The sequence below is a fragment of the Scyliorhinus torazame genome, chromosome 1, assembly GCF_047496885.1.
Source record: "Scyliorhinus torazame isolate Kashiwa2021f chromosome 1, sScyTor2.1, whole genome shotgun sequence".
NCBI lineage: Eukaryota > Metazoa > Chordata > Chondrichthyes > Carcharhiniformes > Scyliorhinidae > Scyliorhinus > Scyliorhinus torazame.
The window spans coordinates 140047601-140118153 of NC_092707.1; the positions used below are offsets into that span (position 1 = coordinate 140047601).

Here is a 70553-nt window from a genome sequence, read left to right on the forward strand (position 1 = left end):
TCACGGGAGTAAATAAAGCCCCAAGTAACAACTTGAATATTGAGAACATTGTCAGAAATTTGCATTTAATAAAGATTGTAGGAACTAGAAGATAATTGCTACAAGCTTCATGGGAACTGACAAAACAGATCACCTCACAGAGGGGTTTTATTGCCTCTAGATTTGAGCTATATCACTGATAGCAAATTCTGATTTCAATTACTGATTACAATACAGTTTCCATTCAACAGTGGGAAGCTTATTAAAACAAATAATACTTGTAATTATGAGCTATATTCCACACACACACACACACACACATTATAGATACTCACAGGAATTATTCTATTCTATATTATTTTATCCATTCATGAGAGGTGGGCGTTGCTGGAAAGATCAACATTTAATGCCCATCCTTAATTGCCCTTGAGAAGGTGGTGGTGAGTTGTCTTCATGAACCGTTGCAATCCATGTGGCGTAGGTACACCCACAGTGCTGTTAAGTTACACATTCACATACAGTCATTGTGACAATTCCTGCACAGAGGCAGCCTGCATCCAGCCAGAAAGACTTAAAAGATGGGTTTTAATGAAGCTGTTAAAGCCTGTATTTCCCTAAGTGTAGGCATGACAGTGTCAGTGTGTAGAGTGCAATGAATTTAGAAAGAATTATATTTAAAGTTATACATTACTCAAGTCTATCTTAAGTCTTCCATTGCTGTGGATCAATTACAGACATGGTCGAAAGGCCGAGTTCCAAGGCTCTCCAGGTGGATTCACAGATCTAAACTGATTGCTGGAAGAATGGTGACAGCACAAACCTCTCCCACATGAAGGGATGTTCACTGACCGAGGAGGCCAGGGGTAGGAAACAAAACTTTATTTTAACCATTTACAATGAGCTGTCCACAATCACAGTTCCCGTTGAGACAACCAACTGCCAGGGCCCTGCTCGGGCCGGCTTTTGTGCTCTGTTCTAACGAGCCCCAAATGGTGGCCTCCGTCCCCTATCTGGGAAGCTCGTACTCCATGAGGCCCCCGTGGAGAGCGATAATGGTTTCCTTGCGAACTTCCTGGTGGTTGCAACAGGATGTATCTAGCCTCTGAATAGTATCATCTCCATAAAAATGGTGCTAAACTAGGGTGCTGGTTCTGAGGGAGATGTTTCCCCCGGGGTGGTAGTTTCCTAGGGTGCTGGTTCTGAGAGAGATGGTTCCCCAGGGTGCTGGTTTCCTCGGGTGCTGGTTCTGAGAGAGATGGTTCCCCAGTGTGCCGGTTCCCCAAGGTCCTGGTTTCCTCGCGTGATGATTCCAAAGGGCACTGGTTCCCCAGGACACTGGTTCTCCAGAACAATGGTTCTCCAGGACACTGGTTGTCCAGGACACTGGTTGTCCAGGCCACTGGTTCCCCAGGACACAGGTTCCCCATGGTGCCGGTTCTCCAGGATGCAGTTCCCCAGGGTTCCTGTCCCCAATGGAGAACTCAGGATGCCGGATCACCAGGATGCTGGTTATCAAGGGTACAGGTTTCCTAAGGAGCTGAATACCCCAGATGCGGGTGCCTCATGGTGCTGGTTTTCCAGGGTGCTGGTTATCCAGGGTGCTGATTATTCAGGGTGCTGGTTATCCAGGGTGATGGTTATCCAGCGTGCTGGTTCCGCAGGGTGCTGGTTATTCAGGGTGCTGGTTATTCAGGGTGCTGGTTCCCCAGTGTTCTGCTTATTCGGAGTGCTGTTTACTCAGTGTGCTGGTTATTCAGGATGCTGGTTATTCAGGGTGCTGTTTACTCAGTGTGCTGCTTATTCAGGGTGCTGCTTATTCAGGGTGCTGGTTATTCACGGTGCTGGTTATCCAGGGTGCTGGTTATCCAGGGTGCTGGTTATTCAGTGTGCTGGTTCCCCATAGTGCTGGTTCCCCATAGTGCTGGTTATCCAGGGTGCTGGTAATCCAGTTTGATGGTTATCCAGGATGCTGGTTATTCAGTGTGCTGGCTATCCAGGGTGCTGGTTATTCAGGGTGCTGGGTATTCAGGGTGCTGTATATCCAGGGTGCTGGTTATTCTGGGTGCTTGTTATTCATGGTGCTGGTTATTCAGGGTGCTGGTTATCCAGGGTGCTGGTTACCCATTGTGCTGATTATCCAGGGTTCTAGTTATCCAGGGTGCTGGTTATCCAGTTTGATGGTTATCTAGGATGCTGGTTAATCAGGGTGCTGGTTATTCAGAGTGCTGGTTATCCAGGGTGCTGATTATCCAGGGTGCTGGTTAACCTGGGTGCTGGTTATTCATGGTGCTGTGTATCCAGGGTGCTGATTATTCAGGGTGCTGGTTATTCAGGGTGCTGGTTCCCCAGGGTGCTGGTTATTCAGGGCGCTGGTTATCCAGGGTGCTGATTATCCAGGGTGCTGGTTACCCTGGGTGTTGTTTATTCAGGCTGCTGGTTAGCCAGGGTGCCGGTTATCCAGGGTGCTGGTTATTCAGGGTACTGGTTACTAAGGGTGTTGTTTATCCAGGGTGCTGATTATCCAGGGTGCTGTTTATCCAGGATGCTGGTTACCCTGGGTGCTGGTTTTTCAGGGTGCTGGTTATCCAGGGTGCTGGTTATCCAGGATGCTGGTTATACAGGGTGCTGGTTATTCAGGGAGCTGGTTATTCAGGGTGATGTTTATTCAGGGTGCTGGTTTTTCAGGGTGCTGGTTATCCAGGGTGCTGGTTATCCAGGGAGCTGGTTATCCAGGGTGCTGGTTATCCAGGGTGCTGGTTATTCAGTGTGCTGGTTCCCCATAGTGCTGGTTCCCCAGGGTGCTGGTTATCCAGGGTGCTGGTAATCCAGTTTGATGGTTATCCAGGATGCTGGTTATTCAGGGTGCTGGTTATTGAGGGTGCTGGTTATCCAGGGTGCTGATTATTCAGGGTGCTGGTTATTCAGGGTGCTGTTTATCCAGGGTGCTGGTTATCGAGGGTGCTGGTTATCGAGGGTGCTGGGAATTCAGGGTGCTGGGTATTCAGGGTGCTGGGTATTCAGGGTGCTGGTTATTCAGGGTGCTGAGTATCCAGGGTGCTGGGTATTCAGGGTGCTGGTTATTCAGGGTGCTGGTTATTCAGGGTGCTGGGTATTCAGGGTGCTGTTTATCCAGCGTGCTGGTTATTCTGGGTGCTGGTTCCCCAGGGTGCTGGTTCCCCAGGGTGCTGGTTATTCAGGGTGCTGGTTATTCAGGATGCAGCTTATCCAGGGTGCTGGTTATCCAGGGTGCTAGTTATTCAGGGTGCTGGTTATCCAGGGTGCTGGTTATTCAGGGTGCTGGTTATTCAGGGTGCTGGTTACTCAGTGAGCTGGGTATTCTGAGTGCTGGGTATTCTGGGTGCTGGTTATACAGGGTGCTGGTTATCCAGGGTGCTGGTTATCCAGGGTGCTGGTTACCCTGTTTGCTGGTTATCCAGGGTGCTGGTTATTCGGGGTGCTGGTAATCCAGGATGCTGGTTATCCAGGGTGCTGGTTACCCTTTTTGCTGGTTATCCAGGGTGCTGATTATTCAGGGTGCTGGTTATTCAGGCTGCTGGTTCTCCAGGGTGATGGTTCCCCAGGGTGCTGGTTATTCAGGGTGCTGGTTATTCAGGGTGCTGGTTCCCCAGGGTTCTGGTTATTCGGGGTGCTGTTTACTCAGTGTGCTGGTTATTCAGGATGCTGGTTATTCAGGGTGCTGTTTACTCAGTGTGCTGCTTATTCAGGGTGCTGCTTATTCAGGGTGCTGGTTATTCACGGTGCTGGTTATCCAGGGTGCTGGTTATTCAGGGTGCTGGTTATCCAGGGTGTTGATTATTCGGTGTGCTGGTTATACAGGGTGAGGATTATCCAGGGTGCTGGTTACTCAGTGTGCTGGTTATTCACGGTGCTAGTTATCCAGGGTTTTGGTTATTCAGGGTGCTGGTTATCCAGGGTGTTGATTATTCAGGGTGCTGGTTATTCAGGGTGCTGGTTCCCCAGTGTGCTGGTTCCCCAGGGTGCTGGTTCCCCAGGGTGCTGGTTATTCAGGGTGCTGGTTCCCCAGGGTTCTGGTTATCCAGGGTGCTGTTTACTCAGTGTGCTGGTTATTCAGGATGCTGGTTATTCAGGGTGCTGTTTACTCAGTGTGCTGCTTATTCAGGGTGCTGGTTATTCAGGGTGCTGTTTATCCAGGGTGCTTGTTATCGAGGGTGCTGGGTATTCAGGGTGCTGGGTATTCAGGGTGCTGGGTATTCAGGGTGCTGGTTATTCAGGGTGCTGGGTATCCAGGGTGCTGGGTATTCAGGGTGCTGGTTATTCAGGGTGCTGGGTATTCAGGGTGCTGTTTATCCAGGGTGCTGGTTATTCTGGGTGCTGATTATCCAGGTGCTGGATATCCTGGGTGCATGTTTTTCATGGTGCTGGTTATTCAGGGTGCTGGTTATCCAGGGTGCTGGTTATCCAGGGTGCTGGTTATCCAGTTTGATGGTTATCCAGGATGCTGGTTAATCAGGGTGCTGGTTATCCAGGGTGCTGGTTATTCAGGGTGCTGGTTATCCAGGGTGCTGAATATTCAGGGTGCTGGTTATTCAGGGTGCTGGTTATCCAGGGTGCTGGTTATTCAGGGTGCTGGTTATCCAGGGTGCTGAATATTCAGGGTGCTGGTTATTCAGTGTGCTGGTTCCCCAAGGTGCTGGTTATTCAGGGTGCTGGTCATCCAGGGTGCTGATTATCCAGGGTGCTGGTTACCTTGGGTGCTGTTTATTCAGGGTGCTGGTTATCCAGGGTGCTGGTTATTCAGGGTGCTAGATACCATGGGTGCTGGTTATTCAGGGTGCTGGTTACTCAGTGTGTTGTTTATCCAGGGTGCTGATTATCCAGGGTGCTGGTTATCCAGGGTGCTGGTTATTCAGTGTGCTGGTTCCCCAGGGTGCTGGATATCCAGGGTGCTGGTTATCCAGGGTGTTGGTTATCCAGGGTGCTGGTTATTAAGGATGTTGGTTATTCAGGGTGCTGGTTATCCAGGGAGCTGGTTATCCATTGTGCTGGTTATCCATTGTGCTGGTTATGCAGGGTGTTGGTTATCCATTGTTCTGGTTATTAAGGGTGCTGGTTATTCAGGGTGCTGGTTATTCAGGGTGCTGGTTATCCTGGGTGCTGGTTATCGAGGGTGCTGGTTATTCAGGCTGCTGTTTATTCAGGGTGCTGGTTATTCAGGGTGCTAGTTATTCAGGGTGCAGGTTATCCAGGCTGCTGGTTATCCTGGGTGCTAGTTATTCAGGCTGCTGGTTATCCAGGGTGCTGGTTATCCAGGGTGCTGGTTATTCAGGGAGCTGGTTATCCAGCGTGCTGATTATTCAGGGTGCTGGTTATTCAGGATGCTGGTTATTCAGGGTGCTGGTTCCCCAGGGTGCTGGTTCCCCAGGGTGCTGGTTATTCAGGGTGCTGGTTATTCAGGATGCATGTTATCCAGGGTGCTGGTTATCCAGGGTGCTAGTTATTCAGGGTGCTGGTTATCCAGGGTGCTGGTTATTCAGGGTGCTAGTTATTCAGGGTGCTGGTTACTCAGTGTGCTGGGTATTCTGGGTGCTGGGTATTCTGGGTGCTGGTTATACAGGGTGCTGGTTATCCAGGGTGCTGGTTATCCAGGGTGCTGGTTACCCTGTTTGCTGGTTATCCAGGGTGCTAGTTATTCGGGGTGCTGGTAATCCAGGGTGCATGTTATCCAGGGTGCTGGTTACCCTGTTTGCTGGTTATCCAGGGTGCTGGTTATTCGGGGTGCTGGTTATTCAGGGTGATGTTTATCCAGGGTGCTGGTTATCCCGGGTGCTGGTTGTTCAGGATGCTGGTTATTCAGGATGCTGATTACCCAGGGTGCTGCTTATCCAGGGTGCTGGTTACCCGGGTGCTGGTTATTCAGGGTGCTGGTTATTCTGGATGCTGGTTACCCTGGGTGCTGCTTATCCAAGGTGCTGGTTATCCCTGGTGCTGGCTATCCAGAGTGCTGGTTATTCAGGATGCTGGTTATCCAGGGTGCTAGTTGTTCAGGGTGCTGGTTCTCCAGGGTGCTGGTTATTCAGTGTGCTGGTTATTCAGGGTGCTGGGGCGAAATTCTCCGTTATCGGCGGAAACTCCGCCGATCGGCGCAAAAAACGGCGCAAATCCCACTTGCGTCACGTCATAAAAATGGGCCGATAGTCTGCGGCCCGAAATGGGCTAGCAGCGACATAACGGGATCCGCGCTTGCGCAGTGGTTCACGCCGTGCAGCGTCATACGCGCTGCACGGCGTGACGGCTCATAAGGCCGCGCAGCTCCCCCCCCACCCAACCGGAACAGCCGACCGCAACACCCGACTTGATGGCTGGCCGTCGCTCAGCCCCGAGGTTCGAGTCACGCGATGTGGAGGCGCTCCTGGATGCGGTGGAGCAGAGGAGGGACGCCCTGTATCCCCGGCACGGCCGCAGAGTTGCCCCACGCCACAGCCGGCGTCTGTGGAGGGAGGTGGCAGAGGCCATCACCGCTGTGGCCCTAACACCACGGAGAGGCACCCAGTGCCACAAGAAGGTGAACGACCTCGTCAGAACAGGCAGGGTGAGCCTCCCCCATATCCCCCATATCCCCTCTCCCCCAAATCCCCCCCCTCCCCCATAACCCCCCTCCCCCATATCTCCCCCTCCCCATATCCCCCATATCCCCCCTCCCCCATATCCCCCCTCCCCCATATCCCCCATATTCCCCCCTCCCCCATATCCCCCCTCCCCCATATCCCCCCTCCCCCATATCCCCCATATCCCCCCTCCCCCATATCCCCCATATCCCCCCTCCCCCATATCCCCCATATCCCCCCTCCCCCATATCCCCCATATTCCCCCCTCCCCCATATCCCCCCTTCCCATATCCCCATATCCCCCCTCCCCCATATCCCCCATATTCCCCCCTCCCCCATATCCCCCCTCCACCATATCCCCCATATTCCCCCCTCCCCCATATCCCCCATATCCCCCCTCCCCCATATCCCCCATATCCCCCCCTCCCCCATATCCCCCCCTCCCCCATATCCCCCATATCCCCAAGTGAATCCAGCCCTAACCTTAACCTCTGCAATGCACGCGCAACCGATGGCGTGCATTCATATACCTGCCTAACACTGTTGCCTTTTACCCCTGCCACCACCCCCCCCCCCCACAGGAGAAGCGCGCACACAACACCAGGGAGCATGTGAGGACTGGAGGAGGGCCCGCTGATGAGAGGCCACTGACCGTAAAGAGGAAAGGGCCCTGGAACTGGCTGGCGGACCTGAGGACCGGGAGGTTGCTGATGCAGAGGTCGGGGCCCCATGAGCAAGTGAGCCACCAACAGCCCGTCCCCATATCCCCCCTCCCCTATATCCCCCTCTCCCGTATCACCTGATCACTGCCTGATGTCTAACCATGCATGCTTCATTGTGTATCGCAGGACCAAACGTCCAGGCACCCATCCCCGCAGATGCAGACCGCCCGCAGGATGCCCCTCGGAGACCACGGGAGACGGAGAGACCCGCACCCTCCAGGATGCGACGCCCGCAGGATGCCCCTCGGAGACCACGGGAGACGGAGAGACCCGCACCCTCCAGCATGCGACGCCCGCAGGATGCCCCTCGGAGACCACGGGAGACGGAGAGACCCGAACCCTCCAGCATGCGACGCCCGCAGGATGCCCCTCGGAGACCACGGGAGACGGAGAGACCCGGACCCTCCAGCATGCGACGCCCGCAGGATGCCCCTCGGAGACCACGGGAGACGGAGAGACCCGGACCCTCCAGCATGCGACGCCCGCAGGATGCCTCTCGCACACCACGGGAGACGGAGAGACCTGGAGCAACAGGGAGACGACACCCCCGTCACGTGCGGGAGCGACCACCCAGCGATGAGGGGGGCAGCCACAGGCCCCCGTCACATCCGAGCCAGGACACCACTACCCAGGACACCACTATCCAGGACACCCCTACCCGGGACACCACTACCCAGGACACCCCTACCCGGGACACCACTACCCGGGACAGCACTACCCGGGACAGCACTACCCGGGACAGCACTACCCGGGACAGCACTACCCAGGACACCCCTACCCGGGAAGACGAAATACCGGACAGTGACTCAGAGTGGATGGGTGGAGACGAACCCCCACCCCAAAGTGCCATGGACTCAGAGTGGGACGAAGAGCACGACACAACGCCACTGCTGTCACCAACACCCTCCACCATCGCAGAAACACTCACCACGGTTGGGCACTTTAGTGATGAGGCGTCTGGTACACTCACTGGTGCGCACAACACAGCCGTCCCGGTACAGCAGGTGGAGGTAGGAGCAGCAGAGGGACCGGGCGGTCAGAGGGCAGCCCAGGCCAAGCGAACATCTGCCGCCCAGATGGATCCCGGGTTCCTGCAGTTACCACACCCACACATAGATCCGATGCAACCACCGACACGGAGACGAGCGAATAGGGTGACGGGTGGCTTGCGGCGGCTGCAGTCGCAGGTGGAGGAGTCCACCCGCGTCCAGGAGCTGAGAGTGGTCCCGGTCATGCGTGCCACCCAGGCTGACACCGCACGGGTGGCGTCCGCGGTGGAGGCAATGGGTGCGACGGTGTCAGACATGGGGAACGGTTTGCGAGGCCTGGGGCCTTCCGTGCAGGCGGCGTCTGTGGCCCAGGAAATGGCTGCCCTCTCACAGGAGGCCATGAGCCAGTGCCAGCGCCAGATGGCAGAGGCGCTCAACGCCATAGCCCAGTCTCAGCAGGCCATGGCCCAGTCTCAGCAGGCCATGGCCCAGTCTCAGCAGGCCATAGCCCAGTCTCTGCAGGCCATGGCCCAGTCTCTGCAGGCCATGGCCCAGTCTCAGCAGGCCATCGCTGAGGGCATCGGCGCCAGTGGCCATGTGCGAGCTGGCGTCGCACTGTCGCAGACAGGGTTCGACAACCCCCTGGGCTCCATGGCTGCAAACCTGCAGACCCCTGTCGATACCAGCACGGGCCTCCAGGACTGGCAGCGCCAGATGTCGGGGGCGCGTCGGATGGCCAGTCCGTTCGCATCCCCCACCCATGTAGAGGCCTGGGGGCCATCGGGCACACCGAGGGAGGAGGAGGTGGTGTGGTCCGTCCCGGCTCCCTCTGTAGGGGAGGTCCCGGTACACCGCGACACCTCGGACTCCACCCCCTTCCGTCCCAGGTGCATCGGGTGGGCAACGGGCAGGACAGGCTGGCAGCTCGCCATCCCAGTCGCCCGGGCCGCAGCCTGGCCCATCTAGGCCAGGACGCCCCAGGAAACGGCCGCCAAAGGGATCCAGTGTCAGAGGGCAGGAATCACAGGAGTCCACCTCCAGTTCTGCTGTACCGTCTGGGGAACCACGTAGACGTAGTCAAAGGGCCCGTAAGGCCAAACAATTAGACACTGAGTAAGTTGGCACGGGTGCAGGGCACAGATGAGTTTTAGGCGCTAGGGCACGTGCATGAACTCCTTTGGTTATTAAAGTCAATGTTACACCTACCGAAGCTGCCTTTGTGCTCTGTCCAAAGTGTGCGGGGGTGTCATGTACGTTGAGCGCAAGTGTGTGTGTGAGGGGTGGTCTTACCTCAGCCCCAGGTGAGTCTGCCCCCTTCCCCCTGGGCCGCCATCAACATCCCCCGGGCAGAGGACGGGACAGTGCGCTGCAGTGTCACAGCCGCATGCAGGGATGGTCCGGGTGGATGGTGGTACTGTGGCCATGGGTCAGACATAGTCCAACGATGTAGAGCCAGGAGCTCATCGGAGGCGGGTTGTCATCATTCTCCATGGCCTGCGATAGACACGCGTCCACCCGCAACTGGGTGAGCCCGGCCCGCTGTGCCGCCGGTGGATCGGCAATTGGGGGTGGGGGGGTGGTGTGCATGCGGGTGGGGTGTGTGGGGTTGGGGAGGGGGGTGAGGGTGCTGGGTGGGTGGATGGGTGGGGGGTGTGGGTGGTCGGCTGTTGTCATGGTGTGCGGTCTGTGGACATACTACCCGATTCCCACGCCCATCTAGTCAGTGAAGCGGGCGTCTATCAGTCTGTCCCGTGCCCGCTGGGCCAGCCGGTAACGGTGGACAGCCACCCGTCTGTGTCTACCCCGTCTGCCCTGACCATTGCCCCCATCCCCCTCATCTGGGGAGGACTGGGCCTCTTCCTGCTGCTCCTCCACTCCGCCCTCCTCTGCCTGCGGCACATCGCCCCTCTGCTGGGCTATGTTGTGCAGGACGCAGCACACCACAATGATGCGGCCGACCCTATCTGACCGATACTGGAGGGCGCCCCCAGAGAGGTCCAGGCATCTGAAACGCATCTTCAGCACGCCAAAGCACCTTTCGATCACTCCCCTTGTCGCTACATGGGCATCATTGTAGCGGTTCTCCGCCTCATTGCGTGGCCTCCGTATAGGCGTCATCAGCCACGATCGCAATGGGTAGCCCCTGTCGCCCAGCAACCAGCCCCTCAGCCGGGGATGGCGTCCCTCGTACATGCCGGGGATGGATGACCGCGACAACACGAATGAGTCGTGTACACTGCCTGGGTGACGGGCGCAGACGTGCAGGATCATCATGCGGTGGTCGCAGACCACCTGTACGTTCATCGAATAGGTCCCCTTCCTATTAGTGAACACGGCCCTGTTATCTGCAGGTGGCCGCACGGCGACGTGCATCCCATCGATCGCGCCCTGGACCATGGGGAACCCGGCAATGGCAGAGAAGCCCACGGCCCGGGCATCTTGGCTGGCCCGGTCCACGGGGAAGCGGATGTAGCGGTGCGCCATGGCATAAAGGGCATCTGTCACTGCCCGGATGCACCGATGCACCGATGTCTGCGATATGCCGGACAGGTCCCCACTCGGTGCCTGGAATGACCCCGTTGCATAAAAGTTCAGGGCCACCGTAACCTTGACGGACACGGGGAGAGGGTGTCCCCCGCCAGTACCACGCGGTGACAGGTGTGCCAGCAGGTGGCAGATGTGTGCCACGGTTTCCCGGCTCATCCGGAGTCTCCTCCTGCATTCCCGGTCCGTGAGGTCCTGGTATGACTGCCGGGGCCGGTACACACGGGGCGCCCTCGGGTGCCTCCGTTGCCGTGGGGCCGCGACGTCCTCCTCCCCCTCCTCGTCCTGTCGGTCAGGTGTCCCTCCAGCCTGGGCGGCTGCCGCCTGCCCCTCTGCGGCAGCCTGCGCCGCCTCTCTGGCACGCTCCTCCTCCTCCTCCTCATCCAGGGCAACATAGACATGAGCGGCTGCCACCACGGCGGCCAACATCGCTGGATGGTCTGAAAACATGACGGCCTGGTGGGGGGGGAGGGGAACGACGACATGTCATCATTGCCCATATCCCCTCCTCCCCCCAGCCAGGTGGCATGGACCGCATGGGTCCAACTGTTGGAGGCTGGCACCTGGCCAGGTGGACCAACTCATTTGCCCTCCCATCACCCACCCCGGCACGGCCCCCTCCCCAACCTCCACCCCGGCACGGACCCCCTCCACAACCCCCAACCTCCACACCGGCACGGACCCCCCCCCAACCTCCACCCCAGCACGGACCCCCCCCCAACCTCCACCCCGGCACGGACCCCCTCCCCAACCTCCACCCCGGCACGGACCCCCTCCCCAACCTCCACACCGGCACGGACCCCCTCCGCAACCCCCAACCTCCACCCCAGCACGGACCCCCCCCCCCAACCTCCACCCCGGCACGGACCCCCTCCCCAACCCCCAACCTCCACCCCAGCACGGACCCCCCCCCAACCTCCACCCCGGCACGGACCCCCTCCCCAACCCCCAACCTCCACCCCAGCACGGACCCCCCCCCCAACCTCCACCCCGGCACGGACCCCCTCCACAACCCCCAACCTCCACCCCAGCACGGACCCCCCCAACCTCCACCCCGGCACGGACCCCCTCCCCAACCTCCACACCGGCACGGACCCCCCCCCCAACCTCCACCCCGGCATGGACCCCCTCCCCAACCTCCACTCCGGCACGGACCCCCTCCCGGCACTCCCCCGGAGCCCAGCCTACTCTAACCACCCCCCCCCCCCCCCCGCCGCACACACACACAAGCCGAGACACACCTCTCCTCAGGCAATCAGTCTGCGGCCACGCCATTTCCTGCCCAGAGCCAACCCCCCAGGCCGTCACTCACCTCCTCGCTGGTCGGCGTGAGCCTGGAGCACCGGGTCACGCCGATGAAAAGGAGGTTTGATTCACGTCGACGTGAACGGTCATCACGTCGACGGGACTTCGGCCCATCCGGAAGGGAGAAAATCGGCTGCCTTGCGCAGACCCGTGACATTCTCCGCGGCAGCGGCGTCATTAACGCCCCGCCGAGTTTTCTCCCTTCGGAGACTTTGGCGGGGGCGGGGGCGGGATTCACGGCGGCCAACGGCCATTCTCCGACCCGGCGGGGGGTCGGAGAATGACGCCCCTGGTTACTCAGTGTGCTGGTTACTCAGTGTGCTGGTTATTCTGGGTGCTGGTTATTCTGGGTGCTGGTTACTCAGTGTTCTGGTTATTCTGGGTGCTGGTTATTCTGGGTGCTGGTTATCCAGTGTGCTGGTTATCCAGGGTGCTGGTTACCCTGTCTGCTGCTTATCCAGGGTGCTGGTTATTCGGGGTGCTGGTTATCCAGGGTGCTGGTTATCCAGAGTGCTGGTTACCCTGTTTGCTGGTTATCCAGGGTGCTGTTTATTCGGGGTGCTGGTTATTCAGGGTGCTGGCTATCCAGAGCACAGGTTATTAACGGTGCTGGTTAGCCAGGGTGCTGGTTACCCTGTTTGCTGGTTATCCAGGGTGCAGGTTATTCAGGGTGATGTTTATCCCGGGTGCTGGTTATCCAGGGTGCTGGGTATCCAGGGTGCTGGTTATTCAGGGTGCTGGGTATCCAGGGTGCTGGGTATCCAGGGTGCGGGTTATCCAGGATGCTGTTTATTCAGGGTGCTGGTTACTCAGTGTGCTGGTTATTCACGGTGCTGGTTATCCACGGTGCTGGCTATTCAGGGTGCTGGTTACTCAGTGTGCTGGTTATCCAGGGTGCATGTTATTCGTGGTGTTGGTTATTCAGTGTGCTGGTTATCCATGGTGCTGGTTATTCGGTGTGCTGGTTATTCAGGGTGCTGGTTATTCAGGGTGCTGGTTATTCAGGGTGCTGGTTACTCAGTGTGCTAGCTATCCAGGGTGCTTGTTATTCAGGGTGCTGGTTATTCAGGTGCTGATTATCCAGGGTGCATGTTATTCGTGGTGTTGGTTATTCAGTGTGCTGGTTATCCAGGGTGCTGGTTATCCATGGTGCTGGTTATCCAGGGTGCTGGTTATTCAGTGTGCTGGTTATTCAGTGTCCTGGTTATCCAGGGTGCAGGTTATTCAGGGTGCTGGTTACTCAGTGTGCTAGCTATCCAGGGTGCTGGTTATTCAGGGTGCTGGTTATTCAGGTGCTGGTTATCCAGGGTGCTGGTTATTCAGGGTGCTGGTTATTCAGGGTGCTGGTTATTCAGGGTGCTGGTTATCCTGGGTGCTGGTTATCGAGGGTGCTGGTTATTCAGGCTGCTGTTTATTCAGGGAGCTGGTTATTCAGGGTGCAGGTTATCCAGGGTGCTGGTTATCCTGGGTGCTAGTTATCCAGGGTGCTGGTTATCCAGGGTGCTGGTTATTCAGGGTGCTGGTAATCCAGCGTGCTTATTACACTGGGTGCTGCTTATCCAGGGTGCTGGTCATCCAGGGTGCTGGTTATTCAGGGAGCTGGTTATCCAGCGTGCTGGTTATTCAGGGTGCTGTTTATTCAGGGTGCTGCTTCCCCAGGGTGCTGGTTCCCCAGGGTGCTGGTTCCCCAGGGTGCTGGTTATTCAGGGTGCTGGTTATTCAGGATGCAGGTTATCCAGGGTGCTGGTTATCCAGGGTGCTAGTTATTCAGTGTGCTGGTTATCCAGGGTGCTGGTTATCCAGGGTGCTGGTTATTCAGGGTTCTGGTTACTCAGTGTGCTGGTTACTCAGTGTGCTGGTTATTTTGGGTGCTGGTTATTTTGGGTGCTGGTTATTCTGGGTGCTGGGTATTCTGGGTGCTGGTTATACAGGGTGCTGGTTATCCCGGGTGCTGGTTATCCAGGGTGCTGGTTACCCTGTTTGCTGGTTATCCAGGGTGCTGGTTATTCGGGGTGCTGGTTATCCAGGGTGCTGATTATCCAGGGTGCTGGTTACCCTGTTTGCTGGTTATCCAGGGTGTTGGTTATTCGAGGTGCTGGTTATTCAGGGTGAACTTTATCCAGGGTGCTGGTTATCCCGGGTGCTGGTTATTCAGTGTGCTGGTTATTCAGGGGGCTGGTTATTCAGGATGCTGGTTACCCTGGGTGCTGCTTATCCAGGGTGCTGGTTACCCGGGTGCTGGCTATTCAGGATGCTGGTTACCTTGGGTGCTGCTTATCCAGGGTGCTAGTTATCCCGGGTGCTGGCTATCCAGGGTGCTGGTTATTCAGGATGCTGGTTACCCTGGGTGCTGTTTATCCAGTGTGCTGGTTATCCAGGTGCTGGTTATCCCGGGTGCTGGTTATTCAGGGTGCTGGTTATTCAGGGTACTTGTTACCCAGGGTGCTGGTTATTCAGGGTGCTGGTTATTCAGGGTGCTGGTTATCCTGGGTGCTGGTTATAGAGGGTGCTGCTTATTCAGTCTGCTGGTTATTAAGCGTGCTGGTTATTCAGGGTGCTGGTTATTCTGGTTGCAGGTTATCCAGGGTGCTGGTTATCCAGGGTACCGGTTATCCAGGGTGCTGGTTATTCAGAGTGCTGGTAATCCAGCTTGCTTGTTACCCTGGGTGCTGCTTATCCAGGGTGCTGGTTAACCAGGGCGCTGGTTATTCAGGGTGCTGGTTATACAGGGTGCCTGTTACTCAGGGTGCTGGTTATCCAGGGCGCTGTTTATTCAGGGTGCTGGTTATTCAGGTGCTGGTTATCCAGGGTGCATGTTATTCGTGGTGTTGGTTTTTCAGTGTGCTGGTTATCCAGGGTGCTGGTTATCCAGGGTGCTGGTTATCCAGGGTGCTAGTTATTCAGGGTGCTGGTTATCCAGGTTACCGGTTATCCAGGGTGCTGGTTATTCAGAGTGCTGGTAATCCAGCTTGCTTGTTACCCTGGGTGCTGCTTATCCAGGGTGCTGGTTATTCAGGTGCTGGTTATCCAGGGTGCTGGTTATTCAGGGTGCCGGTTATTCAGGGTGCTGGTTATTTAGGGCGATGGTTATTCAGGGTGCTGGTTATACAGGGTGCTGGTTACCCAGGGTGCTGGTTATCCAGGGTGCTGGTTATTCAGGGTGCTGTTTATTCAGGATGCTGGTTATTCAGGGTGCTGGTTATCCAGGGTGCTGGTTATTCAGGGAGCTGGTTATCCAGCGTGCTGGTTATTCAGGGTGCCTTTTATTCAGGATGCTGGTTATTCAGGGCGCTGGTTATCCAGGGTGCTGGTTATTCAGGGTGCTGGTTATTCAGGATGCAGGTTATCCAGGGTGCTGGTTATCCAGGGTGCTGGTTATCCAGGGTGCTAGTTGTTCAGGGTCCTAGTTATTCAGGGTGCTGGTTATTCAGGGTGCTGGTTACTATGTGTGCTGGTTACTACGTGTGCTGGTTACTCAGTGTGCTGGTTATTCTTGGTGCTGGTTATTCTGGGTGCTGGTTACTCAGGGTGCTGGTTATTCTGGGTGCTGGTTATTCTGGGTGCTGATTATTATGGGTGCTGTTTACTCAGTGTGCTGGTTATTCTGGGTGCTGGTTATTCTGGGTGCTGGTTATCCAGTGTGCTGGTTATCCAGGGTGCTGGTTACCCTGTTTACTGGTTATCCAGGGTGCTGGTTATCCAGGGTGCTGGTTATCCAGTGTGCTGGTTACCCTGTTTGCTGGTTATCCAGGGTGCTGGTTATTCGGGGTGCTGGTTATTCAGGGTGCTGGCTATCCAGAGCACAGGTTATCCAGGGTGCTGGTTATCCAGGGTGCTGGTTACCCTGTTTGCTGGTTATCCAGGGTGCAGGTTATTCAGGGTGATGTTTATCCCGGGTGCTGGTTATCCAGGGTGCTGGGTATCCAGGGTGCTGGTTATTCAGGGTGCTGGGTATCCAGGGTGCTGTGTATCCAGGGTGCTGGTTATCCAGGGTGCTGGTTAATCAGGGTGCTGGGTATCCAGGGTGCTGGTTATCCAGGGTGCTGGTTATTCAGGGTGCTGGGTATCCAGGGTGCTGGTTATCCAGGGTGCTGGTTATTCAGGGTGCTGGTTACTCAGTGTGCTGGTTATCCAGGGTGCATGTTATTCGTGGTGTTGGTTATTCAGTGTGCTGGTTATCCAGGGTGCTGATTATTCAGGGTGCTGGTTAGTCAGGGTGCTGGTTATTCAGGGTGCTGGTTACTCAGTGTGCTAGCTATCCAGGGTGCTGGTTATTCAGGGTGCTGGTTATTCAGGTGCTGGTTATCCAGGGTGCATGTTATTCGTGGTGTTGGTTATTCAGTGTGCTAGCTATCCAGGGTGCTGGTTATTCAGGCTGCTGTTTATTCAGGGTGCTGGTTATTCAGGGTGCTTGTTATTCAGGATGCAGGTTAACCAGGGTGCTGGTTATCCTGGGTGCTAGTTACCCTGGGTGCTGCTTATCCAAGGTGCTGGTTATCCAGGGTGCTGTTTATTCAGGGAGCTGGTTATCCAGCGTGCTGGTTATTCAGGGTGCTGTTTATTCAGGATGCAGGTTATTCAGGGTGCTGGTTCCCCAGGGTGCTGGTTCCCAGGGTGCTGGTTATTCAGGGTGCTGGTTATCCAGGGTGCTGGTTATCCAGGGTGCTAGTTATTCAGGGTGCTGGTTATCCAGGGTGCTGGTTATTCAGGGTGCTGGCTATTCAGGGTCCTGGGTCCTCAGTGTGCTGGTTACGCAGTGTGCTGGTTATTCTGGGTGCTGGGTATTCTGGGTGCTGGTTATACAGGGTGCTGGTTACCCTGTTTGCTGTTTATCCAGGGTGCTGGTTATTCGGGTTGCTGGTTATCCAGGGTGCTGGTTATCCAGGGTGCGGGTTACCCTGTTTGCTGGTTATCCAAGGTGCTGGTTATTCGGGGTGCTGGTTATTCGGGGTGCTGGTTATTCAGGGTGATGTTTATCCAGGGTGCTGGTTAACCTGGGTGCTGGTAATTCAAGGTGCTGGTTATTCAGGATGCTGTTTACCCTGGGTGCTGCTTATCCAGGGTGCTGGGTATCCAGGGTGCTGGTTATCACGGGTGCTGGTTATTCAGTTGCTGGTTATTCAGTGTGCTTGTTACCCAGGGTGCTGGTTATTCAGGGTGCTGGTTATTCAGGATGCTGGTTATCCTGGGTGCTGGTTATCGAGGGTGCTGGTTATCGAGGGTGCTGGTTATTCAGGCTGCTGGTTATTAAGGGTGCTGGTTATTCAGAGTGCAGGTTATCCAGGGTGCTGGTTATCCAGTGTGCTAGTTATTCAGGGTGCTGTTTATCCAGGCTACTGGTTATCCAGGGTGCTGGTTATTCAGAGTGCTGGTAATCCAGCGTGCTTGTTACCCTGAGTGCTGCTTATCCAGGGTGCTGGTTATCCAGGGTGCTGGTTATTCAGGGAGCTGGTTATCCAGCGTGCTGGTTATTGAGGGTGCTGGTTATTCTGGGTGCTGGTTATTCAGGGTGCTGGTTATCCAGGGCACTGGTTATCCAGGGTCCTGGTTATCCAGGGTGCTGGTTATTCAGGGTGCTGTTTATTTAGGGTGCTGGTTATTCCGGGTGCTGGTTATCCAGGGTGCTGGTTATCCAGGGTGCTGGTTATCCAGGGTGCTGGTTATTCAGGGAGCTGGTTATCCAGCGTGCTGGTTATTCAGGGTGCTGTTTATTCAGGATGCTGGTTACTCAGGGTGCTGGTTATCAAGGGTGCTGGTTATCCAGGGTGCTGGTTATTCAGGGTGCTGGTTATTCAGGATGCAGGTTATCCAGGGTGCTGGTTATCCAGGGTGCTCGTTATTCAGGGTGCTGGTTATCCAGGGTGCTGCTTATTCAGAGTGCTGGGTATTCAGGGTGCTGGTTACTCAGTGTGCTGGTTACTCAGTGTGCTGGTTATTCTGGGTGCTGGTTATTCTGGGTGCTGGTTACTCAGTGTGCTGGTTATTCTGGGTGCTGGTTATCCAGTGTGCTGGTTATCCAGTGTGCTGGTTACCCTGTTTGATGGTTACCCAGGGTGTTGGTTATTCGGGGTGCTAGTTATTCAGGGTGCTGGCTATCCAGAGCACAGTTTATCCAGGGTGCTGGTTTTCCAGGGTGCTGGTTACCCTGTTTGCTGATTATCCAGGGTGCAGGATATTCAGGGTAATGTTTATCCCGGGTGCTGGTTATCCAGGGTGCTGGGTATCCAGGGTGCTGGTTATCCAGGGTGCTGGTTATTCAGGTTGCTGGGTATCCAGGGTGCTGGGTATCCAGGGTGCTGGTTATCCAGGATGCTGGTTTTTCAGGGTGCTGGTTACTCAGTGTGCTGGTTATTCACGGTGCTGGTTATACAGGGTGCTGGTTATTCAGGGTGCTGGTTACTCAGTGTGCTAGCTATCCAGGGTGCTGGTTATTCAGGGTGCTGGTTATTCAGGTGCTGGTTATCCAGGGTGCTTGTTATTATTGGTGTTGGTTATTCAGTGATCTGATTATCCAGGGTGCTGGTTATTCAGGGTGCTGGTTACTCAGTGTGCTAGCTATCCAGGGTGCTGGTTATTCAGGGTGCTGGTTATTCAGGTGCTGGTTATCCAGGGTGCTTGTTATTATTGGTGTTGGTTATTCAGTGATCTGATTATCCAGGGTGCTGGTTATTCAGGGTGCTGGTTACTCAGTGTGCTAGCTATCCAGGGTGCTGGTTATTCAGGGTGCTTGTTATTCAGGTGCTGGTTATCCAGGGTGCTGGTTATTCAGTGTGCTGGTTATCCAGGGTGCTGGTTATTCAGTGTGCTGGTTATCAAGGGTGCTGGTTATCCAGGGTGCTCTTAATTCAGGGTGCTGGTTATCCATGGTGCTGGTTATCCAGAGTGCTGGTTATTCAGGGTGCTGGTTTTCCAGAGTGCTGGTTATTCGGGGTGATGCTTATTCAGGGAGCTGGTTATTCAGGGTGCTGGTTATCCATGCTGCTGGTTATCCAGGGTGCTGGTTAGCCATGTTGCAGGTTATTCAGGGTGCTAGTTATTCAGGGTGCTGTTTATCCAAATGCTGGTTATTCAGGGAGCTGGTTATTCAGGGAGCTGTTTATTCAGGGTGCTGGTTATCCATGGTGCTGGTTATCCAGGGTGCTGGTTATTCAGGGTGCTGGTTATTCAGGGTGCTGGTTATCCTTTGTGCTGGTTATTCAGGCTGCTGGTTCTCGAGGGTGCTGATTATTCAGGGTTCTGGTTTTCCAGGGTGCTGGTTATCGAGGGTGCTTAATATTCAGGGTGCTGGTTATCCAGGGTGCTCGTTATCCAGGGTACTGGTTATTCAGGGTTCTGGTTTTCCAGGGTGCTGGTTATCGAGGGTGCTTAATATTCAGGGTGCTGGTTATTCAGGGTGCTGATCATCCAGGGTTTTGGTTATTCAGGGTGCTGATTTACCAGGGTGCTGATTATTCAGGGTGCTGGTTATCTTGGGTGCTGGTTTTCAGGGTGCTGGTTATTCAGGGTGCTGGTTATTCAGGGTGCTGGTTATCCAGGGTGCAGGTTAAACAGGGTGCTGGTTATCCAGGGTGCTGTTTATTCAGGGTGCTAGATACCATGGGTGCTGGTTATTCAGGGTGCTGGTTACTCAGGGTGTTGTTTATCCAGGGTGCTGATTATCCAGGGTGCTGGTTATCCAGGGTGCTGGTGATCCAGGGTGCTGGTTACCCTGTGTGCTGGTTATTCGGGGTGCTGGTTATCCAGGATGCTGGTTATCCAGGGTGCTGGTTATGCAGCGTGCTGGTTATTCTTGGAGCTGGTTATCCAGGGTGCAGGTTATTCGGGGTGCTGGTTATTCAGGATGCTGGTTATCAAAGGTGCTGGTTATTCAGGGTGTTGGTTATTCAGGGTGCTGGTTATCCAGGGTGCTGGTTGTCCAGGGAGTTCTTTATTCAGGGTGTTGGTTATCCAGGGTGCTGGTTATTCAGCGTGCTGGTTATCCAGGATGCTGTTTATCCAGGGTGCTGGTTATCCAGGGTGCTGGTTATCCAGGGTGCTGGTTATTCAGGCTGCTGGTTATCCATTGTGCAGGTTATACAGGGTGCTGGTTATTCAGGTTGCTGGTTATCCAGGGTGCTGGTTATTCAGGGTGCTGGTTATCCATTGTGCAGGTTATTCAGGGTGCTGTTTATTCAGGTTGCTGGTTATCCAAGCTGCTGGTTATTCAGGGTGCTGGTTATTCAGGGTGCTGGTTATTCCGGCTGCTGTTTATCCAGGGTGCTGGTAATTCTGGGTGCTGGTTATCCAGGTGCTGGTTATCCAGGGTGCTGGTTATCCACGGTGCTCTTTATTCAGGGTGCTGGTTATCCATGCTGCTGGTTATCCAGGATCCTGGTTAGCCATGGTGCTGATTATTAAGGGTGTTGGTTATTCAGGGTGCTGGTTATCCTGGGTGCTGGTTATCCAGGGTGTTGGTTATCCTGGGTGCTGGTTATTCAGGCTGCTGGTTATTCAGGCTGCTGGTTATCGAGGGTGCTTGTTATTCAGGGTGCTGGTTATTCATGAGGCTGGTTATTCAGGGAGGTGGTTATTCAGGGTGCTGCTTATTCAGGGTGCTTGTTATCCAGGGTGCTGGTTATTCAGGGTGCTGGTTATTCAGGGTGCTGATTATTCAGGGTGCTGGTTATACTGGGTGCTGGTAATCGAGGGTGCTGGTTATCGAGAGTGCTGGTTATTAAGGGTGTTGGTTATCCAGGGTGCAGGTTATTCAGGGTGCTGGTTATTCAGGGTGCAGGTTATCCAGGGTGCTGGTTATCCAGGGTGCTGGTAATCCAGCGTGCTTGTTACCCTGGGTGCTGCTTATTCAGGGTGCTGGTTATCCAGGGTGCTGGTTATTCAGGGTGCTGGTTATCCAGGGTTCTGGTTATTCAGGGTGCTGATTAGTCAGGATGCTGGTTATTCAGGGTGCTGGTTATGCAGGGTGCTGGTTATCCAGGGTGCTGGTTATCCAGTGTGCTGGTTATTCAGGGTGCTGGTTATTCAGGATGCAGTTTATCCAGGGTGCTGGTTATCCAGGGTGCTGGTTATTCAGGGTGCTGGTTATCCAGGGTGCTGGTTATCCAGGGTGCTGGTTATTCAGGGTGCTGGTTATCCAGTGTGCAGGTTATTCAGGGTGCTGGTAATTCAGGTTGCTGGTTATCCAGGGTGCTGGTTATTCAGGGTGCTGCTTATTCAGGGTGCTGATTACTCACGGTGCTAGCTATCCAGGGTGCTGGTTATTCAGGGTGCTGCTTATTCAGGGTGCTGATTACTCGCGGTGCTAGCTATCCCGGGTGCTGGTTATTCAGGGTGCTGGTTATTCGGGCTGCAGTTTATCCAGGGTGCTGGTAATTCTGGGTGCTGGTTATCCAGGTGCCGGTTATCCAGGGTGCTGGTTATCCAGTGAGCTCTTTATTCAGGGTGCAGGTTATCCATGCTGCTGGTTATCCAGGATGCTGGTTAGCCATGGTGCTGATTATTAAGGGTGCTGGTTATTCAGGGTGCTGGTTATCCAGGGTGCTGGTTATCCTGGGTGCTGGTTATTCAGGCTGCTGGTTATTCAGGCTGCTGGTTATCGAGGGTGCTGGTTATTAAGGGTGCTGGTTATTCAGGGTGCTTGTTATCCAGGGTGTTGGTTATTCAGGGTGCTGGTTATCCAGCGTGCTGGTTATCCAGGGTGCTGGTTATTCAGGATGCTGGTTATCCAGGGTGCTGATTATCCAGGGTTTTGGTTATTCAGTGTGCTGATTTACCAGGGTGCTGCTTATTCAGGGTGCTGGTTATTCAGGGTGCTGGTTATCTTGGGTGCTGATTTTCAGGGAGCTGATTATGCAGGGTGCTGGTTATTCAGGGTGCTGGTTATCTGGGTGCTGGTAATCCAGTGTGCTGGTTATTCAGAGTGCTGGTAATCCAGTGTGCTGGTTATTCAGGGTGCTGGCTATCCAGGGTGCTGGCTATCCAGGGTGCTGGTTATCCAGGATGCTGGTTATACAGGGTGCTGGTTATCGAGGGTGCTGGTTATCCAGGGTGCTGGTTATTCAGCGAGCTGGTTATCCAGGGTGCTGGTTATCCAGGGTGCTGGTTATCCAGGGTGCTGCTTATCCAGGGTGCTGGCTATTCTGGGTACTGGTTATTCAGGGTGCTGGTTATTCAGAGTGTTGGTAATCCAGTGTGCTGGTTATTCAGGGTGCTGGCTATCCAGGGCGCTGGCTATCCAGGGTGCTAGTTATTCAGAGTGCTGGTAATCCAGTGTGCTGGATATTCAGGGTTCTGGCTATCCAGGGTGCTGGTTATCCAGGGTGCTGGTTATTTAGGGTGCTGGTTATCCAGGGTGCTGATTATTCAGGGTGCTGGTTATTCAGCGAGCTGGTTATCCAGGGTGCTGGTTATTCAGGGTGCTGGTTATCCCGGGTGCTGGCTATTCAGGGTGCTGGTTATTCAGGGTGCTGGTTTTCAGGGTGCTGGTTATTCAGGGTGCTGGTTATCCAGGGTGCTGGTTTTCAGGGTGCTTGTTATTCAGGGTGCTGGTTATTCAGGGTGCTGGTTATCCAGGATCTGATTATCCAGGGTGCTGGATTTTCAGGGTGCTGGTTATCCAGGATGTGATTATCCAGGGTGCTGGTTTTTCAGGGTGCTGGTTATCAAGGGTGCTTTTTATCAGGATGCTGGTTATCCCGGGTTCTGGTTATTCAGGGTGATGGTTATCCAAAGTGCTGATTATCCAGGATGCTGGTTAGTCAGGCTTATGGTTATCCAGGGTGCTGTTTATCCAGGGTACGGGTTACTCAGGGTGCTGGTTATCCAGGGTGCTGGTTATCCAGGGTGCTGGTTATCCAGAGTGCTGGTTATTCAGGGTGCTGTTTATTCAGCGTGCGGGTTATCCAGGGTGCTGGTTATCCAGAGTGCTGGTTATCCAGGGTGCTGGTTATTCAGGGTGCTGGTTATTTAGGGTGCTGGTTATCCAGGATGTGATTATCCAGGGTGCTGGATTTCAGGGTGCTGGTTATTCAGGGTGCTGGTTATCCAGGATGTGATTATCCAGGGTGCTGGTTTTTCAGGGTGCTGGTTATCAACGGTGCTTGTTATCAGGGTGCTGGTTATTCAGGGTGCTGGTTATCCAGGATGTGATTATCCAGGGTGCTGGTTATTCAGGGTGCTGGTTATCAACGGTGCTTGTTATCAGGGTGCTGGTTATTCAGGGTTCTGGTTATTCAGGGTGCTGTTTATTCAGGGTTCTGGTTATTCAGGGTGCTGTTTATTCAGGGTGCTGGTTATTCAGGTTCCTGGTTACCCAGGGTGCTGGTTATCCTGGGTGCTGGTTATCCAGAGTGCTGATTATCCAGGATGCTGGTTAGTCAGGCTTATGGTTATCCAGGGTGCTGTTCATCCAGGGTACGGGTTACTCAGGGTGCTGATTATTCATGGTGCAGGCTATCCAGGGTGCTGGTTATTCAGGGTGCTGTTTATTCAGGGTGCGGGTTATTCAGGGTGCTGGTTATCCAGGGTGCTGGTTATCCTGGGTGCTGGTTATTCAGGGTGCTGGTTATTCAGGATGCAGTTTATCCAGGGTGCTGGTTATCCAGTGAGCTGGTTATTCAGGGTGCTGGTTATCCAGTGAGCTGGTTATTCAGGGTGCTGGTTATCCAGTGTGCTGGTTTTTCAGGGTGCTGGTTACTCAGTGTGCTGGTTACTCAGTGTGCTGGTTATTCAGGGTGCTAGTTATTCAGGGTGCTGGTTATCCAGTGTGCTATTTATCCAGGGTGCTGGTTATCCAGTGAGCTGGTTATTCAGGGTGCTGGTTATCCAGTGTGCTGGTTTTTCAGGGTGCTGGATATTCAGGGTGCTGGTTACTCAGTGTGCTGGTTACTCAGTGTGCTGGTTATTCTGGGTGCTGGTTATCCAGGGTGCTGGTTATCCAGGGTGCTGGTTACCCTGTTTGCTGGTTATCCAGTGTGCAGGTTATTCAGGGTGCTGGTTATTCAGGATGCTGGTTATCCAGGATGCTGGTTATCCAGGGTGCTGGTTATCCAGGGTGCTGGTTATCCAGGGTGCTGGTTATTCAGGATGCTGCTTATTCAGGGTGCTGGTTATTCAGTGTGCTGGTTACTCAGTGTGCTAGCTATCCAGGGTGCTGGTTATTCAGGGTGCTGGTTATTCCGGCTTCTGTTTATCCAGGGTGCTGGTTATTCAGGGTGCTGTTTATTCAGGGTGCGGGTTATTCAGTGTGCTGGTTATCCAGGGTGCTGGTTATCCTGGGTGCTGGTTATTCAGGGTGCTGGTTATTCAGGATGCAGTTTATCCAGGGTGCTGGTTATCCAGGGTGCTAGTAATTCAGGGTGCTGGTTATCCAGTGTGCTGTTTATCCAGGGTGCTGGTTATCCAGTGTGCTGGTTATTCAGGGTGCTGGTTATCCAGTGTGCTGGTTTTTTAGGGTGCTGGTTATTCAGGGTGCTGGTTACTCAGTGTGCTGGTTATTCTGGGTGCTGGTTATCCAGGGTGCTGGTTATCCAGGGTGCTGGTTACCCTGTTTGCTGGTTATCCAGTGTGCAGGTTATTCAGGGTGCTGGTTATTCAGGATGCTGGTTATTCAGGATGCTGGTTATCCAGGGTGCTGGTTATCCAAGGTGCTAGTTATTCAGGGTGCTGGTTATCCAGTGTGCTGTTTATCCATGCTGCTGGTTATCCAGGATGCTGGTTATCCATGGTGCTGATTATTAAGGGTGCTGGTTATTCAGGGTGCTGGTTATCCAGTGTACTGGTTATCCAGGGTGCTTGTTATCCTGGGTGCAGGTTATAAAGGCTGCTGGTTACTCACGGTGCTAGCTAGCCAGCGTGCTGGTTATTCAGGGTGCTGGTTTTTCAGGGTGCTGGTTATCAACGGTGCTTGTTATCAGGGTGCTGGTTATTCAGGGTGCTGGTTATCCAGGGTTCTGGTTATTCAGGGTGCTGTTTATTCAGGGTGCTGGTTATTCAGGTTCCTGGTTACCCAGGGTGCTGGTTATCCAGGGTGCTGGTTACTCAGGGTGCTGGTTATTCAGGGTGCTGGTTATCCAGGGTTCTGGTAATTCAGGATGCTGGTCATCCAGTGTGCTGGTTATTCAGGGTGCTGTGTATCCAGGGTGCTGGTTATCCAGGGTGCTGGTTATTCAGGGTGCTGGTTATCCTGGGTGCTGGTTACCCTGGGTGCTGGTTATTCAGGGTGCTGGTTATCCAGAGTGCTGATTATCCAGGATGCTGGTTAGTCAGGCTTATGGTTATCCAGGGTGCTGTTCATCCAGGGTACGGGTTACTCAGGGTGCTGGTTATCCAGGGTGCAGGCTATCCAGGGTGCTGGTTATTCAGGGTGCTGTTTATTCAGGGTGCGGGTTATTCAGGGTGCTGGTTATCCAGGGTGCTGGTTATCCTGGGTGCTGGTTATTCAGGGTGCTGTTTATTCAGGATGCAGTTTATCCAGGGTGCTGGTTATCCAGGGTGCTAGTTATTCAGGGTGCTGGTTATCCAGTGTGCTGGTTATCCAGTGTGCTGTTTATCCAGGGTGCTGGTTATCCAGTGAGCTGGTTATTCAGGGTGCTGGTTATCCAGTGTGCTGGTTTTTCAGGGTGCTGGATATTCAGGGTGCTGGTTACTCAGTGTGCTGGTTACTCAGTGTGCTGGTTATTCTGGGTGCTGGTTATCCAGGGTGCTGGTTATCCAGGGTGCTGGTTACCCTGTTTGCTGGTTATCCAGTGTGCAGGTTATTCAGGGTGCTGGTTATTCAGGATGCTGGTTATCCAGGATGCTGGTTATCCAGGGTGCTGGTTATCCAGGGTGCTGGTTATCCATGGTGCTGGTTATTCAGGATGCTGCTTATTCAGGGTGCTGGTTATTCAGTGTGCTGGTTACTCAGTGTGCTAGCTATCCAGGGTGCTGGTTATTCAGGGTGCTGGTTATTCCGGCTTCTGTTTATCCAGGGTGCTGGTTATTCAGGGTGCTGTTTATTCAGGGTGCGGGTTATTCAGTGTGCTGGTTATCCAGGGTGCTGGTTATCCTGGGTGCTGGTTATTCAGGGTGCTGGTTATTCAGGATGCAGTTTATCCAGGGTGCTGGTTATCCAGGGTGCTAGTAATTCAGGGTGCTGGTTATCCAGTGTGCTGTTTATCCAGGGTGCTGGTTATCCAGTGTGCTGGTTATTCAGGGTGCTGGTTATCCAGTGTGCTGGTTTTTTAGGGTGCTGGTTATTCAGGGTGCTGGTTACTCAGTGTGCTGGTTATTCTGGGTGCTGGTTATCCAGGGTGCTGGTTATCCAGGGTGCTGGTTACCCTGTTTGCTGGTTATCCAGTGTGCAGGTTATTCAGGGTGCTGGTTATTCAGGATGCTGGTTATCCAGGGTGCTGGTTATCCAGGGTGCTGGTTATCCAAGGTGCTAGTTATTCAGGGTGCTGGTTATCCAGTGTGCTGTTTATCCATGCTGCTGGTTATCCAGGATGCTGGTTTTCCATGGTGCTGATTATTAAGGGTGCTGGTTATTCAGGGTGCTGGTTATCCAGTGTACTGGTTATCCAGGGTGCTTGTTATCCTGGGTGCAGGTTATAAAGGCTGCTGGTTACTCACGGTGCTAGCTAGCCAGCGTGCTGGTTATTCAGGTTGCTGGTTATTCGGGCTGCAGTTTATCCAGGGTGCTGGTAATTCTGGGTGCTGCTTATCCAGGTGTTGGTTATCCAGGGTGCTGGTTATCCAGGGTGCTCTTTATTCAGGGTGCTGGTTATCCATGCTGCTGGTTATCCAGGATGCTGGTTATTCAAGGTGCTGGTTATCCAGGGTGCTGGTTGCCCTGGGTGCTGGTTATTCAGGGTGCTGGTTATCAAAAGTGCTGATTATCCAGGATGCTGGTTAGTCAGGGTTATGGTTATCCAGGGTGCTGGTTATCCAGGGTGCTGGTTATTCAGGGTGCTGCTTATTCAGGGTGCTGGTTATTCAGTGTGCTGGTTACTCAGTGTGCTAGCTATCCAGGGTGCTGGTTATTCAGGGTGCTGGTTATTCCGGCTTCTGTTTATCCAGGGTGCTGGTTATTCAGGGTGCTGTTTATTCAGGGTGCGGGTTATTCAGGGTGCCGGTTATCCAGGGTGCTGGTTATCCTGGGTGCTGGTTATTCAGGGTGCTGGTTATTCAGGATGCAGTTTATCCAGGGTGGTGGTTATCCAGGGTGCTAGTTATTCAGGGTGCTGGTTATCCAGTGTGCTGTTTATCCAGGGTGCTGGTTATCCAGTGTGCTGGTTATTCAGGGTGCTGGTTATCCAGTGTGCTGGTTTTTCAGGGTGCTGGTTATTCAGGGTGCTTGTTATTCAGGGTGCTGGTTACTCAGTGTGCTGGTTATTCTGGGTGCTGGTTATCCAGGGTTCTGGTTATCCAGGGTGCTGGTTACCCTGTTTGCTGGTTATCCAGTGTGCAGGTTATTCAGGGTGTTTGTTATTCAGGATGCTGGTTATCCAGGGTGCTGCTTATTCAGGGTGCTGGTTATTCAGTGTGCTGGTTACCTTGGGTGCTGATTTTCAGGGTGCTGATTATGCAGGGTGCTGGTTATTCAGGGTGCTGGTTATCTGGGTGCTGGTTATCCAGTGTGCTGGTTATTCAGAGTGCTGGTAATCCAGTGTGCTGGTTATTCATGGTGCTGGCTATCCAGGGTGCTGGCTATCCAGGGTGCCTATTATCCAGGGTGCTGGTTAAACAGGGTGCTTGTTATCCAGGGTGCTGGTTATCCAGGGTGCTGGTTATTCAGGGTGCTGGTTATTCAGCGAGCTGGTTATCCAGGGTGCTGGTTATTCAGGGTGCTGGTTATCCAGGGTGCTGTTTAACGAGGGTGCTGCTTATCCAGGGTGCTGGCTATTCAGGGTGCTGGTTATTCAGGGTGCTGTTTATTCAGGGTGCTGGTTATTCAGGTGCTGGTTATTCAGGGTGCTGGTTATCCAGGGTACTGGTTATTCAGGGTGCTGGTTATTCAGGGTGCTGGTTATTCAGAGTGTTGGTAATCCAGTGTGCTGGTTATTCAGGGTGCTGGCTATCCAGGGTGCTGGCTATCCAGGGTGCTAGTTATTCAGAGTGCTGGTAATCCAGTGTGCTGGTTATTCAGGGTGCTGGCTATCCAGGTTGCTGGTTATTTAGGGTGCTGGTTATCCAGGGTGCTGATTATTCAGGGTGCTGGTTATCCAGGGTGCTGGTTATTCAGGATGCAGGTTATCCAGGGTGCTGATTATCCAGGGTTTTGGTTATTCAGGGTGCTGGTTATTCAGGGTGCTGGTTATCCAGGATGCAGGTTATCCAGGGTGCTGATTATCCAGGGTTTTGGTTATTCAGTGTGCTGATTTACCAGGGTGCTGGTTATTCAGGGTGCTGGTTATTCAGTGTGCTGGTTACCTTGGGTGCTGATTTTCAGGGTGCTGATTATGCAGGGTGCTGGTTATTCAGGGTGCTGGTTATCTGGGTGCTGGTTATCCAGTGTGCTGCTTATTCATAGTGCTGGTAATCCAGTGTGCTGGTTATTCATGGTGCTGGCTATCCAGGGTGCTGGCAATCCAGGGTGCCTATTATCCAGGGTGCTGGTTATACAGGGTGCTGGTTATCCAGGGTGCTGGTTATCCAGGGTGCTGGTTATTCAGGGTGCTGGTTATTCAGCGAGCTGGTTATCCAGGGTGCTGGTTATTCAGGGTGCTGATTATCCAGGGTGCTGTTTATCCAGGGTGCTGCTTGTCCAGTGTGCTGGCTATTCAGGGTGCTGGTTATTCAGGGTGCTGTTTATTCAGGCTGCTGGTTATTCAGGTGCTGGTTATTCAGGGTGCTGGTTATCCAGGGTGCTGGTTATTCAGGGTGCTGGTTATTCAGGGTGCTGGTTATTCAGAGTGTTGGTAATCCAGTGTGCTGGTTATTCAGGGTGCTGGCTATCCAGGGTGCTGGCTATCCAGGGTGCTAGTTATTCAGAGTGCTGGTAATCCAGTGTGCTGGTTATTCAGGGTGCTGGCTATACAGTGTGCTGGTTATTCAGGGTGCTGGCTATCCAGGGTGCTGATTATTCAGGGTGCTGGTTATTCAGCGAGCTGGTTATCCAGGGTGCTGGTTATTCAGGGTGCTGGTTATTCTGGGTGCTGGTTATCCAGGGTGCTGGTTATTCAGGGTGCTGGTTACCCTGTTTGCTGGTTATCCAGTGTGCTGGCTATCCAGGGTGCTGGCTATCCAGGATGCTAGTTATTCAGAGTGCTGGTAATCCAGTGTGCTGGTTATTCAGGGTGCTGGCTATCCAGGGTGCTGATTATTCAGGGTGCTGGTTATTCAGCGAGCTGGTTATCCAGGGTGCTGGTTATTCAGGGTGCTGGTTATTCAGCGAGCTGGTTATCCAGGGTGCTGGTTATTCAGGGTGCTGGTTATCCAGGGTGCTGGTTATCCAGTGTGCTGGTTATTCAGGGTGCTGGTTATTCAGGGTGCTGGTTTTCAGGGTGCTGGTTATTCAGGGTGCTGTAAATCCAGGGTGCTGGTTTTCAGGGTGCTTGTTATTCAGGGTGCTGGTTATTCAGGGTGCTGGTTATCCAGGATGTGATTATCCAGGGTGCTGGATTTTCAGGGAGCTGGTTATCCAGGATGTGATTATCCAGGGTGCTGGTTTTTCAGGGTGCTGGTTATCAAGGGTGCTTGTTATCAGGGTGCTGGTTATTCAGGGTGCTGGTTATCCAGGGTTCTGGTTATTCAGGGTGCTGTTTATTCAGGGTGCTGATTATTCAGGTTCCTAGTTAGCCAGGGTGCTGGTTATCCAGGGTGCTGGTTACTCAGGGTGCTGGTTATTCAGGGTGCTGGTTATCCAGGGTTCTGGTTATTCAGGATGCTGGTTATCCAGTGTGCTGGTTATTCAGGGTGCTGTGTATCCTGGGTGCTGGTTTTCCAGGGTGCTGGTTATTTACGGTGCTGGTTATCCTGGGTGCTGGTTACCCTGGGTGCTGGTTATTCAGGGTGCTGGTTATCCAAAGTGCTGATTATCCAGGATGCTGGTTAGTTAGGCTTATGGTTATCCAGGGTGCTGTTTATCCAGGGTACGGGTTACTCAGGGTGCCGGTTATCCAGGGTGCCGGCTATCCAGGGTGCTGGCTATCCAGGGTGCTGGTTATCCAGGGTGCTGGTTATTCAGCGTGCGGGTTATTCAGGGTGCTGGTTATCCAGGGTGCTGGTTATCCAGGGCGCTGGTTATTCAGGGTGCTGGTTATTCAGCGAGCTGGTTATCCAGGATGCTGGTTATCCAGGGTGCTGGTTATCCAGGGTGCTGGTTATTCAGGGTGCTGGTTTTCAGGGTGCTGGTTATTCAGAGCACTGGTTATCCAGGGTCCTGTTTTTCATGGTGCTTGTTATTCAGGGTGCTGGTTATTCAGGGTGCTGGTTATCCAGGATGTGATTATCCAGGGTGCTGGTTTTTCAGGGTGCTGGTTATCAACGGTGCTTGTTATCAGGGTGCTCGTTATTCAGGGTGCTGGTTATCCAGGGTTCTGGTTATTCAGGGTGCTGTTTATTCAGGGTGCTGGTTATTCAGGTTCCTGGTTACCCAGGGTGCTGGTTATCCAGGGTGCTGGTTACTCAGGGTGCTGGTTATCCAGTGTTCTGGTTATTCAGGATGCTGGTTATCCAGTGTGCTGGTTATTCAGGGTGCTGTGTATCCAGGGTGCTGTGTATCCAGGGTGCTGGTTATCCAGGGTGCTGGTTATTCAGGGTGCTGGTTATCCTGTGTGCTGGTTACCCTGGGTGCTGGTTATTCAGGGTGCTGGTTATCCAAAGTGCTGATTATCCAGGATGCTGGTTAGTCAGGCTTATGGTTATCCAGGGTGCTGTTTATCCAGGGTACGGGTTACTCAGGGTGCTGGTTATCCAGGGTGCTGGCTAGCCAGGGTGCTGGTTATCCAGGGTGCTGGTTATTCAGGGTGCTGTTTATTCAGGGTGCGGGTTATCCAGGGTGCTGGTTATCCAGGGTGCTGGTTATTCAGGGTGCTGGTTATTCAGGATGCAGTTTATCCAGGGTGCTGGTTATCCAGGGTGCTAGTTATTCAGGGTGCTGGTTATCCAGTGTGCTGTTTATCCAGGGTGTTGGTTATCCAGTGTGCTGGTTTTTCAGGGTGCTGGTTATTCAGGGTGCTGGTTACTCAGTGTGCTGGTTATTCTGGGTGCTGGTTATCCAGGGTGCTGGTTATCCAGGGTGCTGGTTATCCAGGGTGCTGGTTACCCTGTTTGCTGGTTATCCAGTGTGCAGGTTATTCAGGGTGCTGGTTATTCAGGATACTGGTTATCCAGGGTGCTGGTTATCCAGGGTGCTGGTTATTCAGGGTGCTGCTTATTCAGGGTGCTGGTTATTCAGGGTGTTGGTTACTCAGTGTGCTAGCTATCCAGGGTGCTGGTTATTCCGGCTTCTGTTTATCCAGGGTGCTGGTAATTCTGGGTGCTGGTTATCCAGGTGCTGGTTTTCCAGGGTGCTGGTTATCCAGGGTGCTCTTTATTCAGGGTGCTGGTTATCCATGGGGCTGGTTATCCAGGATGCTGGTTATCCATGGTGCTGATTATTAAGGGTGCTGGTTATTCAGGGTGCTGGCTATCCTGGGTACTGGTTATCCAGGGTGCTTGTTATCCATGGTTCTGGTTATACAGGCTGCTGGTTATTCAGGCTGCTGGTTATCGAGGGTGCTTGTTATTCAGGGTCCTGGTTATTCAGGGTGCTTGTTATCCAGGGTGCTCGTTATTCAGGGTGCTGGTTATCCAGCGTGCTGATTATGCAGGGTGCTGGTTATTCAGGATGCTGGTTATCCAGGGTGCTGATTGTCCAGGGTTTTGGTTATTCAGGGTGCTGATTTACCTGGGTGCTGCTTATTCAGCGTGCTGGTTATTCAGTGTGCTGGTTATCTTGGGTGCTGGTTTTCAGGGTGCTGATTATGCAGGGTGCTGGTTATTCAGGGTGCTGGTTATCTGGGTGCTGGTTATCCAGGGTGCTGGTTATTCAGAGTGCTGGTAATCCAGTGTGCTGGTTATTCAGGGTGCTGGCTATCCAGGGTGCTGGTTATTCAGGGTGCTGGTTATTCAGCGAGCTGGTTATCCAGGGTGCTGGTTATCCAGGGTGCTGGTTAGTCAGGGTGCAGGTTATTCAGGGTGCTGGTTATTCAGAGTGCTGGTAATCCAGTGTGCTGGTTATTCAGGGTGCTGGCTATCCAGGGTGCTGGTTATCCAGGGTGCTGGTTATCCAGGGTGCTGGTAATCCAGTGTGCTGGTTATCCAGGGTGCTGGTTATTCAGGGTGCTGGTTATCCAGGGTGCTAGTTATCCAGGGTGCTGGTTATTCAGGGTGCTGGTTATTCAGCGAGCTGGTTATCCAGGGTGCTGGTTATTCAGGGTGCTGGTTATCCAGGGTGCTAGATATCCAGGGTGCTGGTTATCCAGGGTGCTGGTTATTCAGGGTGCTGGTTATCCAGGGTGCTGGTTATCCAGGGTGCTGGTTATTCAGGGTGCTGGTTATTCAGCGTGCTGGTTTTCAGGGTGCTGTTTATTCAGGGTGCTGGTTATCCAGGGTGCTGGTTTTCAGGGTGCTGGTTATTCAGGGTGCTGGTTATTCAGGGTGCTGGTTTTTCAGTGTGCTGGTTATCCAGGATGTGATTATCCAGGGTGCTGGTTTTTCAGGGAGCTGGTTGTCAAGGGTGCTTGTTATCAGGGTGCTGGTTATTCAGGCTGCTGGTTATCCAGGGTTCTGGTTATTCAGGGTGCTGTTTATTCAGGGTGCTGGTTATTCAGGTTCCTGGTTACACAGGGTGCTGGTTATCCAGGGTGCTGGTTACTCAGGGTGCTGGTTATTCAGGGTGCTGGTTATCCAGGGTTCTGGTTATTCAGGATGCTGGTTATCCAGTGTGCTGGTTATTCAGGGTGCTGTGTATCCAGGGTGCTGGTTATCCAGGGTGCTGGTTATTCAGGGTGCTGATTATCCTTCTTGCTGGTTACCCTGGGTGCTGGTTATTCAGGGTGCTGGTTATCAAAAGTGCTGTTCATCCAGTGTACTGGTTATTCAGGGTGCCGTTTATCCAGGGTGCTGGCTATCCAGGGTGATGGTTATTCAGGGTGCTGGTTATCCAGGGTGCCTGTTCCCCAGTGTGCTGGTTATTCAGGGTGCTGGTTATCCAGGATGTGATTATCCAGGGTGCTGGTTTTTCAGGGTGCTGGTTATTCCGGCTTCTGTTTATCCAGGGTGCTGGTAATTCTGGGTGCTGGTTATCCAGGTGCTGGTTTTCCAGGGTGCTGGTTATCCAGGGTGCTCTTTATTCAGGGTGCTGGTTATCCATGGGGCTGGTTATCCAGGATGCTGGTTATCCATGGTGCTGATTATTAAGGGTGCTGGTTATTCAGGGTGCTGGCTATCCTGGGTACTGGTTATCCAGGGTGCTTGTTATCCATGGTTCTTGTTATACAGGCTGCTGGTTATTCAGGCTGCTGGTTATCGAGGGTGCTTGTTATTCAGGGTCCTGGTTATTCAGGGTGCTGATTATGCAGGGTGCTGGTTATTCAGGATGCTGGTTATCCAGGGTGCTGATTGTCCAGGGTTTTGGTTATTCAGGGTGCTGATTTACCAGGGTGCTGCTTATTCAGCGTGCTGGTTATTCAGTGTGCTGGTTATCTTGGGTGCTGGTTTTCAGGGTGCTGATTATGCAGGGTGCTGGATATTCAGGGTGCTGGTTATCTGGTTGCTGGTTATCCAGGGTGCTGGTTATTCAGAGTGCTGGTAATCCAGTGTGCTGGTTATTCAGGGTGCTGGCTATCCAGGGTGCTGGTTATTCAGGGTGCTGGTTATTCAGCGAGCTGGTTATCCATGGTGCTGGTTATCCAGGGTGCTGGTTAGTCAGGGTGCAGGTTATTCAGGGTGCTGGTTATTCAGAGTGCTGGTAATCCAGTGTGCTGGTTATTCAGGGTGCTGGCTATCCAGGGTGCTGGTTATCCAGGGTGCTGGTTATCCAGGGTGCTGGTAATCCAGTGTGCTGCTTATCCAGGGTGCTGGTTATTCAGGGTGCTGGTTATCCAGGGTGCTAGTTATCCAGGGTGCTGGTTATTCAGGGTGCTGGTTATTCAGCGAGCTTGTTATCCAGGGTGCTGGTTATTCAGGGTGCTGGTTATCCAGGGTGCTAGTTATCCAGGGTGCTGGTTATTCAGGGTGCTGGTTATCCAGGGTGCTGGTTATTCAGGGTGCTGGTTATTCAGGGTGCTGGTTATTCAGGGTGCTGGTTATTCAGCGTGCTGGTTTTCAGGGTGCTGTTTATTCAGGGTGCTGGTTATCCAGGGTGCTGGTTTTCAGGGTGCTGGTTATTCAGGGTGTGGTTATTCAGGGTGCTGGTTTTTCAGTGTGCTGGTTATCCAGGATGTGATTATCCAGGGTGCTCGTTTTTCAGGGAGCTGGTTGTCAAGGGTGCTTGTTATCAGGGTGCTGGTTATTCAGGCTGCTGGTTATCCAGGGTTCTGGTTATTCAGGGTGCTGTTTATTCAGGGTGCTGGTTATTCAGGTTCCTGGTTACACAGGGTGCTTGTTATCCAGGGTGCTGGTTACTCAGGGTGCTGGTTATTCAGGGTGCTGGTTATCCAGGGTTCTGGTTATTCAGGATGCTGGTTATCCAGTGTGCTGGTTATTCAGGGTGCTGTGTATCCAGGGTGCTGGTTATCCAGGGTGCTGGTCATTCAGGGTGCTGATTATCCTTCTTGCTGGTTACCCTGGGTGCTGGTTATTCAGGGTGCTGGTTATCAAAAGTGCTGTTTATCCAGTGTACTGGTTATTCAGGGTGCCGTTTATCCAGGGTGCTGGCTATCCAGGGTAATGGTTATTCAGGGTGCTGGTTATCCAGGGTGCCTGTTCCCCAGTGTGCTGGTTATTCAGGGTGCTGGTTATCCAGGATGTGATTATCCAGGGTGCTGGTTTTTCAGGGTGCTGGTTATTCCGGCTTCTGTTTATCCAGGGTGCTGGTAATTCTGGGTGCTGGTTATCCAGGTGCTGGTTTTCCAGGGTGCTGGTTATCCAGGGTGCTCTTTATTCAGGGTGCTGGTTATCCATGGGGCTGGTTATCCAGGATGCTGGTTATCCATGGTGCTGATTATTAAGGGTGCTGGTTATTCAGGGTGCTGGCTATCCTGGGTACTGGTTATCCAGGGTGCTTGTTATCCATGGTTCTGGTTATACAGGCTGCTGGTTATTCAGGCTGCTGGTTATCGAGGGTGCTTGTTATTCAGGGTCCTGGTTATTCAGGGTGCTTGTTATCCAGGGTGCTCGTTATTCAGGGTGCTGGTTATCCAGCGTGCTGATTATGCAGGGTGCTGGTTATTCAGGATGCTGGTTATCCAGGGTGCTGATTGTCCAGGGTTTTGGTTATTCAGGGTGCTGATTTACCAGGGTGCTGCTTATTCAGCGTGCTGGTTATTCAGTGTGCTGGTTATCTTGGGTGCTGGTTTTCAGGGTGCTGATTATGCAGGGTGCTGGTTATTCAGGGTGCTGGTTATCTGGGTGCTGGTTATCCAGGGTGCTGGTTATTCAGAGTGCTGGTAATCCAGTGTGCTGGTTATTCAGGGTGCTGGCTATCCAGGGTGCTGGTTATTCAGGGTGCTGGTTATTCAGCGAGCTGGTTATCCAGGGTGCTGGTTATCCAGGGTGCTGGTTAGTCAGGGTGCAGGTTATTCAGGGTGCTGGTTATTCAGAGTGCTGGTAATCCAGTGTGCTGGTTATTCAGGGTGCTGGCTATCCAGGGTGCTGGTTATCCAGGGTGCTGGTTATCCAGGGTGCTGGTAATCCAGTGTGCTGGTTATCCAGGGTGCTGGTTATTCAGGGTGCTGGTTATCCAGGGTGCTAGTTATCCAGGGTGCTGGTTATTCAGGGTGCTGGTTATTCAGCGAGCTGGTTATCCAGGGTGCTGGTTATTCAGGGTGCTGGTTATCCAGGGTGCTAGTTATCCAGGGTGCTGGTTATTCAGGGTGCTGGTTATCCAGGGTGCTGGTTATTCAGGGTGCTGGTTATTCAGGGTGCTGGTTATTCAGCGTGCTGGTTTTCAGGGTGCTGTTTATTCAGGGTGCTGGTTATCCAGGGTGCTGGTTTTCAGGGTGCTGGTTATTCAGGGTGCTGATTATTCAGGGTGCTGGTTTTTCAGTGTGCTGGTTATCCAGGATGTGATTATCCAGGGTGCTGGTTTTTCAGGGAGCTGGTTGTCAAGGGTGCTTGTTATCAGGGTGCTGGTTATTCAGGCTGCTGGTTATCCAGGGTTCTGGTTATTCAGGGTGCTGTTTATTCAGGGTGCTGGTTATTCAGGTTCCTGGTTACACAGGGTTCTGGTTATCCAGGGTGCTGGTTACTCAGGGTGCTGGTTATTCAGGGTGCTGGTTATCCAGGGTTCTGGTTATTCAGGATGCTGGTTATCCAGTGTGCTGGTTATTCAGGGTGCTGTGTATCCAGGGTGCTGGTTATCCAGGGTGCTGGTTATTCAGGGTGCTGATTATCCTTCTTGCTGGTTACCCTGGGTGCTGGTTATTCAGGGTGCTGGTTATCAAAAGTGCTGTTTATCCAGTGTACTGGTTATTCAGGGTGCCGTTTATCCAGGGTGCTGGCTATCCAGGGTGCTGGTTATTCAGGGTGCTGGTTATCCAGGGTGCCTGTTCCCCTGTGTGCTGGTTATTCAGGGTGCTGGTTATCCAGGATGTGATTATCCAGGGTGCTGGTTTTTCAGGGTGCTGGTTGTCAAGGGTGCTTGTTATCAGGGTGCTGGTTATTCAGGGTGCTGGTTATCCAGGGTGCTGGTTACTCAGGGTGCTGGTTACTCAGGGTGCTGGTTATTCAGGGTGCTGGTTATTCAGGGTGCTGGTTATTCAGGTTCCTGGTTATCCAGGGTGCAGGTTACTCAGGGTGCTGGTTATTCAGGGTGCTGGTTATCCAGGGTTCTGGTTATTCAGGGTGCTGTTTCTTCAGGGTGCTGTTTATTCAGGTTCCTGGTTATCCAGGATGCTGGTTATCCAGGGTGCTGGTTATTCAGGGAGCTGGTTATCCAGTCTGCTAGTTATTCAGGGTGCTGTGTATCCAGGGTGCTGGTTACCCAGGGTGCTGGTTATTCAGGGTGCTGGTTATCCAGGGTGCTATTTATCCAGGGTGCTGGTTATTCAGGGTGCTGTTTATTCAGCGAGCTGGTTATCCAGAGTGCTGGTTATTCAGGGTGCTGGTTATCCAGGGTGTTAGTTATCCAGGGTGCTGGTTATTCAGGGTGCTGGTTATTCAGTGTGCTGGTTATCCAGGGTGCTGGTTATTCAGGGTGCTGGTTATTCAGGGTGCTGGTTATTCAGCGTGCTGGTTTTCAGGGTGCTGGTGATCCAGGGTGCTGGTTATCCAGGGTGCTGGTTTTCAGGGTGCTGGTTATTCAGGGTGCTGGTTATCCAGGATGTGATTATCCAGGGTGCTGGTTTTTCAGTGTGCTGGTTATCCAGGATGTGAATATCCAGGGTGCTGGTTTTTCAGGGTGCTGGTTATCAAGGGTGCTTGTTATCAGGGTGCTGGTTATTCAGGGTGCTGGTTATCCAGGGTTCTGGTTATTCAGGGTGCTGTTTATTCAGGGTGATGGTTATTCAGGTTCCTGGTTACCCAGGGTGCTGGTTATCCAGGGTGCTGGTTACTCAGGGTGCTGGTTATCCAGGGTGCTGGTTATCCAGGGTGCTGGTTACTCAGGGTGCTGGTTATTCAGGGTGCTGGTTATACAGGGTGCTGGTTATCCAGGGTGCTGTGTATCCAGGGTGCTGGTTATCCAGCGTGCTGGTTATTCAGGGTGCTGATTATCCTTCTTGCTGGTTACCCTGGGTGCTGGTTATTCAGGGTGCTGGTTATCAAAAGTGCTGATTATCCAGGATGCTGGTTAGTCAGGGTACTGGTTATTCAGGGTGCTGGTTATCCAGGGTGCCTGTTCCCCAGTGTGCTGGTTATTCTGGGTACTGGTTATCCAGGATGTGATTATCCAGGGTGCTGGTTTTTCAGGGTGCTGGTTGTCAAGGGTGCTTGTTATCAGGGTGCTGGTTATTCAGGCTGCTGGTTATCCAGGGTGCTGGTTATCCAGGTTGCTGGTTACTCAGGGTACTGGTTATTCAGGGTGCTGGTTATTCAGGCTGCTGGTTATTCAGGTTCCTGGTTATCCAGGGTGCAGCTTACTCAGGGTGCTGGTTATTCAGGGTGCTGGTTATCCAGGGTTCTGGTTATTCAGGGTGCTGTTTCTTCAGGGTGCTGGTTATTCAGGTTCCTGGTTATCCAGGATGCTGGTTATCCAGTGTGCTGGTTATTCAGGGTGCTGTGTATCCAGGGTGCTGGTTACCCAGGGTGCTGGTTATTCAGGGTGCTGGTTATCCAAAGTGCTGATTATCCAGGATGCTGGTTAGTCAGGGTTATGATAATCCAGGGTGCTGTTTATCCAGGGTACTGGTTATTCAGGGTGCTGGTTACTCCGTGTGCTAGCTATCCAGGGTGCTGGTTATTCAGGGTGCTGGTTATTCCGGCTGCTGTTTATCCATGGTGCTGGTAATTCTGGGTGCTGGTTATCCAGGTTTTGGTTTTCCTGTGTGCTGGTTATCCAGGGTGCTCTTTATTCAGGGTGCTGGTTATCCATGCTGCTGGTTATCCATGGTGCTGATTATTAAGGGTGCTGGTTATTCAGGGTGCTGGTTATTCAGGCTGCTGGTTATCGAGGGTGCTTGTTATTCAGGGTGCTGGTTATTTAGGGTGCTTGTTATCCAGCGTGCTGGTTATTCAGGGTGCTGGTTATCCAGCGTGCTGGTTATGCAGGGTGCTGGTTATTCAGGATGCTGGTTATCCCTGGTGCTGATTATCCAGGGTTTTGGTTATTCAGGGTGCTGATTTACCAGGGTGCTGCTTATTCAGGGTGCTGGTTATTCAGTGGTCTGGTTATCTGGGTGCTGGTTATCCAGGGTCCTGGTTATTCAGAGTGCTGGTAATCCAGTGTGCTGGTTATTCAGGGTGCTGGTTATTCAGGGTGCTGGTTATTCAGGTTCCTGGTTATCCAGGGTGCAGGTTACTCAGGGTGCTGGTTATTCAGGGTGCTGGTTATCCAGGGTTCTGGTTATTCAGGGTGCTGGTTATCCAGTGTGCTGGTTATTCAGGGTGCTGTGTATCCAGGGTGCTGGTTATCCAGGGTGCTGGTTATTCAGGGTGCTGATTATCCTTCTTGCTGGTTACCCTGGGTGCTGGTTATTCAGGGTGCTGGTTATCAAAAGTGCTGTTTATCCAGTGTACTGGTTATTCAGGGTGCCGTTTATCCAGGGTGCTGGCTATCCAGGGTGCTGGTTATTCAGGGTGCTGGTTATCCAGGGTGCCTGTTCCCCTGTGTGCTGGTTATTCAGGGTGCTGGTTATCCAGGATGTGATTATCCAGGGTGCTGGTTTTTCAGGGTGCTGGTTGTCAAGGGTGCTTGTTATCAGGGTGCTGGTTATTCAGGGTGCTGGTTATCCAGGGTGCTGGTTATCCAGGGTGCTGGTTACTCAGGGTGCTGGTTATTCAGGGTGCTGGTTATTCAGGGTGCTGGTTATTCAGGTTCCTGGTTATCCAGGGTGCAGGTTACTCAGGGTGCTGGTTATTCAGGGTGCTGGTTATCCAGGGTTCTGGTTATTCAGGGTGCTGTTTCTTCAGGGTGCTGTTTATTCAGGTTCCTGGTTATCCAGGATGCTGGTTATCCAGGGTGCTGGTTATTCAGGGAGCTGGTTATCCAGTCTGCTAGTTATTCAGGGTGCTGTGTATCCAGGGTGCTGGTTACCCAGGGTGCTGGTTATTCAGGGTGCTGGTTATCCAGGGTGCTAGTTATCCAGGGTGCTGGTTATTCAGGGTGCTGTTTATTCAGCGAGCTGGTTATCCAGAGTGCTGGTTATTCAGGGTGCTGGTTATCCAGGGTGTTAGTTATCCAGGGTGCTGGTTATTCAGGGTGCTGGTTATTCAGTGTGCTGGTTATCCAAGGTGCTGGTTATTCAGGGTGCTGGTTATTCAGGGTGCTGGTTATTCAGCGTGCTGGTTTTCAGGGTGCTGGTGATCCAGGGTGCTGGTTATCCAGGGTGCTGGTTTTCAGGGTGCTGGTTATTCAGGGTGCTGGTTATCCAGGATGTGATTATCCAGGGTGCTGGTTTTTCAGTGTGCTGGTTATCCAGGATGTGAATATCCAGGGTGCTGGTTTTTCAGGGTGCTGGTTATCAAGGGTGCTTGTTATCAGGGTGCTGGTTATTCAGGGTGCTGGTTATCCAGGGTTCTGGTTATTCAGGGTGCTGTTTATTCAGGGTGATGGTTATTCAGGTTCCTGGTTACCCAGGGTGCTGGTTATCCAGGGTGCTGGTTACTCAGGGTGCTGGTTATCCAGGGTGCTGGTTATCCAGGGTGCTGGTTACTCAGGGTGCTGGTTATTCAGGGTGCTGGTTATACAGGGTGCTGGTTATCCAGGGTGCTGTGTATCCAGGGTGCTGGTTATCCAGCGTGCTGGTTATTCAGGGTGCTGATTATCCTTCTTGCTGGTTACCCTGGGTGCTGGTTATTCAGGGTGCTGGTTATCAAAAGTGCTGATTATCCAGGATGCTGGTTAGTCAGGGTACTGGTTATTCAGGGTGCTGGTTATCCAGGGTGCCTGTTCCCCAGTGTGCTGGTTATTCTGGGTACTGGTTATCCAGGATGTGATTATCCAGGGTGCTGGTTTTTCAGGGTGCTGGTTGTCAAGGGTGCTTGTTATCAGGGTGCTGGTTATTCAGGCTGCTGGTTATCCAGGGTGCTGGTTATCCAGGTTGCTGGTTACTCAGGGTACTGGTTATTCAGGGTGCTGGTTATTCAGGCTGCTGGTTATTCAGGTTCCTGGTTATCCAGGGTGCAGCTTACTCAGGGTGCTGGTTATTCAGGGTGCTGGTTATCCAGGGTTCTGGTTATTCAGGGTGCTGTTTCTTCAGGGTGCTGGTTATTCAGGTTCCTGGTTATCCAGGATGCTGGTTATCCAGTGTGCTGGTTATTCAGGGTGCTGTGTATCCAGGGTGCTGGTTACCCAGGGTGCTGGTTATTCAGGGTGCTGGTTATCCAAAGTGCTGATTATCCAGGATGCTGGTTAGTCAGGGTTATGATAATCCAGGGTGCTGTTTATCCAGGGTACTGGTTATTCAGGGTGCTGGTTACTCCGTGTGCTAGCTATCCAGGGTGCTGGTTATTCAGGGTGCTGGTTATTCCGGCTGCTGTTTATCCATGGTGCTGGTAATTCTGGGTGCTGGTTATCCAGGTTTTGGTTTTCCTGTGTGCTGGTTATCCAGGGTGCTCTTTATTCAGGGTGCTGGTTATCCATGCTGCTGGTTATCCATGGTGCTGATTATTAAGGGTGCTGGTTATTCAGGGTGCTGGTTATTCAGGCTGCTGGTTATCGAGGGTGCTTGTTATTCAGGGTGCTGGTTATTTAGGGTGCTTGTTATCCAGCGTGCTGGTTATTCAGGGTGCTGTTTATCCAGCGTGCTGGTTATGCAGGGTGCTGGTTATTCAGGATGCTGGTTATCCCGGGTGCTGATTATCCAGGGTTTTGGTTATTCAGGGTGCTGATTTACCAGGGTGCTGCTTATTCAGGGTGCTGGTTATTCAGTGGTCTGGTTATCTGGGTGCTGGTTATCCAGGGTCCTGGTTATTCAGAGTGCTGGTAATCCAGTGTGCTGGTTATTCAGGGTGCTGGTTATTCAGGGTGCTGGTTATTCAGGTTCCTGGTTATCCAGGGTGCAGGTTACTCAGGGTGCTGGTTATCCAGGGTTCTGGTTATTCAGGGTGCTGTTTCTTCAGGGTGCTGTTTATTCAGGTTCCTGGTTATCCAGGATGCTGGTTATCCAGGGTGCTGGTTATTCAGGGAGCTGGTTATCCAGTCTGCTAGTTATTCAGGGTGCTGTGTATCCAGGGTGCTGGTTACCCAGGGTGCTGGTTATTCAGGGTGCTGGTTATCCAGGGTGCTAGTTATCCAGGGTGCTGGTTATTCAGGGTGCTGTTTATTCAGCGAGCTGGTTATCCAGAGTGCTGGTTATTCAGGGTGCTGGTTATCCAGGGTGTTAGTTATCCAGGGTGCTGGTTATTCAGGGTGCTGGTTATTCAGTGTGCTGGTTATCCAGGGTGCTGGTTATTCAGGGTGCTGGTTATTCAGGGTGCTGGTTATTCAGCGTGCTGGTTTTCAGGGTGCTGGTTTTCAGGGTGCTGGTGATCCAGGGTGCTGGTTATCCAGGGTGCTGGTTTTCAGGGTGCTGGTTTTTCAGTGTGCTGGTTATCCAGGATGTGAATATCCAGGGTGCTGGTTTTTCAGGGTGCTGGTTATCAAGGGTGCTTGTTATCAGGGTGCTGGTTATTCAGGGTGCTGGTTATCCAGGGTTCTGGTTATTCAGGGTGCTGTTTATTCAGGGTGATGGTTATTCAGGTTCCTGGTTACCCAGGGTGCTGGTTATCCAGGGTGCTGGTTACTCAGGGTGCTGGTTATCCAGGGTGCTGGTTATCCAGGGTGCTGGTTACTCAGGGTGCTGGTTATTCAGGGTGCTGGTTATACAGGGTGCTGGTTATCCAGGGTGCTGTGTATCCAGGGTGCTGGTTATCCAGCGTGCTGGTTATTCAGGGTGCTGATTATCCTTCTTGCTGGTTACCCTGGGTGCTGGTTATTCAGGGTGCTGGTTATCAAAAGTGCTGATTATCCAGGATGCTGGTTAGTCAGGGTACTGGTTATTCAGGGTGCTGGTTATCCAGGGTGCCTGTTCCCCAGTGTGCTGGTTATTCTGGGTACTGGTTATCCAGGATGTGATTATCCAGGGTGCTGGTTTCTCAGGGTGCTGGTTGTCAAGGGTGCTTGTTATCAGGGTGCTGGTTATTCAGGCTGCTGGTTATCCAGGGTGCTGGTTATCCAGGTTGCTGGTTACTCAGGGTGCTGGTTATTCAGGGTGCTGGTTATTCAGGCTGCTGGTTATTCAGGTTCCTGGTTATCCAGGGTGCAGCTTACTCAGGGTGCTGGTTATTCAGGGTGCTGGTTATCCAGGGTTCTGGTTATTCAGGGTGCTGTTTCTTCAGGGTGCTGGTTATTCAGGTTCCTGGTTATCCAGGATGCTGGTTATCCAGTGTGCTGGTTATTCAGGGTGCTGTGTATCCAGGGTGCTGGTTACCCAGGGTGCTGGTTATTCAGGGTGCTGGTTATCCAAAGTGCTGATTATCCAGGATGCTGGTTAGTCAGGGTTATGATAATCCAGGGTGCTGTTTATCCAGGGTACTGGTTATTCAGGGTGCTGGTTACTCCGTGTGCTAGCTATCCAGGGTGCTGGTTATTCAGGGTGCTGGTTATTCCGGCTGCTGTTTATCCATGGTGCTGGTAATTCTGGGTGCTGGTTATCCAGGTTTTGGTTTTCCTGTGTGCTGGTTATCCAGGGTGCTCTTTATTCAGGGTGCTGGTTATCCATGCTGCTGGTTATCCATGGTGCTGATTATTAAGGGTGCTGGTTATTCAGGGTGCTGGTTATTCAGGCTGCTGGTTATCGAGGGTGCTTGTTATTCAGGGTGCTGGTTATTTAGGGTGCTTGTTATCCAGCGTGCTGGTTATTCAGGGTGCTGGTTATCCAGCGTGCTGGTTATGCAGGGTGCTGGTTATTCAGGATGCTGGTTATCCCGGGTGCTGATTATCCAGGGTTTTGGTTATTCAGGGTGCTGATTTACCAGGGTGCTGCTTATTCAGGGTGCTGGTTATTCAGTGGTCTGGTTATCTGGGTGCTGGTTATCCAGGGTCCTGGTTATTCAGAGTGCTGGTAATCCAGTGTGCTGGTTATTCAGGGTGCTGGCTATCCAGGGTGCTGGTTATCCAGGGTGCTGGTTATTCAGGGTGCTGGTTATCCAGGGTGCTGGTTATTCAGGGTGCTGGTTATTCAAGGTGCTGGTTATTCAGGTGCTGGTTATTCAAGGTGCTGGTTATCCAGGGTGCTGGTTATCCAGGGTGCTGCTTAGTCAGGGTGCTGGTTATTCAGGGTGCTGGTTATTCAGAGTGCTGGTAATCCAGTGTGCTGGTTATTCAGGGTGCTGGTTATCCAGGGTGCTGGATATCCAGGGTGCTGGTAATCCAGGGTGCTGGTTATTCAGGGTGCTGGCTCTCCAGGGTGCTGGTTATCCAGGGTGCTGGTTATCCAGGGTGCTGGTCATTCAGGGTGCTGGTTATTCAGCGAGCTGGTTACCCAGGGTGCTGGTTATTCAGGGTGCTGGTTATCCAGGGTGCTGGTTATTCAGGGTGCTGGTTTTTCAGTGTGCTGGTTATCCAGGGTGCTGGTTATTCAGGGTGCTGGTTATTCAGGGTGCTGGTTATTCAGCGTGCTGGTTTTCAGGGTGCTGGTTATTCAGGGTGCTGGTTATCCGGGGTGCTGGTTTTCAGGGTGCTGGTTATTCAGGGTGCTGGTTATTCAGGGTGCTGGTTATCCAGGATGTGATTATCCAGGGTGCTGGTTTTTCAGGGTGCTGGTTATCAAGGGTGCTTGTTATCAGGGTGCTGGTTATTCAGGGTGCTGGTTATCCAGGGTTCTGGTTATTCAGGGTGCTGTTTATTCAGGGTGCTGGTTATTCAGGTTCCTGGTTACCCAGGGTGCTGGTTATCCAGGGTGCTGGTTACTCAGGGTCCTGGTTATTCTGGGTGCTGGTTATCCAGGGTTCTGGTTATTCAGGATGCTGGTTATCCAGTCTGCTGGTTATTCAGGGTGCTGTGTATCCAGGGTGCTGGTTATCCAGGGTGCTGGTTATTCAGGGTGCTGATTATCCTGTTTGGTGGTTACCCTGGGTGCTGGTTATTCAGGGTGCTGGTTATCAAAAGTGCTGATTATCCAGGATGCTGGTTATTCAGTGTTATGGTTATCCAGGGTGCTGTTTATCCAGGGTACTGGTTATCCAGGGTGCTAGTTATCCAGGGTGCTGGCTATCCAGGGTGATGGTTATTCAGGGTGCTGGTTATCCAGGGTGCCTGTTCCCCAGGGTGCTGGTTATTCAGGGTGCTGGTTATCCAGGATGTGATTATCGAGGGTGCTGGTTTTTCAGGGTACTGGTTGTCAAGGGTGCTGGTTATCCAGGGTGCTGGTTATTCAGGATGCTGTTTATTCAGGGTGCTGTTTATTCAGGGGGCTGGTTATCCAGGGTGCTGGTTATCCAGGGTGCTGGTTACTCAGGGTGCTGGTTATTCAGGGAGCTGGTTATTCAGGGTGCTGTTTATTCAGGGTGCTGGTTATTCAGGTTCCTGGTTATCCAGGGTGCTGGTTATCCAGGGTGCATGTTACTCAGGGTGCTGGTTATTCAGAGTGCTGGTTATCCAGAGTTCTGGTTATTCAGGGTGCTGTTTCTTCAAGGTGCTGTTTATTCAGGTTCCTGGTTATCCAGGATGCTGCTTATCCAATGTGCTGTTTATTCAGGGTGCTGTGTATCCAGGGTGCTGGTTACACAGGGTGCTGGTTATTCAGGGTGCTGGTTATCCAGGGTGCTGGTTATCCAGGGTGCTGGTCATTCAGGGTGCTGGTTATTCAGCGAGCTGGTTACCCAGGGTACTGGTTATTCAGGGTGCTGGTTATCCAGGGTGCTGGTTATTCAGGGTGCTGGTTTTTCAGTGTGCTGGTTATCCAGGGTGCTGGTTATTCAGGGTGCTGGTTATTCAGGGTGCTGGTTATTCAGCGTGCTGGTTTTCAGGGTGCTGGTTATTCAGGGTGCTAGTTATTCAGGGTGCTGGTTATCCGGGGTGCTGGTTTTCAGGGTGCTGGTTATTCAGGGTGCTGGTTATTCAGGGTGCTGGTTATCCAGGATGTGATTATCCAGGGTGCTGGTTTTTCAGGGTGCTGGTTATCAAGGGTTCTGGTTATTCAGGGTGCTGTTTATTCAGGGTGCTGGTTATTCAGGTTCCTGGTTACCCAGGGTGCTGGTTATCCAGGGTGCTGGTTACTCAGTGTCCTGGTTATTCTGGGTGCTGGTTATCCAGGGTTCTGGTTATTCAGGATGCTGGTTATCCAGTCTGCTGGTTATTCAGGGTGCTGATTATCCTGGTTGGTGGTTACCCTGGGTGCTGGTTATTCAGGGTGCTGGTTATCAAAAGTGCTGATTATCCAGGATGCTGGTTAGTCAGTGTTATGGTTATCCAGGGTGCTGTTTATCCAGGGTACTGGTTATCCAGGGTGCTAGTTATCCAGGGTGCTGGCTATCCAGGGTGATGGTTATTCAGGGTGCTGGTTATCCAGGGTGCCTGTTCCCCAGGGTGCTGGTTATTCAGGGTGCTGGTTATCCAGGATGTGATTATCGAGGGTGCTGGTTTTTCAGGGTGCTGGTTGTCAAGGGTGCTGGTTATCCAGGGTGCTGGTTATTCAGGATGCTGGTTATTCAGGGTGCTGTTTATTCAGGGGGCTGGTTATCCAGGGTGCTGGTTATCCAGGGTGCTGGTTACTCAGGGTGCTGGTTATTCAGGGAGCTGGTTATTCAGGGTGCTGTTTATTCAGGGTGCTGGTTATTCAGGTTCCTGGTTATCCAGGGTGCATGTTACTCAGGGTGCTGGTTATTCAGAGTGCTGGTTATCCAGAGTTCTGGTTATTCAGGGTGCTGTTTCTTCAAGGTGCTGTTTATTCAGGTTCCTGGTTATCCAGGATGCTGCTTATCCAATGTGCTGTTTATTCAGGGTGCTGTGTATCCAGGGTGCTGGTTACACAGGGTGCTGGTTATTCAGGGTGCTGGTTATCCAAAGTGCTGATTATCCAGGATGCTGGGTAGTCAGGGTTATGATTATTCAGGGTGCTGGTTCTCCAGGGTGCTGGCTATCCAAGGTGCTGGTTATCCAGGGTGCTGGTTATTCAGGGTGCTGGTTATCCAGGGTGCCTGTTCCCCAGGGTGCTGGTTATTCAGGTTGCTGGTTTTCCAGGGTGCTGGTTATCCAGGGTGCTGGTTACCAGGGTGCTGCTTTTCCCCGGTGCTTGTTCCCCTGGGTGCTGATTATTCAAGGTGCTGGTTCCCCAGGGTGCTGGTTATCCTGTGTGCTGCTTTTCCAGGGTGCTAGTTCCCCAGGATGCTGATTATTCAAGGTGCTGGTTCCGCAGTGTGCTGGTTATTCAGGGTGCTGGTTATTCAGGGTGCTGGTTCCCCAGGGTGCTGATTATCGAGGGTGCTAGTTCCCCAGGGTGCTGTTTATCCAGGCTGCTAGTTGCCCAGGGTGCTGGTTATTCAGGGTGCTGCTTCCCCAGGGTGCTGGTTATCCATGGTGCTGATTCCCCACGGTGCTGGTTCCTCAGGGTGCTGTTTATCTGGGGTGCTGTTTATCCAGGGTGCTGGTTATTCAGTGTGCCGGTTATTCAGGGTGCTGGTTCCCCAGGGTGCTGGTTCCCTATGGTGCTGTTTCCCCAGGGTGCTGGTTATCCGGGGTGCTGGTTATCCACTGTATTAACCCACATCTCTCTTCTTGACAGCTGGTTGCACATCTGTGCCTCACGCCGTCACACCAAATGCATTGACTGTGTAATGATCGATAATCTCTGGAATTCAAGATCTGTCCCTGTTTAATAGTTACCAGTGCTCTGATATATCACCTCTCCTGACAAGGAGCAACAACAAAAAGCAAAATAATTATTTACTGCAGCAACTTGGACCTCCCCATCTGTAGAGACCTTTACGAGCCACCTCCAACTTACAAAACCCCCTCTGGACATTAATCCTGCTCCAACTCCATGGTCAGAACTTTTTTTGTCAGTGCCGGGTGCGCACCCAATCCGGAAACGCATAAAATCGCACGAGCAGTCATTGAGAGTGTTTCCCAACATCATCGCGCACATCTTCAAGGTTGGCGAGCATGTGCGCGAAACGGATATGTACACACCAACAATGAAATTGCCAATTAAGGCCACAAAAGGTCCAATAGACAGCGATTTTACACTGCCCTGCGAATTTTAGCCTTGTTGTACGGGGAAAATGGATGGGCGCCCATTACGTTTATTTTATAATAATATAATCTTTATTATTGTCACACGTAGGATTACAGTAACACTGCAATGAAGTTACTGGGAAAAGCCCCCAGTTGCCACACTCCGGTGCCTGTTCGGGTAGACAGAGGGAGAATTCAGAATGTCCAATTCATCTAATAGCATGTCTTTCGGGACTTGTGGGAGGAAACCGGAGCACCCAGAGGCAACCCACGTAGACACAGGGAGAATGTACAGACTCCGCACAGACAGTGACCCAAGTCGGGAATCGAACCTGGAACCCTGGCGCTGTGAAGCAGCAATGCTAACCACTGTGCTACCATGATTTTCTCATCATCTAAGAGTGGGATAAAAGGTCGCTGGAGCAGTCGCAGTTTCTCTGTGGTAAAGAGTTCATCGCTATTTGAGAATAGAGTTTAGCTTGAGTTATTGTTCAGTATTTGAGTTGTGACTTTTAGCATTTCTAGACTTCCCTCGAAGGTTTCCTTGAGACTTAGAGGAGAGTGTTCCATCATTTGTAAGGCACTGCTCCTCTGCATCTGCTCAAATGGGGACAGTGTACTCTGCTGGTGGGACTTCCTCAGAAATGGAAAAGAGGGGGAGGAGGAAGAGGAGGCAAGATGAGCACAGGTAGCATCAAGTTGAACTTCCGATGCCTTGACCCAGCCGAGGGAATCATTGCAGTATCCCCCAGAGCGTGACTGTCTCATAGGTGTCATTTGCACAATCTCGCTCTGACAAGAAGGAACCCAGTGGAGGCTGAGGAGAGTGAGGCAGGACCACTAAGCCATGGAGGATGACTCCAGTGATGTGTCTGAGGATGAGCCTGGGATCGCACAGGTTGAGGACTCTGAGGTGAACAATGGGAACATTCAGGGGGGCAGGGACATCCTGCAGTTAGGCTTGGTCTCGAGCACGATATTGGATTGGTCAGAGTACTTGACATTAAAACCTGTGATGACAACATCTGCTCTTACGCCCATACAAAAGAAGGATCCGGAATATTACCGCTGTCTATTTCCCAATCTCCCACACACCTCCTTTTCCTCGGAAGTGCTGAACTATACAATGGTTCCACACACACTGTCAGCCTGCCATCCCCTGCCCACATTTCCATCGTCCCTAAGAGAGCAAGATTACTCGGCAAGTGTCAGTTGGCTGTTCCACTGCGGAAGGCATTGTGCTGTGCAAAGACCCTGTGCCCTTGAAATTCTAACAGGGGTCTCACGGCAGAACATTAAGCACATTTTGCATCAACGCCGGAGTGTCCTGCCTGGGACAAATGAAATGCTCACAGCCCAGGGTGATCGGACACTGGGAATCTTTTGATCTCCACCGCTTGCTCCTGCACCATTAAGCACTCGGGAAACATACATTGTCGCTTTATTGTAGCTGCAATCTTAAAAAGAACAGACTCTGTTTGATGGAATATACTTACTTTAATTGCGTACAAAAAAAAGGCATAGTTTAATACTGAATCAGGGACTAGAGTCTGAAAGAATTTAGAAATTAACACAGAGTACCATTCAGAGAATGACAAAGCGTGTGACTAAAACACCTCAAGAGAGATTTCTCATAGCCAAAACAGTTTATAAGATGATGTTGTTATTTTAGTTTGAATTACCTACAGCTTTTTTTTAACATATAATGTTGGTAACCGGTGATTAGTCCCACTGCAGTCTAATCAATAATGAAGTCTCCTATAGTCCTGTAATACATTAGCAAAGTAATAGCACAGAACTTGCCTTGTACAGGAGTTAAATTAAAATTCAGAGCATGTGTATAGTTGCAGCATTCTAGTAGTCAATCAATGTATATAAGAAAAGGGGACTTATTTAGGAAACCAAACCTGAGGGAATTTGCCAATTTGCAAATATCGACTTTCTCTCAATTCTAAGATTATATTTTTTCATTATGCTAAGATCAATAGTGTTTCTTCCTCCCGCACGCCACTCCCTGAATGGTGAAGTAAGCTGGCCTCCTCTGTTGTTCTACACCCTCTCAGGGAGAAATCAGAGATTATTGCCGAAGAATAATTTACAGATTTCATTGCTCCCAGCAGCTCCATGGAATCGAGTTTGAAACTGTATTGTTTAATATTAATAATATGCATACTGAACAGCTCCGAGGAAATTCTTCCATCTGCTATTTTAACTGAGATTGGATGCCCTGAAGCTTGACAAACTGGTAAACTTTATTGGCATTACCATGTTTTATTGCTGATATCGCAGAGCTTTTTGGAGACAGAGGGAGAGATTTACTCTCTCAGGTAGGAAACAGAGGTCAGAACTATTTCCAGGTGTCAAATCCACCCCCGGAGTGAAAAGAACCACTCTTTAGGATTTCCCAGGCCCCACAGCCTGGAGGCAGATTCGCCAACCAATTAAGGATGTTGGACAAGCTCTTGGAGTTAAAGGGTGTATGAGTCCTCCCTGTTGATTCCCTTATTTTCCATTTCTTTATTTTTGCCGTTAACATTTTAATCCATGATGCTTAATGGACATGCACCTTTAAGTCGAGCAGTGGTAGTGAGGAACGCAAGAGTTTCAAAGGAGAATACTATGCTAGTCTTCGAGCAGCAGAGCTCAGACTTTCTGCCACCCAAGCGATCTGTGGGACTCGGTTCGATTGGTTGGTTGGTGGTCAATGAATTGACCAAAAGGTCGTATTCTGCCCGGTAACAGGCAGTGATTGGATTCTACCCGAGTGGAATGATTTCTCAGAGAACTAAGGAAAGCGCAGTCAGATCCTAGACACTCAGAGGAAAGGAGTTGCTCTCTCTCTCTCTCCTTTCCCTCCAGAAAAGCTGTATGGCTGCTGTATTTCTGAAACTGCAGAGACCTGAATGAATCCACAGTGAAAATCATTGCAGACTGAAAGCAGAAATTTTGAACTGAAAGCCGAGATTGAAGGAAGATGTGTGAATAAACAACCATCTGAAACAAAGAATCATCCATTTTACTTATTATTTTACACCCCTGTTTTCCCCTCCATGTATATCTGTCTGTCTTGTGTGTGTGTGTGTGTGTGTAGAGGGTGGGGGCGAGTTAAAGGGGGAGGTTAAGAATTAGATAATAATTAACCTATTGTATTTGCTGTCTATTTAATTATAGTTACTGTTATTCATAAAATTAATTGTGTTTAACGTTACAAACCTGGTGACTGTAGTTATTGGGCAGCTAAGGGCCAAAGACTTTGGGTGTTTTTCCAAGAATTATTTATTAATTTCAATTGTGTTACGACAGGGTCATGTAGGGCTGGAATTGACCATGCACTAACCCAGGGGTGGATAACAAGGGTCAATCAATTTGAAAGGAGCAGAGGCTGCAATGAAAGGTAAGTGAGAGGATGCTTCAAGGTGGGAGCTTCCCCTCTCCAAATTTTCTTTTTAAATCTTAGATTAAAAAATAGTTCCTGGAGCCAGGTCAACACTGGAGGAGATGGAGGTTGAGGGGAAACCCCCTTACTGGGCAACCTGTGGCTGCTCCTGCACTCGGGTATGCAGGTAGGGCATCTCCACCTGTCAATAGCACTGGGCACCTGGTTTGGCACCAGGAAGTCACCTCCAGAATCAAAACTGATCCCCGCTGCCTGTGGGAACCTGGACCCCGGCTGGGAAAATTTAGCTGCCCTCCTTTAATTGGGGCGCAATTCAGCAAATTGCACGAGAGCCCCATATCGGGTTCCACGCCAAGCACCAGGCCGATCGTGAGTCACCCGACTCGCTCCACCCAGCGAGATGCAGATGTGAATATTTACATGAGCCTAACATTTCATCTAAACATCCGGACGGCAGATTCACCTGGTGCCCAGAATTCAACAACCACACCTGGGAGACCTCGCCAGGGTGCAATTTAGAACTGGTCCACACAAACGTGGATCAGTTGGAACGGAACCTGGGGGCAGTCTCTTAGGCCATTTGAGCCTGCAGGATGGTCAGGGGCAGGGCAGGGTGGTACCCTGGGACTTCCCCTGGCACCTGGTCACCTTTGAACTGCCAGCCTGGCACTCTGGTCATGCCACTCTGGCACTGTGGTCCCCGGGTGGCATGGTGCCAGGCTGGCAGTGCCAAGGTACTCAGGTGCCAGGTAGGCTCTTCCAGGGGTCAGGCCCATGCCAATTGGAGGGTGGAGGGGGGGGGGGGTTCCAGGGGCCTGGAGAAGGGTTAGGATGGGGGAAGGTGAGAGGAGGTTGATAAAGCTTGGAGTGGCTAAAAGGAGGAGGAGATGATCAGGACTGCTGATCAAAATGGCGCCCCGATCTGCGGACAGCTGTTCCTGTTGGCGGGATCACTTTGCCAGCAGGAAATCACTCTAAGTGCGGCCTCGGAGGTGAGAAACTCCCCAAGGCCAGAAAAAAAACCAGCAGAGCTACAGCCGCCATGAAACACCCCACTAAGACATCTTAGTTTGAAGTCTGTTAAATCACACCCTTGGGCTCAGTTAAGCTCTTAATCAGTCTGATTCAGCAACCAGCACGTCTGGGTGGGTAACATTGCTGCCTTGTAATCCTGCCTCTGCGAAAACCACCTGGATGCAGGATGGGGCGGGGCACGCTTCGGGAGTCATATGGTGAAACCTCCAGGAATACATCCGACCATAGTTAGCAACCCTATCCACCGGCATCCTCAGGTCTACCCAGCCTGAAGGGAGAGGCTGCCTGCATTAGAAAGTGGATAATATGACCCAGGTTCAATCCCGGCCCCGGGTCACTGTCCTTGTGGAGTTTGCACATTCTCCGTCTCTGCGTGGGTCTCACCCCCGTAACCCAAAGATGGGTACGGTAGGTGGATTGGTCGCGTTAAATTGCCCCTTAATTGAGAAAAATTAATCGGGTACTCCAAGTTTAAAAAATTTTCAAAAGAAAGTGGAAAATGTGGAATATCAGTCAGTTGGTGGTGGAACCATTTTAATCATTTAACTTTTAAAGGTTTCTTTTTGGAGTCAGCTGTGGCTAGTGTGACATTATAGAAATGTTCAGTATACAAAGTCATGTTAAAATTAACCACTAGATGCAGCGAGATGCTATATAAAGCAGTGTCTCTCAGACTTCTGGGAGAGAGTGAAGGCTGGAGTAGAGTGTATAGGCGAGATCTAGAGAGGATAGAGTACAATTAGAGTTCGAGTGTTGAGACTAGTGTTAGTCATAGCTCATTGAATTTACAATGCAGAAGGAGGCCATTTGGCCCATCATGTCTGCACTGGCCCTTGGAAAGAACACCCCACTCAAGCCCACACCTCCATCCCATCCCCGTAACTCAGCAACCCCACCCAATCCCTTTGGACACTAAGGGCAATTTAGCATGGCCAATCCACCTAACCTGCACATCTTTGGACTGTGGGAGGAAACCAGAGCACCCGGAGGAAACCCACGCAGATATGGGGAGAATGTGCAAACTCCGCACACACAGTGACCCAAGCCGGGAACCGAACCTGGAATCCTAGAGCTATGAAGCAACTATGCTAACCACTGTGCTACCGTGCTGCTCATTGGTATAATTATTGTTTACTATAGGAGTAAGTGGCCGAGCTTAATTTAAGTAGTATAAATAAATGTTAGCTTCATTAATGAACTTAGCTTCTGTGGTCTTTGACACAAACAACATCACAAAGAACACCACATGGTACCAGGTTATGTGTTCCTGAAAGTAAGCGGTGAGTACAGAAAGAAAATTTAAATTTTAGGAAGAAATAAAATCATCACACCACTACACTGATCTCAGAACCAGCAAAAAGTTATTGAGAGTAAGATAAAAGGGCTGAAAAAACCAGAACACTTCAGGACGACGGTAAACTAACCTTAAACTGGAAAAATTTCCAACAGCAATTTGAAGTTTTTTTATCTGCCTTCACGTTAAAATCATCTGATCACTGAAAAATCACACTCCTCCTCAATTTGGCAGGTCCGCACGCATTTAAATGTTTTAATTCATTTGAATTCACAGACAATGAGGATTAAAAAAAGTATAATAATAATCTTTATTATTGTCACAAGTAGATTTACAATAGCACTGCAAAGAAGTTACTGTGAAAAGCCCATGGTCGCCACATTCCAGTGCCTGGTTGGGTACACAGAGGGAGAATTCAGAATGTCCAATCCAGCTAACCTGCACATTTTTGGACTGTGGGAGGAAACCGGAGCACTCGGAGGAAACCCACGCAGACACGGGGAGAACAGGCAGACTCCGCACAGACAGTGACCCAAACAGGAATCGAACCTGGGAACCTGGCGGTGTGAAGCAACTGTGCTAACCACTGTTACCATGCCGCCCAGAACGGGTCATGGTGAAACTTGATGTTCATTACAAAAAGCAAGTCAATGAGACATACGAGCACTATATGTTTGCAAAAAGGCTGCAGCTCAAAGGAGAATCATTTGACTCATTTGTCACTGATTTAAGGCTCCGGGCGGGAGTTGTGTAATTTTTCCTCTGTAATGGATTCAGTTTTGCGAGATCAAACCGTGTTTTGTATATTTGAAGAGCGATTGCAAGAACGATTATTAAAAAGACCAATTTTGACGTTAGAGAAAGCCCTAAACCTGTGCAAAGCCAGTGAGCAAACAACTAACGAGTATGTGGAACGAAAGAAAAAGGCATGAACCCGAGCTACGTGGTCGGTGCCATTGACTCTGTGGTGCAGTTGAGAAAACAGTGCGCCACACATGGCAGCCATTTTGAGTGTGACGTCAGCAACATCATGACGTGCACAAGCGTTGGCCATGCCCACAATAGTTACAATTGTCCGGCGATGGGGAAAAAGTGTTCGTAATGCAACAAACTTAATCATTTTGCCTCACAATGCCATTTTACTTCAGCGATACCGGCAAATAACTCAAAAAAGGTCATTCCAAAGATTTATAAATGTTCAGAGCATAAAAAAAGAAGGAATTGAAGAAAAAGATTTTTACTTCCAATGATGATTCCTCTGAGTTTACTCTACAGGATACCTTCATGATTAAAGCAATAACAAGAGTTAATGCACTGGACATTAATGATAAAACAAAATGTTAGTTCTCTGATTTAATTAAAGATTGGACTGTCATGCTTAATGTAACTGGGTCTGATGTGCAATTCAAGTTGGACACAGGCGCTCATGCGAAATTGATAACAGAAACTGATTTGATGAAAGTAGGCAGGCTTCCAAAACTTACAAAAGCCAATGGTAGATTAACAGACTACAATGAGAACACAATAGCGACAAAAGGTTCCTGCTACCTCACGGTAAAGAACAGTGACATTCGTATACCATTAGAATTTGAGATTGTGGATACGACAAAGTCATCACTAATTGGGGTAGATGCATGCATTCAGTTGAATTTGGTACAGAGAATATACACAGCCACAACTTTAAATGGTTCGCTAAATTATAGAATTGAAACAATACTAAGCAAATTCAAGCATGTCTTTAATGGAATGGGCACATTACCATTCACCTACAGCATTAAACTAAAAAATGATGCTAAACCAGTCATACATGCTGCCAGAAAAGTGCCAGCGCCACTGAGAGACCGTCTCAAGGATGAATTAGATAGGATGCAACAATGCGATATCATTTCAAAGGTGATTGAGCCGTCTGACTGGGTAAGCTCTATGGTATGTGTGCGAAAACCGAATGGGGATTTGAGAATCTGTATCGATCCCAAGGATTTAAACAATAACAAAAAAGGGAACACGATTCCATACCTAAGAGAGAAGAGATAACTGCAGAGATGGCACATGCCAAGTATTTCACAAAGTTAGAGGCTTCCAAGGGATTCTGGCAACTATGTCTTGATAGTAAAAGCAGAAAATTGTGTACCTTTAACACTCCCTTTGGCTGCTATTAGTTTAATCGATTGCCTTTTGGCATCATAGAAGCTTCCGAGATTTTCCACCGTGCGATGGAAACCATCATTGAAGAAATACCAGGTGTTCGTGTATATGTTGACGATGTAATAATATGGTTCAACACACAGGAAGAAAACTGTGAGAGGTTAATGAAAGTCCGAACAAGAATAAATTCCTATGGATTAAAGCTGAACAAAGAAAAATGCCAATTTGGAATCCAGAAACTTAAATTTCTTGGAGATGTCATATCCAAAGAAGGAGTACAACCTGATCAAGCCTAGATTCAAGCCATTGGTCAGAAGCCAATACCAAATGATAAGAAAGCAATACTATGGATGCTAGGCATGGTTAACTTCCGAGGTAAATTTATTCCCAATCTGTCCAGCAGAACAACTGCTTTGAGAAATCTAATAGAAAAGGACTGCAGCTGGACTACTGTTTCGCAGAAACAGATGAGCATTATTGACCAGATGAAACAGATGAGCATTATTGAAAGTAAAACAGCCAGTGCAATTTCCAGAGTCAACTACAACTAACCAGGACAATTTGTTTTCCACCATTGTCTTTCCTACAGCTTTGTTATCAAATACAAGAGACAATTCCAATGACACTGAAATGACATTTAGAAGGTCAAGAAGGATTAGAAAACCGCCAAATCATTTAAACTTATAGACACTAAACATCTACGACTCTGCAATTATAATCATGATATGTGATAACTTGATGCATGAACTGTATGAACACATTCTAGACTATGTATGTAAAAAAAAGTCAGAAAAGATTCAAAGAAAGGGGGATGTGACATTATAGAAATGTTCAGTATACAAAGAGTTAATATCATGTTACAATTAACCACTAGATGGAGCTCGATGCAGTACTATATAAAGCATTGACTCTCAGACTTTGGGAAGAGAGTGAAGGCTGGAGTAGAGTGCATAGGAGAGATCTAGTGAGTGCAGAGATTAGTGTTAGTAGAGTGTAGATTACTATAATTATTATTTACTTTAGGAGTAAGTGGTTGAGCTTAATTTAAGTAGTGTAAGTAAATGTTAGCTTTGTTAATGAACTTAGCTTCTGTGGTCTTTGTGAACACTACAACATCCATCCTGAAAACAGCATCACAAAGAACACCACAGCTAGGTTGGTAGCATACTTGCCTCGAGGTCGCCAGGGTCTGGGTTCAAATCCCACTCCAGGCCTTGAGCACACATATCGGAGCTGACAGTGCAATCTTGAGGTACCATCTTTTGGATTGAAATGTCACCATCTGCCCATTCGGATGGGTGCAGGAGATCCAACGGCACTATTTTGATGAAGTGGGGTGCGGTTTAGCTCAGTTGGCTGGACAGCTGGTTCATGATGCAGAGCGAGGCCAACAGTACAGGTTCAATGCCCTGAATGACTGAGGTTCTCCAGGAAGTTTCCACCTTCTCAACCTTGCCCCTCGTCTGAGGTGTGACAATCCTCAAGTTAAATCACCACCAGTCATCTCGACTTTACTTATTTGCTTTGATGAAGAGCAGGAGGAGTTACCCCAGTGTCCTGGTCAATATTTGTCCTGCAATCGCATGAGAAAAAAACAGATTAGTTGGCCATTGTCACATTGCTGTTTGTGGGAATTTGCTGAGTGCAAATTGGTGCTGAACACTCCACATTCCAACAGAGACTACACTTCAAAACATATTTCATTGCCTGAAAAGTGCTTTGAGATGTCCGCTGGTCGTAAAAGAAAATGCCACGTAAGTGAAAGTCCTTTCCTTGTACTTTTATTGAACCCATATCTGACAACATCTGTACTTTATACTTTTATCATTCTTTCAAATACATTTTCATCTTAAGCTGCAAGTGTGTGAGAAATGTAGCTGCGTTCATGACACTGAAACACAGCGGGGCAGCAATTCTGTGAGAAATTATCCTCAAGAAATTGTCGATAATCAGCGAGAAATGAGAGAATTTGTTTTTTCTTTCTCTTTCTGATTTTGCTCCAGCTCCTCCTTTCCCCTGAAGCTGATAGGCTCACGCTGCGAATCTAGCTGCTCCCAGTATGTGCGAGCGTGAGCAGCAAGCAACTTAGTTACAAGCCCCAAATCAGCAGCATCCTATCCCCAGCAGGGGAGCTATCATCATTATTTAATCACTCTTTAAAATCCCGACAGGGGGCCAATTCATATTTCAAGAGGCAAGGTGCTTAAACTCCCAGATATATTGTCTGCTAAAGCTAGACAAATTGCATTGTCTTCAATTAGAAGCCTACTGAGATCAGTTAATGTGCTTATTATGGTGGCTGGGCACTTTTAGTCTGAAGTCTCACAGTCGACAGAACCATCCAGCCATTCGCCTTCTTCACCTCTTTATGTGAATAGAGGATGAAATGAGCCTGATTTCCAGAAGACATCAGCAGATGTTAATTGGGGCAGACTGAGCAGTTTGTAAGGTAATTCCCGAATTAGGTTATCCCAGTCGGCTCATTTGACTGAATGAATCTCAGAGCCCAGTGCTAAAAAGAGGAGGAATCACCTGACCTGCCTGTTCATGATCACCATCCAGTGATTTCAAGTATTGCACAAATACTCTGCGAAAATGTTCCTGGACAATGGGGAGTGGGACTAATTGGATGGCTCTCTGAATGAACTGGCATAGATCCGACTGGCCTCCTTCTGCGCTGTGCTATACTCTGTGATGACTCCTGTTAGGAAATGCAGTCATAAACCTGGAGAGGAACAGGATGCCTTTGCTGTGATCCGCAATCCAATCGGCAGCTGATAGACATTGGGCAGGATTCTCCGTTTAGCAGACTAAGTTCTCCCGCCGGAGCTGAATCACACCAGATTTGCACTCCCGCTGGGGGAGCAAGATCCAATCCTTTGCCATGCCAATTTATGCAAGGAGAGGATTGTGGCGGATTCCTCAGGGAATCCCGCTATTAGGCCACCTTTTACAGCAGACGGCCCAGTGGCAAGGTCCCCACCCCACTAACCCCCCCCCCCCTCTCATCCCCCTGCCTCTCCGCAACACAATTCAGCCCCTTCCCAGGATTTTCTGTGTCACCCCCTCCTCAGAAGGAGGGTGCCCAACACCCCCATCGACCCGGTGAGTAGGCAGCACTGTGCCCTTGCCACCAACCCCCCGTCCCACATACCCGTAACCGCCACCCCCCCTCCACCAGGTGGACGGCCAAACCCCCACACTCCACCGCATGCCAGCACCCATATCAGCTGCCATTGTCGGGTGCCCTGGCCACTGAAACCACCAGCTACCTAGCCCGTGGGACTGCATGCGTATCACTGTCTAACATTGTGCATTTCCTGTTGATTCCACCAGAAGCAGGCCGCCCATAACGGCCGGGAGCGAGAGAAAACTGGAGAGGGACTGGCAGACCTGTGGCCCCTCACCATAGCAGAGCAGAGGGCCCTGGGTGTGGTCGGAGGGCCTGAAGAAACAAAGTACTGGGGTGGAGGTCAGCATCGGGCGAGGTAGTTTTTTAACAAATTTAGAGTACCCAATTATTATTTTTTTTCCCAATTAAGGGGCAATTTAGCGTGGCCAATCCACCTACCCTGCACAACTTTGGGTTGTGGGGGTGAGACCCACGCAGACACGGGGAGAATGTGCAAGCTCCACACGGACAGTGACCTGGGGCCAGGATTGAACCCGGGTCCTCAGCGCTGTGACACAGCAGTGCTAACCACTGCGGGGCTATTGTGCCCCCCATGAGACCTCACTGAGTTGCGGTTCCCTGTGATACGTGTGTCACCTCCCCCCCCCCCCACCACCACCACCCCGACACCACCCTTACACCCACCACCCCCCCACCACCCTCACACCCACACCATCCCTAACACCACCACCCCCACCACCACCACCACTGCTCCCCCTCCCAAACACACTCCTGCCATTGCCACTCCCCTCCGGCCCACAGTCGAATCATGCGTCTTGTCTTGCATCTTGCAGGAGCTACTGGTGATAGGGTGGGCCCTTTATGTGTTCCCCACCCCCGGCATCAGCCCACAGCCACAACCAGAACTCCAGGTGCCGACCAACGACAAGGGCGATACTGACACGGCCGAGAGCCATCGGTGCGCATCTTGAGACACCCAGAGCTCGAGTCTGGGATCACACAGATTTCCGTCACAGTTGTCTCTAACACCATCCACCATCCCAGAGGCACTCACCTCAGTTGGGCACTTTAGTGAAGAGGCTCCGAGGACACTAACTGGTGCACCACCCACATGCTCCGGTATAGCAGGTGTAGGTAGGAACTCCAAAGGGGGCAGACAGTCGGAGGGCGAGGCAAACCCCAGGCAGCAGCTGCCATCTAGATGGGTTCTTGGCTTCTAGAATGGTCAGTCCCATCGATCGTGGAGATGCAGCCGCAGAGCCAGAGGTTGTCGGTGAGCATCCAGCACCTGCAGGCACAGAAGAAGGAGTCCTACCACGTGCAGGAGCAGGAGGTAGTGCCGACCATGTGTGCTACTCAGGCTAACACCACACGGGTGGCATCCGCAGTGGAGGCATTGGAGGCGAGGGTTTCGACCATGGATCAGCATGTGCAAGGCCTGGGGCACTCTGTGCAGGCGGTGGCTGAGGCCCAAGACAGGGCTGTCCTCTCACAGGCAGCCATGTGCCAGAGCCATCTGAACATTGCAGCGGCGCTCCTAAGCGTGGTCCAGTCACAGCGGGCCAGGCTGAGAGCACGGCAGCATTGCCCAGACACTGGCCGACATGGCACAGGCCCAGAGGAAGGTGACGCAGTCCCAGAGGGAGATGGCGCAGTAACTGGCTGATGTCGCAGCATGATGTGGTGCAGTCCCAGACGGAAGTGGTCCACTCTCTGCGCTTCATGGCCGCGAGCGTGCAGACCCTAATCGAGGGCCTCCAGGACTGGCAGCGCCAGGTGGCCGGGGAGCCTCCGGGGTTAGCTCCGCTCGCATCCTCTTCCCATGGAGTAGCCCAGGGGCCATCGGGCACCCCGAGGGAGGAGGAGGTGTTGGGACCCGAGCTGGTACACTGCAGTACCTCGGACCCCACCCCCTTCCTGTCACTGGCGTATCACATGGACAGCAGGCAGAACAGGGCAGCACCACGCCACCTGGGACACCCGAGCTGCAGCTGGGCCCATCCAGGCCCAGTTGCCCTAGAAGACGGCTGCTAAAGGACACTAGGTATCAGGGCGAGAATCACAGCAGGCAGCCTCCACTCCTGAACTCTATCTGAGGTTCCATCTAGGCGTGAGCATTAGGACCCATAAGGCCAGAAAAGTAGATACTATTTAAGTTGGCACAGGTGCAGGGCACAGTTTAGCGATAGGGTCTAGGGCACAAATCTGTATATATGATTTCACATTAAGCACCCATGGCAATATTACAACCTGCCTCAGTACTCTGTCAGAAGGGTGTGAGGGGTGGGCTGGTCTGGGCTGCTGCAGAGGGGACGTGGGGGAGGGGTAATGAGTGGATTGGATTGGATTTGTTTATTGTCACATGTACCGAGGTACAGTGAAAAGTATTTTTCTGCGAGCAGCTCAACAGATCATTACATACTTGGGAGGAAAAGGGAAGTAAAGAAAATACAAAGAGTGAACATTGGGGGTGGGCATGGCTCAGAGACCACCGCTCAGCCATTGCTCATTGCTCCGGTGTTCCACCCCCAACCCAACCCCTCCTCACCATCACCAGCTCAGCCACCCCAGGGATCCGATGGGACCGTGTGATGGATTGGCCAGCTCACATGCAGGGACCACCCAGGTGAACAGTGGGAAGTGCTACTGTGGGCAGGAGTCAGACATTGCCAAATGATGTGGGTCACCGGAGCTCATCGCAGAGCGGGCCATCATTATGCTCCATCTCATGGGCCATGCACACTGTTAATGCCAACCCGGGGCTCACACCCGGTAGGGCGACAGGTATGTATCATGGAAGGAGTTGGAGGCTGGGATGGCCAGGGGGGGATGCGGTGTCCGTGCCCCTGGCCAATTCCCCCTCCCCCACAATCAGTGTACTTGGAGGCGATCAGAACATCCCATGTGTGTTGGCCCTGGAGCACACATTTTACGGCCTCCCCTGCCTGCCAGGACGCCATGCCCTGTCCATCTTGCCCCTCCCCCGCATCCTCCTCGTCAGGCGAGAACTGGCGTTCATCCTCCTCCTCCAGCACATCGCCCCTCTGCTGCGCAATGTTGTGCCAGACACAGCAGGCCACCACGATACGGGCAACCCTCCTAGCGCTGTACTGGAGGGCCCATCCAGAGCGGTCCAGGCACCTAGATTGCATCCTCAGGAGGCTGAAGCACCGCTCGATCACGCCCCTGGTCGCTGCAGGGGCTCTGGCCTCCGGATCAGTATCATCAGCCATGACTGCAGTGGATTACCCCTATCACCCTATCATGCCTGTTTTGAGGCTGTCTCTCCATCCTGGGCGGCTGCCTCCTGTTCCTCGGGGCAGGCTCTGCTGCTGCAGCTTCCTCCTCCTCAAGAAACTCCAGCTCATACAGCCGCAGGGCATCCCCCAGTGCTGCGGTGACTAGCAGGAAGGCCACCATTGCTGGTTGTATTCCAATATCCATTGTCTGCAGGGGTGAAAGACCGACATGTTAGCATGGTGCATACCCCCTTGCCCAACCAGTTTCCCGGGCTACATGATGACTCCGGTTGGCACTGCGGACTCTGCCCCGCATGTCCCCCCATCCCATTCTTGCACCTCTGTCCCCGTCAGACCTTGCACCCTGAAGGCCTCTGGTCCTGGCTCCTATCCTGCTGCCAAGGCTACCATCAGTGGCACTGCCTTTGCTAGTGGTACACTCCATGACACCCATCTGGCACCCCCTTGTAGGGATTATGTAGGCGTTGCCTGGAACAGGCCGCGTGATGCCCCGCTGGCGGGTGGTGGCTGGCTGGGGATGGTAGAAGGTGGGCTGTGGGGCTGGGGTGCAATGGTGGTTGGGTGGGGGAACCCATACCCCCCAGCCAGCCCAGCCAGTGTCAGGACCGGCAGCCCACGGTCACGCCTCTTCATGTCCGACTATCTCTCTCTCCCTCATCAGCCCGCGCCTGTTTTTCGATTTTTAAAAGCTCAAGTGAACCTTGCCATCGGGAATTCCCTCAGTGGAGGTGGAGAATCGCGGGAGCCCTGGAGAATACCAGATCAGGCCCGCTAACGATATGACTGGACATGCAAAGTGGAAGGCATTGACATGGATGTTGAGGCACCAGAGAATTGCGATTTGGCATGAAGCTGGTGCCGCCATGACAGATTCTCTGTCCAATCCCGTTTCGCAATTCTGGCAATGGCTGACAGAGAATCTCACCCCATATACCTGGGCTTCCAAAAGACATTTGATAAAGAGCCACACAAGATATTATTAGGCAAGATAAGGGTTCATGGAGTTGGGGATAATGGGCGTCCTTCTCCGACCCCCCGCCGGGTCGGAGAATGGCCGTTGGCCGCCGTGAATCCCGCCGAAGTCTCCGAAGGGAGAAAAGTCGGCGGGGCGTTAATGGCGCCGCTGCCGCGGAGAATGTCACGGGTCTGCGCAAGGCAGCCGATTTTCGGCCTGCCGATATTCTCCCTTCCGGATGGGCCGAAGTCCCGTCGACGTGATGACCGTTCACGTCGACGTGAATCAAACCTCCTTTTCATCGGCGTGACCCGGTGCTCCAGGCTCACGCCGACCAGCGAGGAGGTGAGTGACGGCCTGGGGGGTTGGCTCTGGGCAGGAAATGGCGTGGCCGCAGACTGATTGCCTGAGGAGAGGTGTGTCTCGGCTTGTGTGTGTGTGCGGCGGGGGGGGGGGGGGGGGGGGGGGTGCTTAGAGTAGGCTGGGCTCCGGGGGAGTGCCGGGAGGGTGTCCGTGCCGGGGTGGAGGTTGGGGGTTGTGGAGGGGGTCCGTGCCGGGGTGGAGGTTGGGGGGGGGGTCCGTGCCGGTGTGGAGGTTGGGGAGGGGGTCCGTGCCGGGGTGGAGGTTGGGGAGGGGGTCCGTGCCGGCGTGGAGGTTGGGGGGGGGGGGTCCGTGCCGGGGTGGAGGTTGGGGGGGGTCCGTGCTGGGGTGGAGGTTGGGGGTTGTGGAGGGGGTCCGTGCCGGGGTGGAGGTTGGGGGGGGGTCCGTGCTGGGGTGGAGGTTGGGGGTTGTGGAGGGGGTCCGTGCCGGGGTGGAGGTTGGGGGGGGTCCGTGCTGGGGTGGAGGTTGGGGGTTGGGGAGGGGGTCCGTGCCGGGGTGGAGGTTGGGGGGGGGTCCGTGCCGGTGTGGAGGTTGGGGAGGGGGTCCGTGCCGGGGTGGAGGTTGGGGGGGGGGTCCGTGCCGGGGTGGAGGTTGGGGGGGGTCCGTGCTGGGGTGGAGGTTGGGTGTTGGGGAGGGGGTCCGTGCCGGGGTGGAGGTTGGGGGGGGTCCGTGCTGGGCTGGAGGTTGGGGGGGTCCGTGCTGGGGTGGAGGTTGGGGGTTGTGGAGGGGGTCCGTGCCGGGGTGGAGGTTTGGGGGGGGGGGGTCCGTGCTGGGGTGGAGGTTGGGGAGGGGGCCGTGCCGGGGTGGGTGATGGGAGGGCAAATGAGTTGGTCCACCTGGCCAGGTGCCAGCCTCCAACAGTTGGACCCATGCGGTCCATGCCACCTGGCTGGGGGGAGGAGGGGATATGGGCAATGATGACATGTCGTCGTTCCCCTCCCCCCCACCAGGCCGTCATGTTTTCAGACCATCCAGCGATGTTGGCCGCCGTGGTGGCAGCCGCTCATGTCTATGTTGCCCTGGATGAGGAGGAGGAGGAGGAGGAGGAGCGTGCCAGAGAGGCGGCGCAGGCTGCCGCAGAGGGGCAGGCGGCAGCCGCCCAGGCTGGAGGGACACCTGACCGACAGGACGAGGAGGGGGAGGAGGACGTCGCGGCCCCACGGCAACGGAGGCACCCGAGGGCGCCCCGTGTGTACCGGCCCCGGCAGTCATACCAGGACCTCACGGACCGGGAATGCAGGAGGAGACTCCGGATGAGCCGGGAAACCGTGGCACACATCTGCCACCTGCTGGCACACATGTCACCGCGTGGCACTGGCGGGGGACACCCTCTCCCCGTGTCCGTCAAGGTTACGGTGGCCCTGAACCTTTATGCAACGGGGTCATTCCAGGCACCGAGTGGGGACCTGTCAGGCATATCGCAGACATCAGTGCATCGGTGCATCCGGGCAGTGACAGATGCCCTTTATGCCATGGCGCACCGCTACATCCGCTTCCCCGTGGACCGGGCCAGCCAAGATGCCCGGGCCGTGGGCTTCTCTGCCATTGCCGGGTTCCCCATGGTCCAGGGCGCGATCGATGGGATGCACGTCGCCGTGCGGCCACCTGCAGATAACAGGGCCGTGTTCACTAATAGGAAGGGGACCTATTCGATGAACGTACAGGTGGTCTGCGACCACCGCATGATGATCCTGCACGTCTGCGCCCGTCACCCAGGCAGTGTACACGACTCATTCGTGTTGTCGCGGTCATCCATCCCCGGCATGTACGAGGGACGCCATCCCCGGCTGAGGGGCTGGTTGCTGGGCGACAGGGGCTACCCATTGCGATCGTGGCTGATGACGCCTATACGGAGGCCATGCAATGAGGCGGAGAACCGCTACAATGATGCCCATGTAGCGACAAGGGGAGTGATCGAAAGGTGCTTTGGCGTGCTGAAGATGCGTTTCAGGTGCCTGGACCTCTCTGGGGGCGCCCTCCAGTATCGGTCAGATAGGGTCGGCCGCATCATTGTGGTGTGCTGCGTCCTGCACAACATAGCCCAGCAGAGGGGCGATGTGCCGCAGGCAGAGGAGGGCGGAGTGGAGGAGCAGCAGGAAGAGGCCCAGTCCTCCCCAGATGAGGGGGATGGGGGCAATGGTCAGGGCAGACGGGGTAGACACAGACGGGTGGCTGTCCACCATTACCGGCTGGCCCAGCGGGCACGGGACAGACTGATAGCCGCCCGCTTCACTGACTAGATGGGCGTGGGAATCGGGTAGTATGGCCACAGACCGCACACCATGACAACAGCCGACCACCCACACCCCCCACCCATCCACCCACCCAGCACCCTCACCCCCCTCCCCAATCCCACACACCCCACCCGCATGCACACCACCCCCCCACCCCCAATTGCCGATCCACCGGCGGCACAACGGGCCGGGCTCACCCAGTTGCGGGTGGACGCGTGTCTATCGCAGGCCATGGAGAATGATGACAACCCGCCTCCGATGAGCTCCTGGCTCTACATCGTTGGACTATGTCTGACCCATGGCCACAGTACCACCATCCACCCGGACCATCCCTGCATGCAGCTGTGACACTGCAGCGCACGGTCCCGTCCTCTGCCCGGGGGATGTTGATGGCGGCCCAGGGGGAAGGGGGCAGACTCACCTGGGGCTGAGGTAAGACCACCCCTCACACACACACTTGCGCTCAACGTACATGACACCCCCGCACACTTTGGACAGAGCACAAAGGCAGCTTCGGTAGGTGTAACATTGACTTTAATAACCAAAGGAGTTCATGCACGTGCCCTAGCGCCTAAAACTCATCTGTGCCCTGCACCCGTGCCAACTTACTCAGTGTCTAATTGTTTGGCCTTACGGGCCCTTTGACTACGTCTACGTGGTTCCCCAGACGGTACAGCAGAACTGGAGGTGGACTCCTGTGATTCCTGCCCTCTGACACTGGATCCCTTTGGCGGCCGTTTCCTGGGGCGTCCTGGCCTAGATGGGCCAGGCTGCGGCCCGGGCGACTGGGATGGCGAGCTGCCAGCCTGTCCTGCCCGTTGCCCACCCGATGCACCTGGGACGGAAGGGGGGGAGTCCGAGGTGTCGCGGTGTACCGGGACCTCCCCTACAGAGGGAGCCGGGACGGACCACACCACCTCCTCCTCCCTCGGGGTGCCCGATGGCCCCCAGGCCTCTACATGGGTGGGGGATGCGAACGGACTGGCCATCCGACGCGCCCCCGACATCTGGCGCTGCCAGTCCTGGAGGCCCGTGCTGGTATCGACAGGGGTCTGCAGGTTTGCAGCCATGGAGCCCAGGGGGTTGTCGAACCCTGTCTGCGACAGTGCGACGCCAGCTCGCACATGGCCACTGGCGCCGATGCCCTCAGCGATGGCCTGCTGAGACTGGGCCATGGCCTGCAGAGACTGGGCCATGGCCTGCAGAGACTGGGCTATGGCCTGCTGAGACTGGGCCATGGCCTGCTGAGACTGGGCCATGGCCTGCTGAGACTGGGCTATGGCGTTGAGCGCCTCTGCCATCTGGCGCTGGCACTGGCTCATGGCCTCCTGTGAGAGGGCAGCCATTTCCTGGGCCACAGACGCCGCCTGCACGGAAGGCCCCAGGCCTTGCAAACCGTTCCCCATGTCTGACACCGTCGCACCCATTGCCTCCACCGCGGACGCCACCCGTGCGGTGTCAGCCTGGGTGGCACGCATGACCGGGACCACTCCCAGCTCCTGGACGCGGGTGGACTCCTCCACCTGCGACCGCAGCCGCCGCAAGCCACCCGTCACCCTATTCGCTCGTCTCCGTGTCGGTGGTTGCATCGGATCTATGTGTGGGTGTGGTAACTGCAGGAACCCGGGATCCATCTGGGCGGCAGATGTTCGCTTGGCCTGGGCTGCCCTCCGACCGCCCGGTCCCTCTGCTGCTCCTACCTCCACCTGCTGTACCGGGACGGCTGTGTTGTGCGCACCAGTGAGTGTACCAGACGCCTCATCACTAAAGTGCCCAACCGTGGTGAGTGTTTCTGCGATGGTGGAGGGTGTTGGTGACAGCAGTGGCGTTGTGTCGTGCTCTTCGTCCCACTCTGAGTCCATGGCACTTTGGGGTGGGGGTTCGTCTCCACCCATCCACTCTGAGTCACTGTCCGGTATTTCGTCTTCCCGGGTAGGGGTGTCCTGGGTAGTGCTGTCCCGGGTAGTGCTGTCCCGGGTAGTGCTGTCCCGGGTAGTGGTGTCCCGGGTAGGGGTGTCCTGGGTAGTGGTGTCCCGGGTAGGGGTGTCCTGGATAGTGGTGTCCTGGGTAGTGGTGTCCTGGCTCGGATGTGACGGGGGCCTGTGGCTGCCCCCCTCATCGCTGGGTGGTCGCTCCCGCACGTGACGGGGGTGTCGTCTCCCTGTTGCTCCAGGTCTCTCCGTCTCCCGTGGTGTGCGAGAGGCATCCTGCGGGCGTCGCATGCTGGAGGGTGCGGGTCTCTCCGTCTCCCGTGGTCTCCGAGGGGCATCCTGCGGGCGGTCTGCATCTGCGGGGATGGGTGCCTGGACGTTTGGTCCTGCGATACACAATGAAGCATGCATGGTTAGACATCAGGCAGTGATCAGGTGATACGGGAGAGGGGGATATAGGGGAGGGGGGATATGGGGACGGGCTGTTGGTGGCTCACTTGCTCGTGGGGCCCCGACCTCTGCATCAGCAACCTCCCGGTCCTCAGGTCCGCCAGCCAGTTCCAGGGCCCTTTCCTCGTGTACGGTCAGTGGCCTCTCATCAGCGGGCCCTCCTCCAGTCCTCACATGCTCCCTGGTGTTGTGTGCGCGCTTCTCCTGTGGGGGGGGGGGGGGGGGGTGGTGGCAGGGGTAAAAGGCAACAGTGTTAGGCAGGTATATGAATGCACGCCATCGGTTGCGCGTGCATTGCAGAGGTTAAGGTTAGGGCTGGATTCACTTGGGGATATGGGGGATATGGGGGAGGGGGGGATATGGGGGAGGGGGGATATGGGGGATATGGGGGAGGGGGGATATGGGGGATATGGGGGAGGGGGGAATATGGGGGATATGGTGGAGGGGGGATATGGGGGATATGGGGGAGGGGGGATATGGGGGAGGGGGGATATGTGGGAGGGGGGATATGGGGGAGGGGGCGATATGGGGAATATGGGGGAGGGGGGATATGGGGGATATGGGGGAGGGGGGATATGGGGGAGGGGGGATATGGGGGAGGGGGGAATATGGGGGAGGGGGGATATGGGGATATGGGGAGGGGGGATATGGGGGAGGGGGGAATATGGGGGATATGGGGGAGGGGGGATATGGGGGATATGGGGGAGGGGGGATATGGGGGATATGGGGGAGGGGGGATATGGGGGATATGGGGGAGGGGGGATATGGGGGAGGGGGGATATGGGGGAGGGGGGATATGGGGGAGGGTGGATATGGGGGAGGGGGGAATATGGGGGATATGGGGGAGGGGGGATATGGGGGATATGGGGGTGGGGGGATATGGGGGAGGGGGAGTATGGGGGATATGGGGAGGGGGGATATGGGGGGATATGGGGGAGGGGGGATATGGGGGAGGGGGGATATGGGGGATATGGGGGAGGGGGGATATGGGGGAGGGGGGGATATGGGGAGGGGGGGATTTGGGGGAGAGGGGATATGGGGGATATGGGGGAGGCTCACCCTGCCTGCTCTGACGAGGTCGTTCACCTTCTTGTGGCACTGGGTGCCTGTCCGTGGTGTTAGGGCCACAGCGGTGACGGCCTCTACCACCTCCCTCCACAGACGCCGGCTGTGGCGTGGGGCAACTCTGCGGCCGTGCCTGGGATACAGGGCGTCCCTCCTCTGCTCCACCGCATCCAGGAGCGCCTCCACATCGCGTGACTCGAACCTCGGGGCTGAGCGACGGCCAGCCATCAAGTCGGGTGTTGCGGTCGGCTGTTCCGGTCGGGTGGGGGGGAGCTGCGCGACCTTATGAGCCGTCACGCCGTGCAGCGCGTATGACGCTGCACAGCGTGAACCACTGCGCAAGCGCGGATCCCGTTACGTCGCTGCTAGCCCATTTCGGGCCGCAGACTATCGGCCCATTTTTATGACGTGACGCAAGTGGGATTTGCGCCGTTTTTTGCGCCGATCGGCGGAGTTTCCGCCGATAACGGAGAATTTTGCCCAATGTTTTAGCTTGAATAGTTGGGTTGGTAAACAAATGGAAAGCAGAGTGGGCATAAATGGGGCTTTTTCAAGTTGGCAGGAAGTGATAGAGTACCGCAAGGGTCAGTTTGGGGCCTCACCTATTTACAATCTTTATTAATTAATTCAAATGTTTTTTATAAATTTAGAGCACCCAATTCACTTTTTTCCAATTAAGGGACGATTTAGCGTGGCCAATCCACCTACCCTGCACATCTTTGGGTTGTGGAGGCGAAACCCAGGCAAACACGCGGAGAATGTGCAAACTCCACACAGACAGTGACCCAGGGTCGAGACCAAACCTGTGACCTCAGCACCGTGAGGCAGCAGTGCTAACCACTGTGCCACCGTGCTGCCCAATTAATTACTTAGATAACGAAACAGGGAGTAATGTATCAAATTTTGCTAATGGTACCAAACTATGTGGGCAGGCAAGCTGTGCGGAGGACAAAAATAGGATGTAAAGAGGGTAGGCAGGTTAACTGAGCAGACAGTGAAATGGCAGATGGCTATCATGTGGGGAAGTCTAAAGTTATTCACTTTAGTTGTAAGAATAGAAAAGCAGATTATATTTTTAAAAGTGTGAAACTTGAAATTGTTGATGTTCGAAGTGACTTGGATATATTCATAAAAGGAACGTAGAAAGGTAGCCTGCAGGTGCACCAAGCCATTAGGAAGGCAAATGACATATAGCCAGGTGATTGAAGTACA

The 70553-nt window shown here is 52.8% G+C and overlaps 1 long non-coding RNA gene across 1 annotated transcript; it reads left to right on the forward strand.

Annotated features, from left to right (window-relative positions):
* The first annotated feature begins 783 nt into the window (after positions 1 to 783).
* On the forward strand, positions 784 to 56984 carry LOC140429733 (uncharacterized). Its single transcript, XR_011949178.1, has 3 exons — positions 784 to 842; positions 51365 to 51455; positions 54117 to 56984. It is a non-coding gene; the product is annotated as an uncharacterized lncRNA (long non-coding RNA).
* The last annotated feature ends 13569 nt before the right edge of the window (positions 56985 to 70553 follow it).